Source organism: Tasmannia lanceolata, unplaced genomic scaffold (assembly GCF_043159265.1).
Source record: "Tasmannia lanceolata isolate RefF3 unplaced genomic scaffold, GAP_Taslan_0.1 ptg000020l, whole genome shotgun sequence".
In the NCBI taxonomy this organism is placed as follows: domain Eukaryota; kingdom Viridiplantae; phylum Streptophyta; class Magnoliopsida; order Canellales; family Winteraceae; genus Tasmannia; species Tasmannia lanceolata.
The window spans coordinates 16,490,629-16,562,374 of NW_027518697.1; the positions used below are offsets into that span (position 1 = coordinate 16,490,629).

At 39.5% G+C, this 71,746-nt stretch overlaps 3 protein-coding genes across 4 annotated transcripts in view; all 3 read right to left on the bottom strand.

The window, feature by feature from the left end:
• Window positions 1-4,938, bottom strand: part of LOC143854999 (Pseudouridine synthase family protein) — an 8,014-nt gene extending 3,076 nt beyond the window's left edge. The window contains exons 1-4 of one of the 2 annotated variants that reach the window (XM_077365156.1): window positions 4,453-4,935; window positions 3,317-3,460; window positions 2,101-2,361; window positions 1,202-1,404 (exon numbers count right to left, since the gene is read on the bottom strand). In XM_077365156.1, coding sequence (XP_077221271.1) covers window positions 1,202-1,404; window positions 2,101-2,361; window positions 3,317-3,460; window positions 4,453-4,809 — 965 coding nt within the window. In that variant the 5' untranslated portion in view covers window positions 4,810-4,935. Of the gene's footprint in view, window positions 1-1,201; window positions 1,405-2,100; window positions 2,362-3,316; window positions 3,461-4,452 lie in introns of both variants that reach the window. The other variant, XM_077365157.1, reaches the window with a different exon arrangement.
• A 12,312-nt stretch (window positions 4,939-17,250) lies between these two features.
• On the bottom strand, window positions 17,251-29,616 carry CPK29 (calcium-dependent protein kinase 29). The gene is made up of 8 exons (XM_077363887.1): window positions 28,772-29,616; window positions 20,379-20,522; window positions 20,094-20,246; window positions 19,423-19,538; window positions 19,182-19,349; window positions 18,617-18,744; window positions 18,158-18,257; window positions 17,251-17,548 (listed from the first exon to the last, which is right to left on the bottom strand). Exons 1-8 carry the CDS (start codon window positions 29,469-29,471, stop codon window positions 17,453-17,455), a joined length of 1,605 nt encoding a protein of 534 aa, XP_077220002.1. The 5' UTR covers window positions 29,472-29,616; the 3' UTR covers window positions 17,251-17,452.
• A 13,710-nt stretch (window positions 29,617-43,326) lies between these two features.
• LOC143854419 (NEP1-interacting protein 2-like) lies at window positions 43,327-46,242 on the bottom strand. Its single transcript, XM_077364393.1, has 5 exons — window positions 45,917-46,242; window positions 44,720-44,898; window positions 43,998-44,081; window positions 43,740-43,907; window positions 43,327-43,624 (listed from the first exon to the last, which is right to left on the bottom strand). The coding sequence occupies exons 1-5, from the start codon at window positions 46,068-46,070 to the stop codon at window positions 43,502-43,504; spliced, it is 708 nt and encodes a 235-aa protein (XP_077220508.1). The 5' UTR covers window positions 46,071-46,242; the 3' UTR covers window positions 43,327-43,501.
• Window positions 46,243-71,746: the final 25,504 nt, after the last annotated feature.

Consider the following 71,746-nt stretch of genomic DNA (forward strand, 5'->3'; position numbering starts at 1 on the left):
CAAATCATGTTAGAATAACATAGATATTGTAGGTGCATTCTGAAACTAAAGGGGACCTCAAACTTACTTTAGTATCTTATATGGTCCCCAGTTGAATACTTCCAACTTAAGTCTATTTCATACTTGCAAGGGAAACAAATTAAAGCTACTAAAATAATACACCTAGAAAATCTGAAATTTTGGGACTACTGAGATACCATGATGCAGTTATCTTTATATAAGGGATCATTAAAATCTAAACGAACACCAATGTTGACATGTTCAATCAACATGAAGTGATCAAGAATGTTGAATTTTAGCACTATATATTGATCTGTGCAAAACCCGGCCCCTCTTTCATTACATGTGATTAATTAACGATTTAACTATTTCCTAGCATTTAGCCATTACTTTCCAATTTTCCATTGGTGCAATGTGCTATTTGCTTGTAAAGCATTATCACAAATTGGTTTGTTAGCAGTAAATAGAGTTGGTTGGATATCACATTTTGCTTCATTAAATCACAACAAAGATTCAATCCTGCTGCTTCTAGAAAACAGTGAAAGATATCTAAGAAAAATTTTCGATAAAATATCGGCCCCTAAAGATGATACAAACCATTCTTACCCTCTACGGGAAACTGGGGAAATGCAAGTCCTGGCAGGGCATTCTATTCATCATTAGTAGGAACTAGTTAATACTAAAATCGATCAGCTTCATCTTCACAGTAGGACTTAGAAAGAAAGTAAAGTTTAAAAATAAGATTATTTGGAGTTATGCACAAAAATATGATTTGAGAAGGAATTTGGAGGCGGCATGTAACTTACCGAATCAAGTATTTGTAAGTTCTCATACAATTAGGGGCCGTTTGGATATGTGGATTTTAGAATCTTGGATTTCCTCAAAATCCTGGATGGGAGACGAGAGAAGGAGACCGTCCGTCGTTATCTGATTTCTCACCCTTCTTTCTGTTGAGCGGGAGAGTAGGAGATTGTCCTGTGTTTCCAGGTTTTCAGAAATCTCAGGATGGGGGAGAGATTTCTAAAACCTGGATTTCGTACTTAGAATCCAGCATTTTACACCGCCAAACTAAAACCTGAATTCTGAAATCCATGTATCCAAACAGCCCCTTACTTTTTGTAGATATGGAGAATAAGAGAAAGTATCATTGAATATATGTGACATGAATAGAGAGAACAATGCGTAAAGGACCACAAATCACCTACTAGCAGCATGACGGGCCCATCGACAATTACTTGCGCTGGAAACAGCAGCCATACGAATCCTATTGTTTGAGTCACGAGCTATTGGGACCTCAATACGCCCAGAACTTGGAGAAGGAATTCCCGAAGTAAGGCTAACATACACTCTACGGATTGTGTGTAGCTTGAATTGCTCAGATAAATGGGCATGAGAATGATCATCCTGCCAAATAGGATAAAGAAATATCTCTTAAGTCTAGCAGAACTTCCGAAACAATATTTATATCTGCCAGCCAAATAGGATAAAGAAATATCTCTTGAGTCTAGCAGAACTTCTGAAACAATATTTATATCTACCAAGGCTAAAAAATGTAACAATCTAAAGCAGTTCAAAAAACAGTACTCCCTCCAGGAATCACCAGAGAATAAACTCATGTGTTTTCTTATAGTCAAAGACTGCATTCGTGGGATACTATTTTAGGATGTAGCTGAATTTAAAAATTAAATCCATTGAAATTCCAGGAAATGTTAATGTTTTTAGAACTGATTGTCTTGAAAGCTAAACTCGTAGGCCCCATTTGTTTTAAGGTTATGGAACCGATTGTGAGTGCCAAACATATTATGGGACTCAACATTACATTTAAATTTGAGTTTAATAATCGGTCTAGCATTCACAATCGGTTGCCATAATATTAAACGAACAGGGCCTTAACTTATCAATTATATGTTGGAGATGAGCTGACTCCAAAATGGAAAATAATAACTTCCATTGAATATTAGAGAGTGAACAATTAGACACATAAGGTTCAGATACTTGACCAATCTTACTATTCAAAAATAAATGATCAATCTCTTTAATTGTACCAAATCTTTCACTAACTCGATCTGTCAAAACAATTCTTAAGAAAATAGAACTCGCCTTGGCAACGACCAATAGTCCACTTGTTCCTTTGTCCAACCTATGTACAATGCCAGGGCGTACAGAAGCACCACATACACTGGAACTTATTTCTTCATCCAGATTTTGATCACCAGAAAAGCTTTCAAACTCATCGCCGGAACCATCCTCTGTCTCAGAGAATATATCACTGTTTGGAAGCGCAACTGGTGAAAGTCTACAATGATGAAGAATGCCATTTACAAGCGTGCCATTAGCATTGCCAGGTGCCGGGTGAACAACCTAAAAAAGTCATCATAAATGAACTGATCAAGGGAAAAACTCACATTACGAGTTCCTGCAGAGCATAGAAAGTAACCCATGAAAAAATTCAAAAAAATTTCCAGTCGAGTGTTTACATTCATCCACACTAAACCTGAACTAACAAGCATTATTTTAGAAAGCTCCCATCTCGTATTACATAATATCAATCAAAGAGTGTTGCGGTTCTGAGTGGGGGCCTGCCTAGGTATTGGACTACGTGGGACCCAGCCTGGTATGGGACAGGTTTAAAGGGCCTAGCCTAACATGCTCAATCAGCTCGAGAGCCTTTGATGTACTGGTTAGGTAACTAACATTTGGTTTCAGAGCAACCACCACGTCTTGTGTTTGAGTCACGGATGTAGAGGTAGGACTACTTAGTAAAAAGCAAGAGTGAAAGCCATCACAGGGTGGGTCGCCGAGTACGGCAGATGCGAAAGAGTGGTGGAATGTTATAATCCTGAGTGAGGCTTGCTTAGGTGTTGAAATAGGTTGGACCCAACCTGGCAAGTTTAAAGGGCCTAGCCTAAGGCATTCCACAAGCTCTAGAGCTCTTGACGTATTGGTTAGGTACCTAACATTTGGTATCAGAGCAGCCACCACGTCCCCTGTTCAAGTCACTGAAGGGGTGACCCATGGACAGGACCACATGGAAAGGGCTACCTCGTAAAAAGCCAGAATGAAAGCCATCACAGAGTGGGCCCCCGAGGACGGCGGATGCGGAAGCATGGTGAAATGTTACAGTCTTGCGTGGGGCCTGCCTAGGTATTGGACTAGGTGGGACCCAGCCTGACATGAGACGGGTTTAAAGAGCCTAGCCTAAAGCTTTTGGCATATTAGTTAGGTACCCAGCAAAGAGATTGCCCATTAGAAGAAAATGATTCAAATCTAGAGCTTAAAAGCTACTATGTCAAGTTACACGAATCGAAGACCATACCATGTGTGCAGGTTTGTTTACAACAAGAACATGAGCATCTTCGTAAACTATATCCAATGGAATATTCTCTGGCTCAGCCCTTAATGGCTGCAACTCAGCAATCGTACAATTAACCTTGTCCCCTGCCTTGATAACATGTGAAACCTGCTCAGACATTAAAAAAAAATGGATAAATGGGTGCCAACATCAAAACAAGGGGAATTCAAATATCAAGTTTTCTAGTAGAAACACTTTGAAAATCTCTAAGCTCTGTTTGGTTGCACATAGGAGTATTGGTGGATTAGAACTAAAGTAGTCAAGAGGTGTAATAGCAGTGAAGTAGTCTCCTTGTAAAGTAGTGGTAAGTAGTATTTGATGGTCAACTAAAGTAGTTTTCTGGTGCAGAGTATCATTACAAACGCAAGGGAGAAGTAGGGGTGTCGTTACCAATATAAAAAGAGAAATAGAAGAGTGAGAGAAAGAGAGAAGAGTGCTAAATCCCAAGACTACTACTAGCAAAAAAAACTTATCTTTTCTTCGTTTGTAATTGGCTCCACAAAAGCTAGGATAGTTTAGGGGTTTTGCTTTGCATTTGGCTGCCACGCCAGCAAAATCTCTTGTTTGGTTGCCAATGTAGCATCGAAATCCCTAGAGATTGCTAGATAAGTTTCATAGGTAATTAGTGCATGTCTGGTGACGTGGCATCCATATCCCCTCCTTATACCTTCAGAGCCAAATTTCTCAAAAAAGTTAGAATTTGGCTTGGAGAATGATGCTTTCTCTCTCTCTCTCTCTCTCTTTCTCACTCTTCTCCCTCAAGTTTCATGAAGTATCATAGAATGATGCTTCACTTTCTATATTGGTAATGACGCCCCCCTCCCACTACTCTCCAAAGTTGGCAACCAAACACTACTTATCACTGTTCTACGAGGTAAATTCTAGGCAGACTAAAATCATGACACATGGGCAGACAAGGAAGAGACAAGGCAACTAGTCTCATAATAGTTTGAATCAAAACATGCAACCAAACACCACTACTACATGATATGATGCTCCAAAACCAACCAAAACACACAGTAAACCCTAGAAATTGTGCAACCAAACAGAAAATAATTAAAGAGAGGAGGAATTCACAGAAATGAAGAGGGAATTATTACCTTACTGATAGTCCTTCCATTGACGGAAACGAGACCGGAGCGAATGCTGGATTGAATTCTAGCTCTGCTGACACCATCAATGCGAGCAGAGATCCAAGAATCTAGTCTGGATTTCTCAGAGATGGGTTCTAGGGTTTCTTCGAATCGGAGGCCCGCGTGGTTTGTTCGGAGGGTTTTTTCGGGTTTAGGGTTTTGGTTGGGAAGAGATGATTTGAAGGGAGGAGTGGAAGAGGATAGAGTGGTGAGGACCCTGTAATTAGGGTTTTCTCGATGAAATACGTGGAAGTAACAAAAAGAGGGGGTGCGGAAGAGAAATTGTGCAGAGGGGGTTGAAAAGGTGGGAAGAGAGAAGAGCATCGTTTGCTCTCTCTATGAAAGAAGAAGAAGAGATACAGTGAGAATGGAGCAGACTCACCGGAATACGGTGAGAATGTGGATCCATACAATGATATTTTATGGGTAATGATAAATTCACACCCCCTGTAGGATAATTCGCACCCATTTTATAGTGTTGACTTAAATATTTTGCTCTGTTTGGATGCCGGGGTTTTTTTTTTTTTCCTGGGATTTATGTGGGTAAAGGTAGGAGACAAAAGAGGGGACAAGCATTAATTAGAGAAAGATATTATGATGAGTGTAGAGAGAGGGTAGAGAGAGAAAGAGAGAGCACCCTTTTCAAGATAAGATTTTGCTGATGTCAGCAAGAAAAAGCTGATGTGACCACTAAACCTTTACCCACATAAATCCTGAGAATAAAAAAAAACCCAGCAACCAAACAGAGTCCACAATTCACGTTACAAGGGGTGCGAATTCGTTATCTTTCTATTTTGGGAAAATATCAAAAAAATAAATGTCTCTTTTGAGTCTTTGACTGAAAAAATCAGAAAAGGGGCTGTTTTCTAAATTACTAAAGAAGGGAGGTGGGAGAAAACTTAGCCCATTTCCGGACGAGAATGCCCTTTATATCCTTTTTCAATGTATTGTTTTACCTTTTCATCTTTCATATTTTTACCTTATCTTCTCCAACTCCATTTTCACTGTAGCTTGCCTCCTCTTCTCCGTTTCCCACCGGCAACAACGGTAACGAGAACCACCACCCCTGGAGTGATCGAAGTTGAGGTTAGTCCCTTCTCATTTTATATTTTCTCTCATATATTCGTTTTTCCATATGGGTTTAGGGTTCTTTTTGAGACCCTCCATCTCCATCTTCACCTCATTCCTCTGGTTCTCAATGAACATATTTTTGTGTGCCGTTTTTTTTTTATTTCCTCTGGCTCGGAACCACTATTTCTGATTCGGAACCACCATTGAGCCTCTCGGAACCACTATTAACACCTTCTGAACAATAGATGTCTAATAGTGGTTCAGAAGGCCTAAATAGTGGTTCCATGGGTGTAATAGTGGTTGCAAGGGTGCAATAGATGTCTAATAGTGGTTCAGAAGGCCTAAATAGTGGTTCCATGGTGTAATAGTGGTTGCAAGGGTGTAATAGATGTTCAACAGTGGTTCCAAGGGTGTAAATAGTGACAGCCCGGACTCAGATCGTGGGAATCGCCGGAATACTTCGTATCAACAGATACTCGGTATATCAATATCGATTAGATTCGAGATCTGTTATTGAGAATGCTCATTCAATGAGCATTTTCAATATTATGCCTTGAAGAGGACTCGAACCTCCACGCTCTTAAGTACGAGATTTTGTGTCTTGCGTGTCTACCATTTCACCATCAAGGCATCTTGAAAGTGAATTGTATTCCATGAATATGATATCTATCTAGTGTGATATATGGAATATATGACAAAAGGTGGAGTGTTGGAGTATTTCTATGGATCAGTCATATAGGCCCGAGTTGGACATCAAATTGTTTCGATTTGAATTATTAGGAGGATACCTTATATATATATATATATAGATGTACAATCATTTCTCGATTCAATTGAGGCCCAAAGAAGTGAATATGGTACCCAAATAACGATAGATATGTAAAAAGCAGGTCCGATTATGCCTATTTCTAATCCTAAATGGAATGTAACGACGTAGGGATCCATATGTAAGCATAGTATCTATTTACATACGCTCGAATGACCCCTTCTCATAATGAGAATGTACATAACCCTATTCCGGTTTGGTCCGGTATGGAATGAACTTATAATCTGATGATCGAGTCGATTCCATGATTATAAGTTCATAACCCCAGCCCGTTCCCATTTTGGGCGGAACAAATCTACTCATTCTTTTATTCCAGTTAGTAAGAGGGATCTTGAACTAAGAAATAGACCCTAGAAGCTAAAAGAGGGTATCTTGAGCAATTGCAATAATTGGGTTCATTGATATTCCTGGTATAGTAGATGCTATCACACATACAATTATACTCAATTCGATGGAATTGTTTGATCTTAAAGGAGATCTTCTATAATTTCGCATGTGAGGGGTTATTTCTTGCTTTCGCCCAGTCATTAATAACTTGATTATTTTTCGATTATAGTAGATAGAAACAACGCTCGTAAGGAGTCCTATTGCAACCAAGAAATATAGGCCTGCCTGCCATCCACACCAGAGTAGATGGAGTTTTTTGAAAAAACCTGCTAGTGGAGGAAGACCTCCTAGGGATAAGAGACATAGGGCTGAAGAGAGAGCCAAAAAAGGATCTTTCGTGTATAATCCTGCATAATCTCGAATGTTATCAGTTCCGATACGTAGACCAAATAAGACAATGCGAGCAAAAGTTCCTAGATTCATAGAGATATAGAACAACATATAAGTTATCATGCTTGCATATCCATCATTTGAGTCTCCAACAATTATTCCAATAATTACATATCCGATTTGACCTATGGATGAATATGCAAGCATACGTTTCATGCTTGTTTGAGTAATAGCAATGAGATTCCCCAATATGGGATTCTTAACCTCTCAACAATGGTTCCAAGGGTCTAAGAGTTGGTTCCCAGTGTCTAACAGTGGTTCCTTTGGTATAATAGTAGTTCAAAGGACTTCAACCATGGTTCTTACATTGTAATTAGAGGTTCAAAACCTCTCAAGAGTGGTTTCCAGTGTCTAATAGTGGTCTAGAGGTCCTGAATAGTGGTTCCAAGTGTCTAATAGTTGTTAAGAGGGCCTCAATAGTGATTCTAAGGGTCCAATAGTGGTTCATAAGTTCTCAATAGTGGTTAAAACACTGTAATTATGTCTAACAGTGGTTCCTCGGGTATAGTAGTAGTTCAAAGGGCCTCAACAATGGTTTAAACATTGTAAATAGTGGTTGAGAGGGTGTAACAGTGATTCCAAGGGGGTAATAGTGGTTCAAAGGGCCTCAACAATGGTTCAAACATTGTAAATAGTGGTTGAGAGGGTTTAATGGTGGTTCCAAGGGATTAATTGTGGTTCAGAAGGTCTGTTAATGGTTTAGAGGGTCTCAATAGTGGTTCAAATATTGGATTGGATTCATTGCGTTGGATTCCAACTAAATAGGTCTAATTTGGATTCATTGGTTTGGATTCCATCTAAATAGGTTATAATTTGGATTGATTGGATTTGATTCCATGTAAATAGGTCTAATTTGTATTCGTCAGATTGGATTCCACCTAAATAGGTCTAATTTATTTTCATTTGATTGGATGCCATCTAAATATGTCTAATTTGGATTTATTGGGTTGGATTCCATCTAAATAGGTCTAATATGGATTCATTGCTTTGGATTCCATGTAAATAGGTTCTAATTTGGATTCATTGGATTGGATTCCATCTAAATAGGTGTAATTTAGTTTCATTGGGTTGGATCCTATCTAAATAGGTTCTAATTTGTTTTCACTGGATTAGATTCCATCTAAATAGGTGTAATTTAGTTTCAATGGGTTTGATTCCATCTAAATAGCCAGAAGAAGAGATAGTTGAAATTTAGTGTCTTTGTTACTTTCAAATTGAATTCATATTCTGATAATTTGATTTCACATCTTTTACATATATATTTTTTTTGTAGAGAAAGGCAGAAACTTATTAGTATGAACTGTGATCTTTCACCATCTAGTAATCATGGTGAGTAACTTGGACCCTAAAGCATTAGTTTTCGTTCATTTTAAGTCTTTGGTAAGTTTTTCTGTTTTTATGATAACTCCTTTTTATGTAGCGAAGTTATATTATGTAGCGATGTTGTCCTTCCAAGTTTCACAACTGCATCCAGTCCTTAAATCTTAAGAAGGCCCATGAGAAATGGATACAAAGAAGCCCATTTCGGCATTTGCTTAGCCTAGAAGGCGTCAAATTGCACGAGGCAATTTTGACCACTTTGGAACGTTCCTGGCAACGTAAAAGCAATTCATTCTTAATAGGTGGGAAGGTAGTTCCCTTTCAAGTGAGGGATGTAGCACTAATCATAGATTTATCCATGAGAGGCGAAATAATTGAAATAGATTGGGATTCCACGGATGCGGTGCAAGGTTCTCAGGTCCCTCTACAACCTTTGAGAAGATTCTGCACATAGTTCAAACCGAATACAATCTAGATGAGGAAGATTCTGTCCAGGCGACGGTGAAGTATGTCTTCCTGCTCCTCTTTAGCACTGTATTGTTTCCATAGCGTGATCAGAAGACCACTTCCTGCCTCTTCCCCTATATAGATTTGGAGATTGTCGGAAGTATTGCTTGGGCGTATCCCGTGTATGACTACATCGTAAAGTCATTGAAGTCATATTCTGATAACGGAGGAGGACATATGTTCGGATGCTCTATCATATTATAAGTAAATTTTATACATATTTAGTATTGTTCAAATACTTTATAAGTTATTCCTTCTTTAAATAACTATGTCTTGATTTCAGGTATGGTTATTTGAGCACATCACGAAGTTGGATTCTATGTTGTTGGAGCATGCGTTTGAGTTTTTCGTAACTCAAATCCAAAATTGTATTTTAAGTGGTGAGGAGGCTACAACCTAGTGGTCCAATAGAAGAGGACCTATTAGTTGGCGAAGAAGAAGATGGTGGAGATGTTAGGGTTTCAGAGGTTGCCACACCGATATCTGTGGTAATCACCTTTCAATTTCAGTGCACGTTCTTCAATTAATATTGTCTTTTATTAGTAACATAGATATAAAAATCCCATCGTGTTTGTTTGTGGCTTTTTAATGAAAAGGGTGTCAGAGAGGATCAACTGGACGATGTTTTGATTTCAGAGGGTCACACGATAGTATCAGTTCTTCTACTGGTACCTACTTACCATTTTGAGCTGATGTTCAATAGTCACCTGTCCATGATATTGACATTCTTGTTTTGCAGCAATGATTGTGGTTTATTTGTTTTAAAGGAAATGGAATATCTCTCGCGTGATGCTAAGATAGATTTCAACCAGGCAGATATCACGGCTATGAGAGGTAGATTACTCGGTGATTTCTTAGATGGAGTATATGGGAGAGTAAATACTAAGTAGAATGGATGGTCTGATTGTAAACGAAAGGAGAGTATATGGAGTAGTCAGTGTGGTGATGGTGTTAGTGGTGGTGATTTGAAGATGTATAAACAATGTAAATGAAAGACGATCTCTAAACTTAGTTAATGTAAATGTGTGGCACCTATTTGTGGCATATATTTCTCCCTTTCATCTTTGTCCATTTTATTCATGTGAAATTAAGTGGGATGCATCGATGTGAATTTTTTGTGTGTGGAAGAAGTCGACCTCTTTCCGTCTTATCTCATCAGGTTGTAATTGCATTGAACAGGTCGACCTTTTTCCGTCTTATCTCATCAGGTTCTAATTGCACTGAACATGTCGACCTTCAAGTCAACCTGTTTCCGTCTTATCTCATCAGGTTCTAATTGCACTGAACAAGTCGACCTTCAAGTTGACCTTTTTCCGTCTTATATCATCATGTTGTAAATTGCACTGAACAAGTCGACATCTTTCCGTCTGATCTCATCAGGCTCTAATTGCAATTATCCATCAACATTTAGGATAAAGGAAGCCCTTCACTCTACCATATTTACAAACCCTGCAAGGATATGAGTGAACCACTATTTTAACAATAAGAATCATTATTTAGTTACTCCGATCCATTATTTAGTCACATTGAACCTCTATTTCAACTCTATTAACCGCTATTTAGTTACTTAGAACCACTATTTAACAATCCCAAGCACTATTTTAACACTAAGAACCACTATTTTAACCCTAATTACCACTGTTTTAACACTAAGAACCACTATTTAGCACTCAAACCACTATTTAAACAATAAGAACCATTATTTAACACTCGAAACCACTGTTTTAACACTAAAGAACCCATATCTATCACTCCAAACCTCTATTTAAACACCAAGAACCGCTATTTAGCACTCAAAACCACTATTTTAATACTAAGAACCACTATTTAGTTAATTAGAACCACTATGTAGCACTCAAAACTACTATTTTAGCACTAAGAACCAATATTTAATTAATTAGAACCATTATTTAACACTCCCAACCACTGTTTTAACAATACAGAACCACTATTTAACATTAAGAACCACTATTTAACAGTCCAAACTACTGTTTTAACAGTAAAGAACCTCTATTTAGCAGTCCAAACCACTATTTATACACTAAGAACCACTACTTAGCACTCAAAAACACTAAGAGCCACTATTTATACACTAAGAACCACTACTTAGCACTCAAAAACAGTAAGAACCATTATTTAAACACTAAGAACCACTACTTAGCACTCAAAAACACTAAGACCCACTATTTAACACTCACAAGCATTGTTTTAACCCTAAAGAACCACTATTTAACACTCTCAAGCATTGTTTAAACCCTAAAGAACCACTATTTAACACTAAGAACCGCTATTTAGTTAATTAGAACCACTATTTAACACTCCCAACTACTGTTTTAACAATAAAAAACCACTATTTAACACAGAGAACCACTGTTTTACACTCCAAACCACTATTTGAACACTAAGAACCACTTTTTAGCATTCAAAACCACTATTTTAACACTAAGAACCACTATTTAACACTCCCAAGCACTCTTTTAACATTAGGAAACTACTATTTAGCACTCCGAACCACTATTTTAACAATAAGAACCATTATTTAGCACTACAAACATCTATTTTCAAAGAACAAAGTTAACAAGGAGAGAATACCCTAAATTTGATGCCAAATGGAACCAAAACCCTTTTCTACATGGAATAAAGCATGCAAATGAGAAGATGTTAAAGAAGGCAATAAGTACAAATGGGTTTGATGCCAAATGCAAGAAGACACTAAAATGGGTTTTTAATGGGACTTTGAGAAGAGCAATACAAGGTTTTTAAACTATGGCTCTGAGAAAAGATTGAAGAAGGTAGTACAAATGGATTTGATGCCAAATGAAAGAACACTAAAATAGGTTTTTCATGCCGCTGTGAGAAGAGGATACAAGGTTTTTGCTCTTGAGAAGAGGTTGAAGAAGGTAGAAAGTAAGCAATCATGACAACAAGGTAAAAATGTGACTTTTGGAAAACGTGCGTAAGGGATGATTGGATGGGGAATAGGGGTGGCAACGGGGCGGGTCGGGGCCGGATGTTGGGGTTCCCTTCCCCTTCCCCTCTGCGGGGAATTTTCCCCCTCCCCTTCCCCTTCCCCTCTGCGGGGATGGTGGGGGAATCCCCCTCCCCTCCCCGCGGGGAATATCTAATCCCCTTCCCCTTCCCCTTCCCCTCCCCGCATCCTTCGGGGACAAAATCCCCGCCCCGCCCCCTCTTTGGAACCCAACCAAACCAACAAACAGAGCTTTTTTCTTCTACGTCCATTATAGACAATATTGTGATGAATGCTATGATTCTATTCATGTGATCAACAAACAGATGGACAAAATCAGAAATGCATGGATGAGACAACAAACATAAATAACAACAGGACCTCATCTTTCAGCAATTTTCTGCATAAATTATGGAATGATAAATAGGAAATGAGCACCAGGATTACCTTCATTAACAGGCAGCCAATGTGCAAAAAGTAACTATTTCAGTAGTCACAATGAACTTTAAAAGTCCATAAGTGGGCGCTCACACACGCAAAATAATGTTAATTAGTTCATTCTGTATAGCATGTTAACCCCCAGATGAGCATGAGAAATGAGAATGGAGAAGAGAACAAAATCAACAAATGACTTATTTCTTTAACTGTAATTCAGTCTAGTGCTGACATGAAACAAATTTCTAGTAGCTAAATTTTTCTTGTTGAAAATTAAAACCTACAATCCAACCCTAAAATTCTGTTGGCACTACGATTTTTTGATAATTGCATACACTCAGCGTCTCAGGCTCTCAGCTTGTCTTTATTATTTCAACATCTGTGAAAAGGTTATTATAGTTCCCAAAATGCTCTCAGAAGCTAATTAAAAGGAAAAGACAAGCTAAGTTTATGTTTGGGGGAATCTTGTAGCCGATCCACACAGTTTCTAGTAGTTTTCCTTAAAAAAAACACTTAAAAATTTATAAAAAAATGGCATTGATTAGCGGGGCGGGGCGGGGTGGGGCGGGTCGGGGCGGGGACAACTCCATCCCCTTCCCCTCTCAAATCGGGGAATCCCCTCCCCAAACGGGGCGGGGCGGGGCGGATCCCCGCTTTTTCGGGTGAAATTGCCAGCCCTAATGGGGAAACTTCAAGAGGGAAGGGGCGGTATTCTCGTCCGGAATTGGGCTAAGTTTTCTCCATCCACCCCTATTTTGTAATTTAGAAAGCAGCCCCCCTTTTCTCACAATTTCTGGCAAAAAGTACATTTTCATGATAATTTTCCCTTCTATTTTATATGGTTAAGCCGGTACGGTCCAATATTTTTCAACAAGTACTATATCCAAACCGTTAATTTTGATGTGCCAAAGCGTAAATCGGTTGTGCAATAAAAAATATCATTTTTATATGATGGTCCTAGCCCTCCGATTTATAAAGGAACTTTCTATTATGGAACCCTCTGTAGATTGGAGGGTTGGGAACATCTCATGGTAATGATTTTTGCGGTGGGCCATAAAATGGAGGGCTTGAATTATCCTATGGGGTGGTCCTTACAGCGCTTTTTAAAAGAATACTGGACCATAGGGGCTTGCATCATATAAAAACTTGAATTTACCTTATTAATGTACACATGGCAATGTGCACAAATGTGTGAATCTATGGTGATTTTATATGGTGTGACCACACCATAGGATGATCCATACCATTTATTTGATGGGCCACAACATATAGCGGGGTTTAGTCGCACAGGATTTTAATGTGCGGACAATGATGTGTGGACTTCTCCATATTGTCCATGACTCTGGGTTGTGAACAAAAACTCATTTTCATAGGATGATCTTAAACCTTAGATCTATGGAGGTTTCCATAATATGCACTTTCTCAACAGATTGTAGGGCTAGGGTTATCGTATGAAATGTTTTTTTGGGCACACCTTATTTACATTCTGGCCCATCAAATGGACGGTTTGGATCTTCCTGGGATGAGTCTAGGACCTTTGATCAAGTATGATGAAAAAAGGCTCTCTAAGATGTCTTTAAGCCGTTGGTCTTTGGACACCTCAATCTTGCAAATGAGATATCTCCTAGGCATTGAACCTGGCCCCGCTGGGTCGCCTTGTGATGAAGCATCAGATCAACGGTTCTGATCGTACAAATGAGACATCAGTTAGGCATTGGACATGGGCCCACTAGGTGGCCTTGGGATGGCCCATGTCCGCTGGGTCCCACATGTACATGTATTGTAATAAGGACCTTTGATCTCGTGGACCATCATTCCTGGATGAAATGGTCTTGGTCCAATGCTGCATGGAGCCCTAATCGAATCTTTATAGATCAAGCGGCTAAGATCATCCTATCAAGGTGGGGCCAGAAGGCAATGGGCAAGATTTGTGTTTGACGGTCAGATCTCAGAACCGGACACATAGCACATGTGGGGCCAAGGATGATCGTTGGGAAAAATCCTAATACAAAACCGAGTAGTCGTGTGGTGTCCGCATATACAGTAAAAACATACAGTGGGCCCATATTGTTAGATGATTCAAATTGTTTATTTATTGGGCCCCAAGCCATGCGCCAAAATTCATCTCCATTGGATGATTCTAACCCTCTAATCCGTAGAGTTTTAAAATGGATGACAGTGCTAGAAACCTCTATAAATTGAAGGGTTATGATCAGCCTATGTAGATAATTTCAACTCACAACCTATTAAAGTCGGGGCCCAACTAATGAACAGTTTGGATTGACTAATAATGTGGGCCCATTGCATTTTTTTTTGGTGTACTCGCTTGTCTGTAAAAACTCATACAAAGCCTCATCCTTTTGATGCATAACAGTGGAACAAAGTCCTTCCAACTATTATTTTCGTAATCTTATTTATAGCATATTTTTTTTGCATCAAGTCTTGTCCTTTAGACTTGATTTTGTATCCTTACAAAAGTTTTTTTTTCAATTACTTATCTAACGAGCCCAAGATCACACGATCTTGTGATCTGACGAAGTTATAGACTGTTACATGCTCTTACAGAATTTCTATTTTAGGGTTATTTTAGTCATATTTCTAACTTTTATTTGTGTTGCTTTAGATAGATGATTATCAGATGTTACGATTGCATGACCAGTCTAGATCCGAAGCAAGGGATATCAAATGAACAGTTTGGATCAATCAAAGGTGGGACCCACTACTGCAATGAAGTGGAGTCGCCATCAGGGGCAATGGCACATGAAAGGGAAGGGGGGCAATTGCCCCCCCTTAATTTTTGGGAAAAAAAATATACCTTTATTTTTTAGAGGAATGCTAGCATCAAGCGGCTAATTGAATGTACTCTGGATCTGATTGGTTACAAAATTGCCAAGTTAGCATTTTCCTTGCAATAAAATCCGTCTCTTTAACTAGAGTTAAAGAAAAATCCCTAATTTGTTGCTTTCCCTCTTTTATCAATTATCTATATGCTATATTTTCGTTCCAATAAAAAATCCCTAATTAGACGGTTTTCCTTTTTAATAAGTTAGCTTTAACCCCGTTAAGACAATTTTTCAGTTGTAATGCAGTGAGAGATTGATTGGGATAAGCTTTAACTACATCTTCGCCTGTGAGAGAAGATTGGGATTATCTTTACGGGACCCACTAACATCCAAACTAACATATAGCTTCTAGCCCCTCACCATGTGTTGTATGGGATTGGATCCATTGATCTGACTGGCTAACGAGTATGGCCCATTCCCGTTGCACCCACATTGATTGTATGATCCTAGCCCCTAGATCCATTAATCGTCAATTATCTTTAATCCAAGAAAAGTTAAACCACTGAATTTTGGTAAGCCATGTCTTACGGATGAGATATCCTTTTGACATAGGACCAAGACATCTAAGAAAGTTCAAGGGAACGACACCATGGAAGTAGTTGAAATGAGTTTATTGTAGATGATTGCATAGGCTTAATTTTGCGTGTGGTCCCATGGATTCCCTTCCGGTACCCTCGACCACCCGTTGTGCAAAATTTATGGCATCACCCCTGGTCACCATACCCAGCATTTTGACCAATGGGGTGCAAGTAATGGTGACAAAGGGCCTATGAAAAGAAGGATTTGCTAGGGTCCATCGCTAAAGGCATTTCGCAGATGGGTTGTTGCATGTGAGCACAGCCACACAGGCTCACTTTTCAGCAGATTTTATCTTCATTCATGAGGTGGCTGCTCTAACATAAAACAGCCCATCCGCAAAATGCCTTCTGAGATGGACACACATCCAAGATTATCAACAATGATCCCATTTTAAGACTAAAGGGCCGTTTGGATACGAGGATTTTAGAATCTAGGATTGCCTCAAAATTGTAGATGGGAGACGAGAGAAGAGACCAACCGTCGTTTTATGATTTCTCGCCCTTCTTTACGACAACAAGAGAACAGGACATCGTCCCATGTTTCCAGGTTTTAGAAATCTCACGATGAGGGAGAGATTTCTAAAACCTGAATTTCTTACTTAAAATCCAAGAAACGCTGTCAGGGCAGCATACAACAGCTTGTGTTATTCTAAACATTAACTTAATGATCCCTTTGGATCTTGGGCAATGAAAATCAAAGAAAAACTTGAATTTAACGAGATGGGTTTGATGTACCTTTCACCATGACCGCCACTTTGAAGCTTGGAATCCAACGCGTTTTCGGTCTTTTCAATGAAGGCCTAAAAACGCCCTTTGTTCTTCTCTTACCTTGCACACCAATAGGTCTATGGGAAACCTCTCAAAAGTGAATTCTCTCTTTCAATGAGTTCTAGTATTGTGGTGTGTGGCAAGAGGGACCAAGGGTCTCTTATATAGGCAAAAGCACCCATAGAGCTTTCCTAAAGTGGCCAATTCGGTTGGCTTTTTCCCATGAATATAGAAATTGTATTTTGAGTTACTTTCCTTTCCAAACATTGCTAAATATCAAGGATTGCCAAAACATAAAGAAAGGTTGCTTAAATGCAAAGCCACAAACTAATTTTAGCAACTATAGAATGTTAGCAACCATGGAACGTTCCACAATTCGTTTCCTAAAGAAACTTCACATTTTTGGAAACCTACTATTTTATGGAAAACGTCCAACAGCTTGATCATGCAAACACTTATACACTATTTTCAAACTAAAACCTCGATTCTAAAATCCGCTTATTCAAACTTAGACTCGAACGAGAACCCAGCCAAGGTAAAATTGATGCTTGTGAATCAAAGGAGCTTTTTTTATTCACAATGCAGTGGAAAACATACTCGAACAAGAACTCAGCCAAAGTAAAACTGAGTCGGTGATTGACTCGGGGTGTTTTATTGGCACCAACAACTCAATACAAGAGAAGCTAATTCCTTTTCAGTTCAAGAGTTGCATAACAAATATCAATATATTCACAACGATAATGCAATTCCGTAGGGATAAGACTTACTCAATCAGCACTAACTCAGAATAAGAGAAGGTCAAACAACCCGAAAGCTTTCGCTTATTATCTACGCACACTTTGTAAATGGACGATATTTGTACATAATCACGCAATTAAAGCAATTCAATCGTTTTACCTTTTGTTTCACGGGGATCTTGAGTTCCTCTTGTCATCATGGCCACGAACTCATCATAATTAATCCTCCCATCCTACATAGAATCGGGATAAGCAAAGTTTAGACAACGGCACATCAAAGGAGCAAATTATTCTTTTTACCAACATATGCGGATCAAATCACGATCTTATATCCCTTTCTCGTTCAATCCATTTGCCCCTCATTCTTTGAGAATCAGAAAAATCCTTTTCGAGAGTGAATTTTTCATTTGGAATCTAGGTTCTTAGACGCAAATATCTCTGGTATTTTTTAAAATATGGTGATATTTTGCAATTTTTTGATGATACGACAAAATTCCAAGATTATGAAAAATCAATGAGATATCTTCATATTTTACTTTTTATCACGAAAATATCCCGATAAATTCCCATCATTATTTGTTGTCCTAATTTGTTCTTACATTTTGTATTTTTTATATATATTTTAAATATTTATTTTTCCATTTTTTTCGATTAAAACACAAAAATAACAAATTTTTTTAAAATATTCTGAGATACATCCTTTCGAGTAATTCTTAGACAAATATTTGTGACTATGGATAACAGAAAGGTGAACTAGAACAGTTAGCGGCATCCAACATGCTTGCTGTGAGATAAAAAAAGAGAGAACGAAAATGATAATCTTCAAGAAATGATAAACTCACATTATCCGTGTCAACATCATTGATGACTTCATTTATGGTGGCGTCGTCACCCATTCCGTATTCAGTCATAGCTTGTCTCAATTCATCCCTTGTGATAAACCTGGTTAAGAGCAACGAAATGAAATGCATAGACCAATTTCATTTCAGTTCATATTTAATCTATTAAGATTACAGAGTTACAAAGTTTTCAGTTCATATTTAATCTATTAAGATTACACACAGTTACAAAGTTTTCAGTTTATATTTAATCTATAAGATTACACACAGTTACAAAGTTAGGGTCCAAGAATAGTTCAGAAGGGCAAATGTTGGAAACTACGAGTAATACTGTAAGGTACCTAACAGTATGTACTGAAAGCTTTATAGGATTGTTTATCAATTAGCACTTTAACATGTTTTGGTTTATTCAACCCTTAATATAAATGTATAGCCTCTCGAGTTCAGGAACAAAATACTAACCCGCTGCCATCTTTATCAAAGAACTGAAACGCTTTGAACAAATTCTCTTCTTTCTCTAGTCTATGACGATGCATGGTTGCAGAGATGAATTCTATGTAATCAATACTGCCACTTTTGTCGACATCAGCCTGAAAAAATACGAAACTACACCTCACCAACCAAGGGAACTAAATAATCGCAATGATATATTTGTAGAAGAGATTTTACACGATGTGTTCGCGCGAAGTCCGGTATTTTTAAAATACTAACCCACTTCATAGGATGATCCACACTGTTCATTTGTCGGGCCATAATGTCGATAGGCTGTACCCCGTAAATTATCTCCATAGAATGATTGTAACCCTCCGATCTATAGAGGTTTCAATAACGTGCACTCCCTGTACAGATCGGAGTATAGGATCATCCTATGCAGATAATTTTCGGCGTAGCGCTCATATACGATGTGGCCCAACAAATGAAAGGTTTGGATCATGCTATGAAGTGGGCGCATGGTACTTTTTTTGAAAAATGCTGGACTTCACGCGCACACAACATATAAAATTCTCATATTTGTAGAATATCCTACCGCATCCATGAGCTGCTTGACTTCAGCTTCGGTAAGCTTTGATCCTAATCTAGACAACCCAGTCTTCAGCTCTTCATAGGTTATAGTACCACTCTTATCGGTGTCCATGTTGTTGAACATTTGTTTCAAGCCCTTGATTTCCTCCTCCGAAAGATTTTCTGCTATGACCTTCAGAAACCCAAAAGAGACTATAAGGAACTGAACAAGGTGACAAAGTTTTAAAACGTTTTGACGCACTGACCTTTAGAGCAAGTTTCTTTAACTTGTTCATTGCCCTGAATTGTCTCATCCTGATTAGAACCGCACTGTCGATTGGTTTATCAGATGCTATACCATCCTCTCTCATCCATAAATGCTCTGGTTCAAACATCAGAATAACAATCATATTGATGGTTCAATGAATCCTAAATCTTTTTACATAGCTAAAGAAGCTAAGTAGATAAGAAGATGCGGAGAGAACTAGCTAAAACTAGGAATGTGAAAAAGCACGGTTTTAAATTTGGCCGACACGCCGAAATTTCTGATGTCAGTCCGACCGACTCCGAAAGTACAAATTTCGGTGTTGGTCCAGATTTCGGCCAAATTTCCAAAATTTTGGCCAAAATATCGGAGTTTCGGCCGAAATATCTGCTAAATTCTAAATTTGATTTTAAAAAAAAATAAAAAAATCCATCCCTTTTCCGAAATTTCAGTAAAATTTTCTGAAAATTTCAAAATTTATTTATTTTTTACTTCATTCCGGCCAAAATTTCTGCCGGGTGTGGCCGAAACAGACATCTAAAACCTTGGAAAAAAGCACATGTGGATTTTGTTATGAGAAGTTAAAAGCATAAGAATGATGGTAACACTGCAACATAACTTTGGAGACTAAAAGAACTACACCCTTGACATTTAAAATATTGTTGAACTCACCAAGGACTTGGGCAGCAGTAATTCTTTTTTTAGGGTCCTGTGTTAACATCTTCTTGATGAGATCCTTCGCAGAATTGGATATAGAAGGCCATGGTGAACTTTTGAAGTCAATGGAACCTTCTAAGATAGCGTCAAAGATGCCTTTTTCTGTCTCTGAAGTTGAATAATTCATCCACACATAAGACCCGTTAATGGAAACGAACAAGTTCAAGTAGTGTTTTCTGTAATATTATGAATTTCTCAGAAATGATACAAACTGAAATGAAAAGAAATGATTTTCCGTACCCGCCCAGAATGGGGGAACACCGCTTAGGAGAATGTATAAGATGACTCCAGCACTCCAGACATCCATTTCCTTACCATAGTTTCGGCGCAGTACCTCTGGAGCGACATAGTAAGCACTGCCAACAATACTTTGGTACACTTTCCCTGGACAGTCAATTTGCATTTTCAGCAGATGAATACTGGGACACGAAAGTGTAGATTTAATACCAAATGCTATTTTTGTAGTCAATGTTTTATAACTACAAGAGACTAAAGGAGCAAGATGGATAATATGTGAAACTGGGAACAAAGCCAAAAAAACTAATCATTAATTTGAACTGAAGAGGCATATATTTTCAACTAAAAAATAAATAAATAAAGAGTAAAAATCCTTTTACAAACTTCTACCGCAAACACACACAATTATAAGATAGAAGCACAAAAGATCACAAGACCACATTGATGGATACCATGCCAAGTTTGCAAAGGAATAGCTAAAATTTGTATTACCAAACTATTCATGCATGAGATACCAATTTTGTATTAACTTTTTCTGTTTCTTGCTTAATCCTGCATACACTTTTCTCTGATGCAATGGCAACTCATTTCAATGTGCTTGGGTCTTTATTAAGATAATGGATTTGATGCTATCCAATTAGCAGTTCATTTTTTTTTGGGTAGGCAATTGGCAGTTCAATTTTTCACAGTAAGTACTGATAGTATCAAATTTAAGAACTATGTTTCACTAGTACTCAAGACCATTGCAAGGCATATTACAGTAAGCAATATATCTAAAATTGACTAAATCAAAGTTATCAAACTACAAGAATGACTCCACTAAATTTACATAGCATGTGGTGGACCTCCTATCACCTGGAGTAGTTGTCCAATTGGCATCGCTAAAACATGTCTTAATGCAAAAGAAGATAGTTAACATAAATAATAAATGTCTTCATAAATTTTGAAGTTCTCATGAGGAATTGATAAATTATTTGTTGATCATTCAAAAAAAAAAAGTTAACATAAATAACATATATATATTTTTGAAATGGAAATATATTGAAAGAATGGAACCGAGATGGTCCACAGAAATACAAAGAAAAGAAAAATTACATCAAGAAAAGACTTAAAATACATTTCACGGAGGGAGATGATCAAACCATTCCAAAGCCTCTTTATTGACACCCGATCTTGCAAGGGAATCAGCTTCACTATTGGCTAATCTTCTAACAAATTTAAACACTATGGATGAACTTGAAACAAGAGCAACGATTTCCTCAAAGAAGCTAAGAAATCGCCATGGTGGTGCAACCTTCCCAGATAGCCAACTGATTACGTTAGAAGAATCACCTTCCACAATCACCTTATCGAACATATCCCTACTCAGGCGTTTTATTCCTTGAAAAGTCGCTTTAACTTCCGCTTCAGATGAGTTGCTTCTACCAATTGGGCCAGCAAAGCCCAAGACACCACCCCTGCAGAATTCCTAGCAAGGACACCAATACCAGCCGGGCCCGGATTACCCAAACTAGACCCGTCAAAGTTTATTTTCAAATACCCTTCAGGAGGAGCCTCTCATCTAACTATCTTCTCTCTCCTCACCCCTTCCCAACACATAATTCTCCATCCTTCCCGCAGATAAAAAGTTGAAGCAAATTGAAACTGAAGAAGATTTTTTGCCCAAAAAATCACCAAAGCAATAATTTTCATAAATAACCAGTAAGATGACTTAACCACTCCATTGAAAACTCTCGAATTTCTTTCTTTCCAAATAACCCACCACAAAGCTATCAAACATAGCTTCCAAAGCAATTTCCCTTTCTTCTTCCAAGGCACAAAATCCCAACTCAATACAAGTTCTGGTATAGAGTTTGAGAAGATCCAACAGATACCAAACTTATCCAAAATGAGGCCCCAAATCTCCCTTGCAACCTTGCAATGAATAGACAGATGATCAATAGATTCACCATCTTCCATACAAAGCGAACAATAATCTACCAGCCACATTCCCCTTCTTCTAAGAAATTCAATGGTCTGAATCCTCCCACAGCAAACTGCCCAACCAAAAAAGGAAACTGATGGAGGCCCAAGAAATTTCCAAACGGCAGCTGCAAGAGGGGAGCCTGAAGCATGTACCAATCAAGAATAAAATGATTTCACAGAGAAGAAGCCGGATGGGTCCCAAATCCAAATTCTTTTATCCACCCCACTTCTTTTTATATAGCAATTCTCAATCAAAAGAAGTAACCAAGAAATGGAATTTAACTCCCTGTCAAAAAAATTCTTTCTGAAGCTAAGCTTCCAAACCACCTTGGAGTCCACCCTCTCAAAACAATCACACACCAACACATCTTTCTTCAAAGCCACCGAGAACAAATCAGGAAAAAGGGTCTTCAAGGGTTCATCAGAGCACCAAGCATCCACCCAAAATTTTATCCCCTTTGTAAACTTCAAACTGAATACCCTCCTCAAATCTTTGCTTGAACCTCAAAATGTTTCGCCAAACAGTCCCACCTTTCTTGCTATATGAATCATCCGAGCACCAATTCCCATTTAAAAAGCCATATTTGCTACCAATCACCTTTACCCACAAAGAAGATTGTTCCATACCAAAACGCCAAAGCCACTTTCCCAACAATGCACGATTGAACTCTCTCAACTTTCTTATCCCCAGACCACCATTCTTTATCGGAACACAAACGTTTTCTCACTTTACCAAGGGTATACCACCCTTACTATCGGCACCTCCCCAAAGAAATCTTCTTTGAATCTGTTCTATTCTCAACACTACACTAACCGGGCAATTGAACAAAGATAAATAATACATTGGTATATTAGCTAACACTGCCTTGACCAAGATGAGTCTCCCACCCTTAGAAACAAGATTTCTTTTCCAAGTTTCCAATCTTCTTTCTATCATTTCCACTATAGGAGTCCAGAGCTCTTTTCCAGGTTTTCCCACCCCCAATGGAAGCCCTAAATACAAGGAAGGCAGGGAGTCCAGCCTACACCCCATCACCTTAGCAAACTCATCAGCTTCTGAAGGGGGAAGATTAATAGCAAACAAGCTAGATTTCCTAAAATTTGATCTTTGACCAGTAACCAATTCATAGCATCTTAGAGTAGCCTTCAAGTTTAAAATCATATTCCTCTCAGGGGCACAGAAAAGAATGGTATCGTCAGCAAATTGTAGAAGAGAAACTTCCACTATCATATCCGATAACAAAACCCTCAAACAGACCCAAACAACAGTCTTTACTCATCAACCTACTAAGAGGAATAAATAACAAATATTCTTTAAAAAGGTTATGGTCAACCGCCAACCATAGATTAACAAGCCCATAGGGTAAACTTATGAGGCTTATTAATAAAGGGAAATGATATCAGCACACAACGTTTAGTTATGGGCGGGCTCTAGATTGTTTTTTTCTTTTTTTATTGGCTTGTAAGAGTTTTTTGGGAACCGGAATGACCTTTTTTTTTCTTTTTGTTGACATAGGGTGTCCCCACCCCAATAGGGAATGACCTTTTGACAGCTCTTTAAATACTAGAAGACAAGATAGGTGAGCGCATATATCAAAACATGGTTGTGTTGATACCAGTTCTCTTAATAAATTGGAAAAGTTACCATTTTTACAGCTAATTTTGTAACAAAAGGCTTTTGGTGAAGAACCATATTGGTTTCATGTATAGGTTAAGAATATATAAAGTTCATGGGGCATAAGAGCTCTTTTTATGGGCACATGGAGCCCCATAGAGTACAGTTTGCATTGCAATGGAATAATAAAGTCTCGTACTCGTCAAAATATCTTCCATAAAACTGAGCCTGAAACCACAAAGTGAAAATAAAATGTACGAGTCAAAATTTCATCATCCTTGTATGTGTCGATAGCATATGACTGAAAATTCTCTCATCATGAGAAAAAACTGCAAATATGATTCATGAGTAATAAAATCAACAATTTAGGGTTGTTCCATCCATAGTTTCAAAACTCCGCATCATTGTTGAATCTCCCGAGTCGACCCTTGGTGGAGATCTTCTTCGAGTCCGCATTTTGCCCCGCTTCAACTGAGTATCCGACCATGTCGTGCCAAGTTGACTAGGATTTGCTTTGGCTGCGTTTTGACCCGCATCCGCATTTTAAAACAGTGATTCCATTTTCTCACCATCCGTATATGTGTTGGTGGCATATAATTGAAAATTCTTGGCCACATGAGCGTAAAAGCCATGCACATCTTGTCAAAGCAGAAACTCCTCCCAAGCATCGAAGGTATGTTTCTAAGTACATGTAATTATTGTTTATATGGAAAACAACATGGGGTTACTTTCCTTAAAAATGCTACTAAGAAAGATAAACAAAAATTCTAGATTTTATCTATTCTGATGTTTGTGATATGGATGTGAAATCACTTGTTGGTGCTTCTTATTCTGTCACATATTATGAAATCCAAAAAACAAAACAATGCACAGAAGTAGAGATGTGGTTTTCTATGAAGACCACACCATTGAAGGATTCAAGAAAGATGAGAAACCGCAAGTTGATCGTGATGTGCCTGATCTTATTCCAGTTTCTCCTCCAGTGCTGCAAGTTGAAAATGAGGGAGAGAAGCAAGAAGACCAAGTTTAGGATATTACAGATGATACAATGATACATGATAACGTTGAGCAAGATGACCAGCCTCAAGAGCCTCAAGAACCAGGGAGAGAGAATCTCCAGGAAGATACCCTCCTGCGGAAAATGTAATGTTCATAGAAGAGGATGAACCTAAAAGTTTTCAAGAAGCCCAAGGTGACAAGCACAACTATGAGTGGAAGAAAGCTTTTTTTTTTTTGAATGGTAACGATAATATTATTGAAAAGAGGAGGATTAAGATGATCCAAGATGATCCCAGATAGTACATCAGAGAGGATACAATGGAGATAGAATAATCATAAGATTGAAAACACAACAAGAACTAGGGAGGAAGATAATCGAAAAACTCAATACTCTCCCTAGAGACACCATCTCTGGCCAATTTATCCGCCTCACATGATTAAACGAAATTGAAGCCATCCCAATTCTGTCTTAAATCTCATCAAACAGGGATGCGGAACGCCAAGGAACAATCCATCTTCATCCCTTAGTAGACTTCCCATGCCCGATGGACCCGGGTTCCCCAAACTAGAGCCGTCAAAATTCATTTTTCAAATTCCTTGTGTAGGCGGAGACCATCATTGAATTACTCTAGAATTATTACTAGAGCCTTTGCAAAACATATGAATTGGCAGAGTTGCCCAAGGATTTAAATTTCGACCGAAATCCAAAATCTCGGTCCAAAATTTCGGGTTTCGGGGGATATCGAAATCGGTAAAACCCGATATGGTAGTTTATTTTGGTCGAAATTTCATTTATCCCGAAATTTAAGGGATTTCACCCAAAAATCTCGATTTGTGATAATTATTTAATATTATCCTGAAATTTCGGCCGAAATTACCGAAATTGTCGAAATTTTGTAGTAGATAAAATAGCCGTTGTTTGATTTCGTTGGATTGTCTGAAATTTCGGCTGAAATTTTGGTTTCGGTGAGGACCGAAATGCATTCCGAATACTGAAATTTGAAACCTTGGAGTTGCCTAAGGGTAGGAAAGCACTAAAGAAAAAGTGGGCGTTCAAGTTGAAAACTAAAGCTGACAGGATCTGAGATACACGGCAAGGTTGGTGGTGAAAGATTTGGGGCAGAAAAGAGTATTGATTTTAATGAATCTTCTCTCGTGGTAAAAAAAGTCATCCATTGAGGTGATATTAGGTCTAACTGCAAGCCTAGACCTAGAAGTTGAGCAATTAGATGTCAAGACTACTTATCTTCATGATGATTTGAAGGAAGAAATTTATATGGAGCAACTAGAGGGATTTGAAGTTAAGCGTCAGAAACACATGAATTGCAAGTTAAAGAAGAGCATCTATGGGTTGAAACAGGCCGTGAGGAATACTCGTCCACAAGGATTTGAGGTTAGGCACTGTTTGGTTGCTTTCCCTTAATTTCTATATAATGTAGTTGCCGTAAGGCTATTCAGCAAGGAATAATCAAATTTAGTGCACTTGGCATATTGGAGGTCGAGTTTCCTCGAATTAACTCACTGGAGGCCTGAGTTACCTCGAATTAACTCATTCTATCCATTTTTTATATCATCTTCTTCCCTACTTTCTTTTATGATAGAACGGTGTTCTATCAAAGTTGGTATCAGAGCGGTTTACTCGTGGATGCCGTTAAAAGAACGAGATTAGTATCAAAGATTTGAAGGCGTATTCTATGGCTACAGGAAACAACAATGGTTTGTCCTTAGAAGAGTAAGCCTTGGAAGCGAAGTTGGCTGCGAAGTTCGATTCGAGATTCCAAGCTTTCGAAGAGAAAATAATAAAGATGTTTAGAGAATTTCTTTCTCAAAATCCCAGTCTTCCTCAGGTGATGGCACCAACACCTGGCATGAAGTTCGGAGAGCCTCTAAGTGAAGAGTTAAGGAAGAGCACTGTCGAGAAGGCTTACACAATAAAAGAGAAAAGACGAAATAGAAAGAAGAGAGAAAGAAATCAAATCGAAGAAAAAGCAAAAAAGCCACAAAAGAAAGGGGTTAATAATTATCAACGTTCTCGAGTCCAACAATGTCGACGCCGAAAAATTTGCCATGCCTCTCAACATTTCCAACGCCATAGGAAGGATCCTCACCTAAAACCCTCTGTAAATCAATGTAAAAAAATGCATCAAAGAAGCTTTGATGAACGACATCATGGGATCGATTTGCAATTGGAGTGGCCTCAACCCTTGATGATGGTGACTAATTACAAGACAAAGAAAAGGCAAGAAGGAGGGAGCAAGAAAAAAGAAAAGGAGAATAGAGAAGAAATTTGGAAAGTCTTGCACAAGGTCAATTTCCAGCCTTGGGGACAAGGTTGAGGAATAAGGGCAGGGGTATGTTAGAATCAATTTTCCTTTTTCCTATTCTACTAATTTAGATTGTTTTCTTTATTTAAGTTATTGCAATATTTAGGGTTTCCTTATTTTCCTTTTCATATTCTGTTGATTTATGTTTCCTTATTTTGCTTCCCTTAATTTCTATATAATGTAGATGCCGTAAGGCTATTCAGCAAGGAATAATCAAATTTAGTGCAATTTGCATATTGGAGGTCGAGTTTCCTCTAATTAACTCACTGGAGGCCTGAGTTTCCTCGAATTAACTCATTCCATCCATTTTTTCTATCATCTTCTTCCCTATTTTACTTTTATGATAGAACAGTGTTCTATCACCGTCAGGCAATAGCTCTCATACCATGATAAATTATAGAAATGTTACTAATCTTGATGCTATTACAAGAGAATCAATCATTGCTTATATATAGGGGTGTAAATGGATATTCGGAAATTCGATTACCGTCCACATCCGAATCCGTTTAAAGCGAATATTATCCGAATTTGTTTCAAGCGGATATTATCCGAATCCGTTTATGAGATATCCGGCTCTTAGCGGATGCGAATCTGGTAAATGGTATATCCGATCCGTTTAACATCCGAATCCGAGAAGTAAATCCTTTTTATTTATTATTAATAATATCATTAATATTTATTGTTAGTAATGACACACTATCTTTTGTTTCTATAAGAAAAGTGAATATTCTTTTTAGAAAAATAAAAATAAAAACAAAAATAGCCCAAACCCATTCCATCATATACAAAAAAAAAAAAAGGAAAAACCCAAAGACCACTACCAACACTATCATCCATCCCCATCCCCTCCCTCTCTCTCTCTCTCTGCCTTTGTTTTAAAAGGAAGAAGAGGATCTCATATATTTTAGGGTTTGAGAGTTAATTTTGTGAAGAGAATGTAGAGGTCTAGTTTTAGGGTTTGAAAAATTCATTCGAGTAAGTAGGAAAAAAAAGATAAAGTGCTGCAATAAAATGTTCGAATTTACCGAATAAACGGATACGGATAATATCCGAATTCGAACAATATCCGACGGATACGAATTCGGTACTAGATATTAAATATCCGTCGAATCCGAATTCGGATAGTGTATACTGTAATCGAATTCGGATATAGCCATATCCGCTCCGAATTCGATCCGTTTACACCCCTACTTATATAGAGCACTTAGATGATAAACATAGAGAGAGATAAGAATGGAATATTCTAATCTAACCTAATTACTAATTTAATCTTGCTGCCTAATCTAGCTAGGTCACCCCATTTAACCAATTTGCCTAATATACCACCAAGATGATCCAACGGCGAGATCTCATCAGATCTGTTCTACTCTTATCATAGTGATCGTCCATCGCATGAAATTAATACATTGGAAAACCAAATTAACTTATAATAGCAAACAATCAAGAAAAGTAGAACCACGAAGCAAATTATAGAAAACCCATCAAAATCTAACCTTCCTCAATGAAAACAGATAGCCCAAAATCCGTGGCCTTGAGCGGCGAATCCTCATCCTTACTCATCAACAAGAAATTCTCAGGCTTCAAATCCCTATGCATAACCCCCATAAAATGACAAACATGAACCACATTCACAATCTGCCTAAAGATCGTGGCCGCGGCCTTCTCTGAATAACTCCCCTTTGCAGTAATCCTATCGAAAAGCTCGCCGCCTGAGCAAAGTTCCATCACCAAATGCACATTTTTCCTATCCTCATAAGCCCCCTTAAATTCAACTATATTAGGCTGACCAGTCAAATGTTGCAAAATCATAATCTCCCTCTTTACATCCTCAATATCATTCTTATTGATAAGCTTCCTCTTTGATATCGATTTACACGCGTATTTTAGCCCTGTTGCCTTCTCAGTACAGAGATAGGTTATACCAAACTGCCCTCTTCCTAATTCTCTGTCTAGGTCATAAAATGAGGTTACATCAGATAAGGGTTTTTCTAGGATTGTTGTATACTGTGAGGAGGATGTGGGTTTTTGAGTTGGAGTTGGGAAAAAGACTGGTTTTTGTGTCGGTATTGAGTTCTGATGGGGTTTAGGGTTTTGGGGCTGTTGTTGTTGTTGAGGGTGGGTAGGAAGAGGTGGGGATTTTGATGAGGGAGAGTTGATTGGGATTTCATGTTTAGAACTAAAGCAATTTCCCATTTGGGAATTGGGTTTTGGTTCTCTCACACTATACTTAGATGGGTTTGATGGATTTTGTTCTCTCGTTCTCTTGTTCTCTTGTTCTCTCTCTAAATTTTCTTACTTATATTATCAGAGAGAGAGAGAGAGAGAGAGAGATGGGTTTGCTTGAAGAGCTTCCAAGAGGGTATAAAGGTTTAAAGAGAGAGATTCGAAGCGTGTCTTATTGGTTAGGTGGCGCACTTTGTGTAATACGTTTTGGTTAGATGAAATTACGCTTTTGGACAGTCATTTCCCGGCGAATTAACGCTGGAACAGAATTAAATGTAGGGGTAATATCGTCATTTGAAATGAAAGGGTATAGACAGTTTCTAAAGGAATGAGTTTTGTAGGCACTTGTTTGTCCGACATAGCGTCTGGTATCCGCGTTTGTCACGACACGCATACGTCATCTCGAACTAAATAATCGGGCCGGGCCAGGCCGGGCCGGATTGAACTGGAAAGACCTGACCGTACTGTTTTGGGTCCGAACATTTGGGATCAATTAGATGGTTAGGACTTTCTACTTACAAGTTTTTGATTAGATGGCAGACAGGGTCCCAATTGGAGGGCAGTGGATCTGCAGTGGGACCCACATGATGAATGGTCTAGATTGATGATTGAACTAACAACTTACATTAAATTGTCCAAAGTGAGTTTTTGCAGTAATTCACGCCCATCACATAATTTTGGAATGATCAAGACCGTTAATCTGGGCGTGGCTAGTTTGTAGATGTTGTAGATTGAATGGCAATGGCCCTTGAGTGGGCTTTGGTTTTCTAAAAAGATAAATGGGCTCGAGCTCAGGCACGCCTACTTACAAGGTGAATTTCAAGTCCAATTAGGGTTCTCTGGTTAGTTGCAGAAAAGCCAGCATGGATTAAGAATTTTGCTTGGCATTTAGGTGCCATGTCGGCAAAATTCTCAGTTTGGTTGCCAATATACCATAGAAATCCATGGAGGCTCCCAGTGATATCTCTTGGTTAATCATTGCATGTCTGCTGATGTGACACCCTTGTCCCCTCTCTATTATATTCAAGCCCAAAACCACAAAAAAAAGGTGGAATTTTGCTTGGATTTAGTGGGGACAATGCCTTCTATCTGTCAAAATATTGGTAATGACACCCCTACCGCTACTCTACAAGGTTGAACCAAACACTACCTACCACCATTCTCCAAGGTAAGTTACATGCAAATCCATTGCTTGTCTCCTCCCTGTTGACTGCTTATTCTGCTACTCTCCGAGTAGGCGTGCAACTCGGGTCGGGTTCAACCCGAAAATAAGTCGGTTCGGGTCAGGTTCGAGTTCGGGTTTGGGTTGAGTTTTTCCAACCCGGGTCAGGTTCGGGACGAGGGTTTGGGCAACCCGACATTTTTTATGCTTTTTTTTTTCTAAGCTTAAAAAATTCAGGTTTGGTCGGGTTGAACTATGGTCGGGTCGGGTGGGTTGAACCTCGTATGGTTGGAAATCAGGTCGGGTCGGGTTCGGGTTGGAAAAAAGGCTTCCTCGGACCCGACCCGAGTTGCACCCCTATCTCCGAGTCTATGCCGAGTGCAGCTAGGGGTGCAACTCAGGCGGGTCGGGTACGGGTTGAGGCCAACCACAACCCGACCCGAGCAACTATTTACTCAACCCGAACCCGAGTTCCAACCCGACGAGGTTCAACCCTACCCGACCCGAGTAGCCCTTTTTGCCAACCCGAACCCGAACCCGACTTGAACTCAACCCAGGTTGAGAAAACCCAACCCGAACTCGAACCCGACTTGAACTCAACCCAACCCGACCTGAGTTTTTCCCGGGTTGAACCTGCCAGGTTCGGGTTGAGCTCGCCCGAGTTACACCCCTAAGTGCAGCCTGGTGGTCCCTGGATGCCTTTTGGGGTTTATGGAAAGAAAGGAACCTGCAAAATTTTGCCAGGTTTTTACTTTCGAGAAAAAGACAGTAAATGCTGAAAATATTATCCCCCTCTCCCAACACGCATACATTCACTAAACAAATGATCCTGACCCTGTGATCATAAGGAAGCCCTTTCAAACACCGTTGATATTTGCAGTCCTTGATCGTGGGTATCATCTCATATCATCATAAAACTGATCTTTGCATACACAGAAAGGTTATGGCAACCATATCAATGGCTCCAAAACAACACACGTGCCGCATTTATGGAGTGGCCCGCAAGGAAGGAAAAGAATATCTTGCTGCAAGACCTCAGCTTTCCTACGATAGGCGCCAAAATTGCGTTATCAGACCATAAGCATGTGATTGAACAAATTATACAAGAGAAGAAATAGATGATAAATACCTCCGTCCATCGTAGTTGATCCTTAGCAAAGATGATTCAGGATCCTCGACGCTCTGCAAAATGAAAGAACAATGAAAGGTGGCCTTCTACTCTCTCCACTTCCTTATGTGTATTCTAATGGGAAGAAATACAACCTTATGTGTGAGAGCAGGGACCAATCCTGTATTTATAGTAACATAAAGGAAACCCTAGAGCCGACCCATTACGGACTCTTGTTCCTCAAATAAGGTCACAAACCTTATTAGGCTTACAACGGGCCCACACATTATTAACCCATTACCATACCCTTTCCAATGTGATGTCACGTGGCGAAGGTGCTCCCGGCTCCAACCTTATTGATCACTAACCGTATATGAGCCGATCTGGATTACTCTTTACCATAATCTAACATTCTCTACAATCCAAGTTTACAAAAACTAAAATATGTACTATGAAAGTCCATAAAAAATCTTACATCTATCTATCTGTAAATATAATATCCTCCTTTAAGACATGGGCCACCATTACTACAAGCATGGCAAAAACCCCTTTAAGTAATGGGACACAACTTAATACATATATCAGACAAGTGTGGACCCCGATCTGAGAGAGAGGCGGGGAACGGGCCCCACGCTAAGTCTCATTGGATCATCCACATGAATGGAGAGCTCTATCAAGGAACTCTCGAAAGAATGTGCCCCTCACAGCATGAGTGGCGATAAAAGGTGAAATACCTCTCGATTCGGGGACTACCCAGATTCGAGGCGTACCTTAAACAAAGAAGAGTCGACATCCAAGGAAGTGAGCCAAGGATCCCATACTATGCTCTGTTGCAACAGATAACCAGAGATTATAAAAGAAAGGTCCGTGCCTGGTTACGAATTCAGAAGGTCTAAGGAGCACCTCATCTGCCCAAGTGCAAACACCTGGTCTCTTATGTCATTTATTATTGATTTTGAAGAGATTTGGGCGAAAGTCATATGAAATGGGAACGAATATCTCCGAGAAGACGTCTACCTAATTATGCATGTCTCGGAGACGATTAATGAATACACTTAAAAAAGAAATAAAATAAGTGTCACCTAAAAGTAGCTAGGTTATGAATGTCATACCTAATTGGTGTCTAAGTTCTGATGGACATACACATGCAAGCTACAGCTAAAGGTATAGTATTAGTACATGAAAGTAAGAAAACACAGCAAAACATACAACATAAATCAATTCTAAACATAACTGGATAAAATGAATCCTAAAACTCTAATGCATTGACTCGGACCAAGATGGCCGTCCATCTCAGCTGCTCTACGTATCCCCGCCTCGGGAAGAATCGGAGTCAAAGTAGTTCGGTGCCCTATTCTAAACTAAAATGCCTAACCATCTAGAACCGATATCCTAGACTCGATCCACTAGACTCGACTGATTTTTAAAGCTTTTTGTACGATTACTTAAATTCAAGTGAATTGTAATTTTTAATACTCTCTATATGCCATAACTAATGCAAGTTGGTTAGCCTTAAGCTAATGCAGGTGGGCCTTATATCCTATCTGCAACTAGGCTGTGCATCCTAAAGAAAACCATGGGCTGACTATATGCTTCCTAGTTTAGCCATCGGTTCGACTAAATGTCTAACCGATCAACTCGAGGCCTCCTAACTCTAGGGACACTCACACGACAGGACACACCATATCAATACAAATCAAGACAGACTCCTAATTCTAAAACACCCTAAACAGCTAGGACATACTCCTAACTCTAGAAGAAGATCTTTTTGAAAAGGTTTTGAAGAATTTTTGTATTTTTGGAAAGTTTGAAATGTATATTTTTAAAGGTTTGGCTGGACCTGGGATGTGGATCCCAAGCTGCACTACGTACCTCGTGGAAAGGGATCAAGCCAACGTAGTTCGGATTTTGACGGAATTTTATTGGGACCTAACTGGGACCTAACTGGGACCCTACTCTACCTTGGGGCAAAATTTAGGGTCCTAGAGCATTCATTTGATGGGATTTTGCTCAAATATGGAGGGATTAGGATACGGTCAAAATGGGGTGTCTACAACAAGTAAGATAAGAAAAGATATTGTTATGTGAAGGATATACACATAACAAATAGTTGTTGTGACATGGTCATGGCTAATCAAGAAGGAGGGAGTTCCCCCAACTTGAACAGATCTGATGCATGAATGTAGCCTCTTGAGGAGGGGTATGTACAAGTTGGGTTGTTGAGACTTGAGACTAATCAGTGAAGAAACTTGACAGATTGGTATTTATGGGGAGATAGATTGAAGTCTGGCTTCTTGGGAAGGATCTAATGTAGAGATATCACTTTGAGAAAAACAAGTTTCTAAACATGTCAACCCATACTTGTGCAGACATCAAGAAGGAATTCACTGTGTGTTTTTTGAGTACTTTTGATTTTGTTAGATGTGAGGGCCACCCACTAGTTGAAGAAGGTTGAAAAGACACGTAGTGGGAAGACCAAATCTAACGATTAGGCGCGTTTTGGGAGGAAATTGTACAAGTAGACTCCCAAAGTTTGCAAACTAAAAAGGTTGGGATCATTTTAAAAAAATGATTCAATGCTTGAACAGGATTGCAGATTTTCAGTCCAGTTGGTCAGGGCATTTCCTAGATAAATGAGATAAAATAAGGTAGCATAGAGGGTTATTCTGGAAATATATGGCGTGAATACTTAAATGGGTGCCAAATGTTACCAAATTTGGATGTGGGGGACATTTTGAGAAAAAAATGGTTTAAATACTTGACTGTGTGACAACTCTATTTTTGTTTTCCTCAATCTTTTTTGTCTTTTGTTTTCTTGATTTTGTGGACTTGAATCTCTAAGTTTAGGTTCTTGGATTGCAGTATTAAACAGTATTGATGTAAGAGAAAAAGAAAAGAAAATTCTCATAATAAAAGTAATAACCAAAAATAAGGTCTCATGGGTATTTAGCTTTGCAGTTGACCGTTGCTTCCTTAATAGGGAAAACAGTGGACTCTATCTCTCAGAACAGTGGTGCCCTCAATGCCTCAAATTCACTCCAGGTTGATATCAGTCTACCAAAAGATCAAACAAACACTAGTTGAAGAGAATGATGAGTACTTTGAGATAGTGCTCGTTTGGGCTAATGGTTCTTGGGCATTTGTTAGGAGATGAGATAAGGAGGGAAATTATCAACTCTATTGTACGGTCAGCAGTGGTGACAAGTGTCACTCAAGTATAGGTTAGCATTAGCTGGTTTTCAGTTAGTTGTTGTAATTCTATTTTTGGTTGTTATGCATTTCTGTTGTAATCCGCTCTATTAAAAGGGCAAATGGAATGAGAATAAAGGAATAAATTACATTTACACCCCCTCTAGTTTCTGACGCATCCACTTCTACCCTTATAGTTTAAAACTTGACAACTACGACCCTGTAGTTTCAATTTGTATAAGGTAGGCCCCCTCAGTTGAGGGTTCGTCCACAGATTGAAGGGTTAGGATGATTCGATGGAGCTGATTTTTTTAGCACACCCTATCTATGTTAGGGCCCATCAAATGAACGCTTTAGATCATCCAAACAATGTGGGCCCACTGTGTTTTTGGTAGTGTTTGGATTCGGGTATGGGCCCACATTGTTTGGATGATCCAAAGCGTTCATTTGATGGGCCCTGACATAGATAGGGTGTGCCCAAAAAATCAGCTCCATCGGATCATCGTAACCCTTCAATCTATGGACGAACCGTCAACTGAGGGGGCCTACCTTATACAAATTGAACCTACAGGGGGTGTAGTTGTCAGGTTTTAAACTATAGGGGTACAAGTGGATGTGTCAGAAACCAGAAGGGGTGTAAATGTAATTTTCCCTATAAATTTTTCAGCAAACATTTGGGGATTTCTTCTCTTTCCAATTAAAAAGAGGTTTGGGGTTTAGAGTTCTTCCATCAAAAGAACTTAGGAATTCTAGAATTCCTATCATCATTCTCTTGAAAATAGGGGTGCAACTCGGGTGGGCTCAACCCGAACCCTTCAGGTTCAGCCCGAAAAAAAGTCAGGTTGGGTTGAGTTCAGGTTGGCTCCGGGTTCGGGTTGCATTTTTTCAACCCGGGTTGAGTTCGGGTCTAGTTCGGGTTGAGGGCTTGGGCAACCCGACCCGAGTGAAGCCCGGCATTTTTAATAAGTTTTATTTTTATTTTTTAAGTTTAAAACCTCGGGTTGGTCTGGTTGGGTCGGGTTGAACTCAGGTAGGGTCTGGTTCGGGTTGGCAAAAAGAGTTCCTCGGGTCGGGTTTGGTTGAACCTTGTCGGGTTGGAACTCGGGTCGGGTTCGGGTTGAGATTTGGTTGCTCGGGTTGGGTTCGGGTTGGCCTCAACCCGACCCGAGTTGCACCCCTACTTGAAAATGGTTAATGGTTCTTGGGCTACATGTAGTTTGATTTGCCTAGGTATATCGATTGCACGGTTCTTGTTCATCTACCAAAGAAAAGGAAAAATATTTTGTGGGCCTTGTTCTATCCGAATGAAAATGTCATATAGTTATTGATACTTATGCAAATGTAATAGCATGTGTCAAAAAAATCAAAGAATAATAGAGATAAAGGCAAGAAGAAACAAGGGACTGATTTGTGTGTTCAGTCCCAAATTTGGCCCAACTTCAAATTGAACCGATCTTTGTACCATATCTCATCTAATAGGGGGTGGTTAGGATCATTATTGTCACGTTTTGGCCTGTCAGAACTGAATTATGTAAACCGGAAAAAGAAAAAATAACTTTTTTTTGAATGGTAAAAAGAAAAATAATTAATCTCATGCACGTAATGATTTGGAGTTTACCCCCCGGCAGACATGATTCATATAACAATATGTGCTTTATGGCTTAATACTTGATGGGAGCTTAAATTCATTAGTCTTATGGGGATTTATATTTATAAGGTTTTATATAAGACAGGAGGGCTTTCGTAGCAACCCAAAATTTGCCATTATAGTATGGATAAGGTAATTAATCGCTAATGAGGAATTTACATTAATAAGATAATTAAGAGCTAATGAGGAATTTATATTTATGAGATATGTAATGATTAATGAAGAATTAACATTAAACACCAGTGATTGCTGTTGGAAGGAGGCTGGAGTTTGAACTTATGTCATGCAGATTGCAGTTGGAAGGGATTTGAGGTGGTATATAAAATTCATTGTGGCAAACCTTTTGTATTGTTGATCGAGATGTATGGTGAAAAGGGTTTTTTCTTTAGAGAAGCTCAGCGCTTAGGACTAGGTTCAATACCCAAAAGCTCCATTGAGCTGCCCCATACCTACGGGTATCAGTCCTTGGATGTAAGGAATGCAAGGAGATTTTTTCCTCGAAATGGTTGGGTAGACTCTAAAAGAAAGACAGGGTCGAGGGGGATGAGAAGCAAGAGGACCATTTCTGCCTCCCATCTGTCGCATTGGAAATGCCCAGGCTCTGGGTATAGGAATTTTGGGGGTCGGAGGTGGTGTAAGGAGGGAGCGCAAGGAAGGAACCCTCTAGGAGGTTTTGTAGATACAACCTATTCGATTAGTCCCTGCAGAGGCCCGTCGGAGATTAGAATACCAATCAAGCAGATCGAAGAGCGATCATTGGCCCTTATAAGATGCTTGGTATGAGCAATGATTAATAGTAAATGGAGTCTGGATGAGATTTTGGGCAAGAGCCAAAAGTCTCTAGAACATGCCCCAATTACCAAAATCTTTCTCAATTTGGCCATTATTAGTCCTTTTCAGTTTTGAATCGGAATCCCTACTTGAAAGGCTCCTTCACCAAGGATCAGAGGCCTATGGTGATTTCCTCTCTTCATTGAAACCTTATAATCCATCAATAACCTCTTCAATGAAAGCTAGATGGATCAGATTGTACGACATACCGCTCCATGCATGGATCTCATCAACAGTCGAGGCTTTGGGGAAGTACTTTGGGCAAGTAATTGAAGTTCAGCTGACCGGTAGCCACGATCATTGTATGAGTTATGCCTCGGCTAGGGTTTTATCCACTGAATGGAAATACCAAATTCCTTTTACTCGTCTCAAAATAGGTTCAAGTAGCTTCCTGATACACGTTGAGGAGGTAGAAGAAGGGACACTAACTAGTGAACTTCTATCCAACGAAGAAGGATTTCCTAATGCTTCCCAAGAGGCCGAAGACAAGAACAGTAACATGTCATAGCCAAAGAGAAAACCAATCAGCGTAGGCAAAGGAAAAACATTTCCAAGGAAAGGAACAAGGGAGAAAAAAGAGCTGTTGCCCAAACTTTTTGAATTTGAAGTAAGTGGGGGTCCCGGACTGTTTTCCAAGACTCAGGGCTGCGTTTGTTAAGTAAAAAAATGAAAAAATTAGGAAAATCTATGTGCAAGGATTCCTAGAGTACAATAATGGCCAGTATAGATGGCTCTCAACTGAAGGCGGCTAAACACTCTTCATTGAAAGGTAAAAATATCTTTACAAGGCTTTTGAAGGGCTCAAGAAAATCTAATGAGAGCCTCGATAAGTCAAGTGGTAAAGTTAATTGGGCCAAGAAGGGCATGCGTTATTTACGTGGAAAACGTGTCCCTTCGATATGGAACTTGAAGAGTTGCCGTAAAAGAGAAGGCTCCATCTCGAGAAGAGGCGATAAATCCAACATAAATAATCGTTACCACAAACTCCTGACACTTTAGGCCTCTAAAGGCGGTCTATCACTTTTTAAAAGGAAGCTTCAGGGTCATCTCAAAGCAGAGAAGAACAAGAAGAAAAAAGTACAGTCCTCTACTCAAGGTCTAATGGAAAACCCTAACTCTTCAAGGAAAAGGTGACGGGGAAGATAAGAAAGGGAAAATGAAGGTTGATTGGGTGGAGTCATTAGATGTAAACAAAAAACCACCGAAAGTCAAAGAGAAAAGGCCTTACGAAGGGCCTCCAACACCAGAAGAGCTACAACTTGAGATTCTAGAGAAGGATTGTAAATAGTTCAAGGCAGATGCTAGTAAAAATATAGAGGAATTCTTCAGCTTAACGGGAACGAGAGATGTCAAAAAATTCCTTGTTCCAAAATACAAATTTCCTTTCTTTCAAAAGGCCCTTGAAGAAGAAAGAGGGGAAAGGAGGTAAAGATGGGTGTTTGTGCAAAGAGAGAAAAAGAGGCTGGAGGTAGTTCTCTCGGAGGAACATGTGTCATGTCGGGTAGAGGACGATGCTAGTATAGGGGAGGAGGTGGACGATTTCTTGGCGATATGGAATATTTTAGAGTCAGGGACGGATGACCACTCACCAAAGGACAAAGGGAGGAAAAGGGAAAAGGCAAGAGTCAAGGGCAGAAAAAGGATGGGTCTTCGGACCCCAGTATCTGGAACTCCCCTTCCTCTCACTGTTGTAGATATCTTTTTGGGTTGGTCTTTTGGTGTCCTTTTTGCTTTTCTCTAGTTCTAATAGTCTTTAAGTGAAAATTTCTTGATGGATTTTGAAGGTGGTCTGGATCTTTTTGGAAGTAGAAGTCTCTGGTTAAAAGTTCTCTGTGGTGGAGGAGTATCTCTAGGCTAGAGTGAGAAGATATCTCTCTTCAAGGAATCTTTTAAGTATTAATGGAGTTGGAGATTTTATTAAAGGCAGGGTCCTGATAGTTCTTTCTTCAACAGTAGTGCTAAATGGAAGATAGTAAAGGAACGTCGGAGTGCGCTTGAGGAACCTTGTTCTTGGCCACTTGAGATGTATTTTCTTCTCTGTTCCAAGGAGCAAGATGTGTGTATGAAACAATGCAGCTGCTCGACTATTATCGAGTTTCTTATTAAATTGCCACTGCTGAAGAAAGCCCTATGGGTTAGTATGTTTAGTCTCATCTAATCAGAAGAAATTAATAGAGTTCGAGTTACAATGGGGCGAAGTGGATTGGTTGGGTCGGTTTTAGGAGCGAGAAGTATTCAAGATTCCTAGTGGAGATCGCAAAGGAGTTGAATGCTGGCTATGATGAAGGAATGTTCAGGATTTTGGATAGATAGCATCTTTTGACCTTGCTAAGTTTCTCTTTTCCAGACACTGGAGATTGTCCTGATGCTTTCATGCTTGTAATCATGGGGGACTCCTGGTCCTTTTCTCATGTACTATAAATATGATTTATAAATATTAATGTCATCTTTCGAAGAAAAAAAAAACATTTACAAGATATTTAATAGCTACTAAGAAATTTAAGGTTTTTAATAGCTACACTCGACTCAACTAAGCCTTTGTCCCAAACTAGTTGGGGTCGTCTAATGAATCCTTTAGAAAATTTTCATGAAGAAGGTGAAAGAATCTACCCGGCTCAAATTGACTACGTCTAATCCTGACACTAGTTGGGTTCGTCTACATGGATCATTTTCTTCCATTCTCTCCTATCCAAGGTCATGTTCAAAAGTTTTTAATAGCTATGTTGAAATTTAAATTTATAAAGTTCTAAACAACGTGGGGAAGGGGACATGGAAACCCAAGTTTTCTTATTATATATGTTATACATTGACTAGTGCACAAATTAGTGATATGGAAAACAGAGTAAAAGAAAATATTGTTAAATGTGTTTGATTCGGAGTACAGGAAAATAAGGCAAGAAAGTACAGGCAGAGCAAAAGTTAGTAGAAAATGGAAGAGTAAAATATCCAAATGATGAAGAAAAATCTCCCAATTGAATAAAAGGATCGGCTGCAGAAGTCAAAGGGGCAAAGCAAATGTGGCAAGGGCAAAAGTGTTGAAATGCTTGGAGCTATAAATTCCTTGAATCTGGGTCCAGTGATGCACTAACCCCAAAAACAAAGAACAAAGTAATGGTGATTTTTCCTGTTTCTTGGATTGCCAATGGAAATTTATAAATTCTAACATACAAAGAGAGAAAAGGCTCCTGTGTTAAAACACCTTGTTTTTATCCCTGTTAATCCAAGACCATGCAGATACAATAGTTCTCATGACCTAGAGCTACTAGAATATTAAGATCTGCATCCTTCATTGATGTAATATTGGGAGTTTACCCTTTGACTGCATCCTTGTGATTCTAGCCTCAAGATTGAATCAAAACAAAAGCTTGAAATGAACTCAAAAAAATTTGTTCATGGTTTCACAGGATTTTGAAGAAGTTCGTATGAGAACCAAAATGCAAGTCTACAGTCTCAATTCTCATTGGGTCTCTTTTAAAATAGTTCGCATATGTTGAACAGATTTGGTCAGCTAAGATAAGCTGTCTTTTTTATAAAAAAAAAATAGCTAAGGTAAAGCTGTCTTGGATTCCCCTTGGAAGAAAATTTGACAAAACAATGCCAAAATGCATGACTGATGAAATTTCAAACATAGGAATCTACATGGATAGTCAAGTCAATGTCAACTCCAATCCCTTCTAGGACCTGGTCAGATTGTGCACAACCATCCCTTACGTAAGACATTTATGTTAGAATGAAATTCTAAGATAATAAATTGAAAGATGTTAATCACAGATAATCCTATGAACTGGTCAAATTGTTCTCCTATGACTGCATCCTTGTGATTCCACACTCAAGGATTGAATTAAAAAACAAGATGGAAATGAACTCAAAATTCTTTTATGGTTTCGCAGAATTTCTGATAAATTTATTATCTTATTATGAGAACTCAAATACAAGTCTTATAATCCCACTGAGTCTCTTTAATGATATTTCACATCCAGTTAAGCTGTCTTTGATAATTTGATTCCATTTGAGTCTTTTTGACAAAACAAGAAACAAATGAATGACTGATGAATTTTAAGACCTATAGATTAAGAGCTACCCATCAACTCTTGGATTTTATCTGTTATTTTTTATTTTTTGAGAGGTAGATTTTATTTATGTTAGTTGAATCACAGTATGATATCAGAGCGTCAATCATAGATTTGTCCAACATCATTTGGTAACAGAGCCAAGATGGATCCTACAAAGTTTTCTGGTCTTGAATTGAGTGGAGTCGAGTGAGAACAAGAATATGAAGAGATTCAAGGAGATGTTGCGATAGGAAGCACAAAGACAACCAAAGAATGAAAAAGATGAGAGAGCAATTCACACAGTTCTCGCACCGCCACATGCTCCATAGTCACAACAAATTATATCACTTGATTGTGTGCTATGCATAGAAGATGAAGAGGAATCCTATGAGAATGAAATCAACGAATAATTCTGAGAGGTATGCCAATCTTTTCTAACACCACAAACTGATCCAGAAGAAGATTCATTCAATACTACAAATCTTCAATCACAACAAATGATATCACTTGATTGTGTTCTATGAGAAGATGAAGAGGAATCCTATGAGAATGAAATTAATGAATAATCCTTAGAGGTTTGCCAATCTTTTCTAACACAACAAACTGATCCAGAAGAAGATTCATTCAATACCACAATCAGTAGAATTAGTGATGAGAAAATTGTACCGAAGAAAACCCCATTAAAAAATGTGAATGAAAATTGGCGTACGTTCAATCGATGATGGAGTGATTTGATCTACAGATATATAGCTTATTGACGAAAGAGATGGTTGATCAATTGGAGGAGAAAAGTATTGAAGTTTCGTTCGTCATCCTTTCCATTTTAGAGGAGTTTATTTGTATCTTTTATGACGATATACTAGGGTTACCATCAGAGCATTATCGCTCCAAGTATCTTGTTTGGAAATGCAAAGAAGCCCTTACGATTATATATCGTTGCATCAAAATTTCCGTTGAGAAGAAATATCTTTGGACGAAGACGACTTGAACTCGAAGGTGAATTCGTTTCAAGATATGGTGACTAATGTAGTACAACTTCGTAGACAGATTTGATTGCACGAAGATTAATTGCGGCCCAGATTTTTGCATAGGTTTTTACCAAGAATAGTAGCCAAAGCATGAGACAACGAGGTTAATTGTTGTGATTTTCATCCTTTTGGTTTGTCACATATTGAAAGGTTATTTTTTGTGATTTTTCGTAGAAATTTATCTTTTATTTCATTCCAAATTTGAGGCATATTATTGATGATTGTAATGAAGAGGTACCCATCGACTTGGATTTTAGTTTTTACAAGTTGCATCATAATTTGGTATCAAAGAGTCAATCGTAGATTTTTTTTACATCAATAACCCATCTTCTAGTAAAAGGAAGTTAGCTATAAAGTTATAAAATAAAATTTAACCAAGTTCCACAAACTCTCCATGAAAAGTGTATGACTTCCAACTTAACCCTCTCCAAAATAATTCGACCCAGTCCATAAATTTTGAGTTTCCATGATTAAGAGGAGTAGTTTTTTTTTTTTATAATAACGAGTAGTTTTGGACATTTAATAATGAAGCTACTTATATATTATCGTAAAATTTTCATTTGTTCCATGAGTAAGTTCTGGATAATTTGTCTTCCCATTTCTCTGATCATGAAGCCGATGAAAGAATTGAGAGTGTTACAAGAAGAAAATAAAGGATCCCAAATCTCCATACATATTTCCCTACTTTGGAATATGATGATCGTTTACTAAAGCTGAATAGTTGGATTGCAAAATTTTTCGGCGAATATGCTGGTGTGAATAAAAAAACGATTATCCTATATACACATGAACCAGTTACAGAGAAGGTGGAAAAAGTGAAAAATCAATTTCAATGAATCAAAGAACGATTATCTGATATACACATGAACCAGTTACAGAGAAGGTGAAAAAGGTGAAAAATCAATATCAATGAATAAATAAGAATCTACAGCCTCAAGAATAGCATATACATGTCAAAATCTCATGATTTACATTCGGAGAACTACAAATCCTGCCTACATAGTGGGCAGGAACCATGCCTAATAAGCCAGTTATCGATGCAAGGTAGATGAAACATGTGCTGACAATGAGGCAAGTTACGCACAGTCTCCCCAAGTTGGAAGTCCTGAAAAGAACACAATAACAGAATGTTAAGAGAAACCCACATGTTTCAACTTATCCTCATTTTACTAAACCTTTTTTACTTTCAAGGATAAGCAAAGATGGTTAACAACACTGACCTGTAGGCATACTGAACAACATATTTTCTCCCCAGATGCATCCACATTGTTTTTTGTTGTAATCTTGATCTTTGGGAGCTTCTCAATTGAATCCTCTGCCAGTCCTTTGGTGCCACCACTTCCAAAAATGTCAAGAACCTCCTCAAAGTTTATTTCCATGGAACTAATCTGCTCAACAAAATCCAAAGTTTCTCACATCACAATGGCCGATTACATGGAGTTTTAACAATCAAAATATACCTCGATAAGTAGCAATACCTGATGATGTACTGAATTAAATATTACTGGACCGACCTGGTCACGGACTAGCCTCCCATTCAAAAGACTTGTAAGGATGTCAATCTGTAAGAATCAAATAACAATATATGAATACCCATTAAGAAATATACAAGAAATGTGAAACTCCAGATCTAGCTTCCAGATCAAATTCAAGAATCTAATTTCAAATTTGTTGGGGGTTCCATACAAAAGCAAGATCTCACATCGAAAACAATGAAAGGATGTGGTGTGCTTAGAAGGGATTGGACACCCATCCTTGCAATAGCAATCTGCAATTTCAATGACAAAGCAAAACGAAAGAACCAAACACAAGCAAACACACAAAGACACAAAGATTTACATGGTTCGGCAAAGCCTACATCCCCGGCAGAGACAATGAGAAAATCCACTATAAGAACAAGAGATTACAAGAGAAGATCGGTATCTCTCACCAAACCCACAATAAACCCTAGCACACCCTTTTTCCCCTTTGTTTTTTTGAGCTCTCAACCCTCTTCAAAGACAAGAATACAAAAATAAGCCCTAAAACCCCTTTATATAGAGCAGGCCAAAACTTACTCTTACCGGGCTGAACTCACTTAAAACGGGCTGTGCCGTCTTCCACAATACATAATCGATACGCAAGAGTGGGAAAAAATTGATACTGGATAGAAGGATAAATGATATGGAAAAAAGACTAAACAAGAGAGATATTAAGTTACCATGTATAGGAAACTCCAAATTCCGGATTCATCAGAATTCCAGATAAGAAGAGATGATTCAAGGACCTCAATTGAAAAGACAGCTCCAGAAATGGCTCCAATTCCAGCCCCCCGAAAGAAACCGCTCTCGGTCGCTTGGCCTATAAAAGCCCCTGTCATCGCTCCTAAGATGGAACCCACTGAAATCACATAAAAATAAGACCTTTTCATAAATAACAATGAAGAAACCTTATTATAACTATCAAATATATATTAAAATTCTTGAAAATACAATGAAAAAGAGGAAGACCCAGCTGGGTTCTTCAAGAACAGAGATCAGCTTCTGGAGAGAAAATGGCATAACCAGCCATGGACATACAAATCACACATTATTAAAGAAAAAAAAAAGGAGAAAACCATATAGGAAATCACCAATATAGATTGAAATTCTAAAAAATACAATGAAAAAGAGAAAGACCCAGCTGGGTTTTACAAGAGCAGACATCAGGTTCTAGGAAAAAAATGGCATAACCAACCATAGACATGCAAATCACACATTATTAAAGAAAAGACAAACATATATATGAAATCAGCTAGCAAAGTACTGAATCAGTACAATCCCTATTAAAATACCTATGTACCTTTAAGACCCCTAAAAAGGGAAAGAACAGTACCATCTTAAATAACAATGAAGAAACCTTATTATTACTATCAACTATAGATAAAAAAATTTAAAAATGCAATGAAAAAGAGAAAGACCCAGCTAGGTATTACATGAACAGATATCAGTTTCTATAAAAAAAAAATGGCATAACCAACCATAGACATACAAATAAAACATTATTAAAAAAGAAAAGAAGAAACCCATACCAGAAATCATCAAAGTACAACCCCCATTAAAATACCTATGTAGCTTTAAGACCCAATAAAAAAGAAAACTAACATCTTTCTCTATTTAATTCCCATAAAAAATGGCATAACCAACCATAGACATACAAATAAAACATTATTAAAAAAGAAAAGGAGAAACCCATACAAGAAACCAGCAAAGTAAAATCCCCATCAAAATACCTATGTAGCTTTTTAAGACCCAATAAAAAAAACTACCATCTTTCTCTTTTTAATTCCCTGTTTCCTTCTCCAATAAAAACTAGCTTTCAACAATAGATAAGCCCAAAAAAAAAAAAAACAACAGGGAAGCAAAGAAAGGGGACTAACCAATTGCAAAGAAGAGGAGGAGTATTGTAGAGAAAATCTTGCCAAGTATTGAAGAAACAAAAGAGCCTCCACCATTTGTAGCTCTTTCAACCCAAATACGAGGAGGAGGATTAAGAGGAAGAGATGAGAAAGAACAAATCCTCTCTATAGACATTTTTTTTGGCTGTATGAAAAAATGGTTGTGTTAGGAGGGCTGAAATATAGGGAAGAGAGAGAGGAATTTGTGGGAAGCTTTAAATGCGTTTTTGTGGGTATGATTTTGGCCTTCCTAACTTTCTTTATCTCTCTTACAGTTTATAATTTGTTTGTTTTGTGAATAACAGAGAGAATGTGACTTTTTCTCAATTGGGTCCTCTCCAACCTTACACAGAAAACGAAGGTTCTCTACCCATTCGTGAAAGGGAGTAAAAAAACACTTGGAAAAAGAAGCTTCTCTTTGCAATCACGCGTTTAACACTTTCATGGCAAGACGTTTTAGTTTGAAATTTCTTTGGAATTCCACAAACGTCCAACAAGTTGAAAGAGACCCACCTTTGAATTTTAATCAAATGTATGGATTCCAGGAATTTGCTGGAAAAGTTTGAATATTCTACTTTTGTACCCAAGAATAGAAAAAAAAATAGATAAGTTGAACCAGCCCTCTTCAATGTTTATTTAGAGGGACCTTCAATTTATGATGCTATCCCTCTCAAGTAACTATAATCATACTATTTTCCAATAAATTGGGAAAAGAAAGAGTATTCATAAGAATACAATTACCATCAGAATTTTTTTTTCTTGCAACCCAAACTGGGCTGGGAAATGATATTTCCACTTTTCCAACAACTCGCAGGTCCAGCCGGCCCGCCAGTAACTTAAGGGTCTGGATCATCCAAAGGAAATGATTTTTGGGGCACAACCTATTTACGTTATGGCCCATCACATGTACGGTTTGGATCATACTATTATAGTGGGGAATTTAAAAAAAAGAAAAAAAAGAAAAAGCAGGTGACCCGTGGGGTCTGGTTTCACCAAATTGTGACCCGTGAATACGTTATGCCCCAAAAATAGGTTGACCCCCACCTGTTTGCCAGGCCTATATATACCCTCTTTTGTCTCGGGGAGTCAATGGACCGAGACAGTCGGATGGACCATCCAAATCACAACTTAAATGGATAGGGATACATTTCGGGATCCAAAATTATTACAGATAGAGTCAAGTCCGTGAGACAGTCCTAAACTGATTTTATTATACTATTTTATTGAAAGAGGAAATGCCCTCTAATTTTTTGTCTATAACTTCAAGTATTATTTTAGGTGTATTTTAGTAAAAATAAGGACGTGTTCGGCAACTATTTTAACGATGGCTTTTAGCATTTTCTTTCAAAGGTTTAGAAAATGAAAAATGCACAAGATCCAAAAAATCCTGTCCGGCATCTCTTGCCTACCAAGCCCGTTTCCAATTTTCTTGACCTTGCCCCCATAAAAAGATGGGATTCTGGAGAGCGACTTGGAGTCACTTCCGCCGATTCTCGATAATCCGTTGCCGCCTGATTATTTGGGTTAGAATGAGAAGCTTTGCCGAACACGCCCTAAGCCATATGCTTTTTTTTTGGACTTGATTCCTATTGTTAGTATTTTTTTTCATTCCGTCATTTAGTCTCGAGCCACCCCCTCCTCTTCCTTCTCTAACCATTGACCCTAAGTCCTTGGCCCACTGTTTGCTGCCGCAACAGCTCACTCTCGTAGCTACTGCTCATGTTTGCAGTGACCCTCTTTTGAGAATTTTAACTGTGTAAAATGTAAGAGGGACCTTCTAGGTGGATCCGAATCCGATCGGATGAGAAATATCCGATGAGAAATTTGAATGGATTATGACTAAGACATAGGTGGATCCAATCCGAATTGGATCCATTGACAGTTTGACACCCCTACTTTGTTTAGTGTCAAACTGTCAATGGAATTCTGTTGGGATAGTAAATCACGTCATTCGAAGGTATCCTCGGAAGCCACGTGAAAATGAATATGAGCACCACAAATATGATAAACGATGTTGTAAGAGATGTCACAAAGGCACTGAAATCCATTCCTTAATTCTCTCTTTCTCACACAATCTCTGTGTCTTATATTTCTTCTCCTTCTTGTCCAAAGGACTGCTCTAAATCATGAAAACTAGCCGTTAGATGTATAACTGTTAGAATGAAAGGGAAGAAATAACCGTTTAAAAATTGAATTTAATGGAGACATGAGAAGAGAATGCCGGCAAAATTAGTGCTAGTAAAAATGGGTATGATTTTGGCCTTCCTAACTTTCTTTATCTCTCTTACTGTCTATAATTTGTTTGTTTTGTGAATGACAGAGAGAAAGTGGCTTTTTCTCAATTGGGTCCTCTCCACCGTTCGTGAAAGGGAGTAAAAAAAACTTGGAAAAAGAAGCTTCTCTTTGCAATCACGCGTTTAACACTTTCATGGCAAGACGTTTTAGTTTGAAATTTCTTTGGAATTCCACAAACGTCCAACAAGTTGAACGAGACCCACCTTTGAATTTTAATCAAATGTTTGGATTCCAGGAATTTGCTGGAAAAGTTTGAATATTCTACTTTTGTACCCAAGAATAGAAAAAAAATAGATAAGTTGAACCAGCCCTCTTCAATGTTTATTTATAGGGACCTTCAATTTATGATGCTATCCCTCTCAAGTAACTATAATCATACTATTTCCCTATAAATTGGGAAAAGAAAGAGTATTCATAAGAATAAAATTACCATCAGAATTTTTTTTTTCTTGCAACCCAAACTGGGCTGGGAAATGATATTTCACTTTTCCCACCCGCGGGTCCAGCAGGCCCGCCAGTAACTTAAGGGTCCGGATCATCCTATGAAAATGATTTTTGGGGCACAACCTATTTACGTTATGGCTCATCACATGTACGGTTTGGATCATACTATTATTATAGTGGGGAATAAAAAGAAAAAAGAAAAGCGGATGACCCGCGGGTCCACCCGGCCTGTACGGGTGGGGTCCGGATTCACCAAATTGTGACCCGTAAAATTTCGGATCATTTATGACCCGGCCCACCTATTTGTCAGGCCTATATATATACCCTCTCTTGTCTCGGAGAGCCACCCAGACAGTCGGATGGACCATCCAAATCAGAACTAAAATGGATAGGAACACATTTCGGGATCCAAAATTATTACAGATAGGGTCCAGTTACATTTTAAAATTGGTTGAAAAAGTAAAATCAGCTGCATTTGATCTGGATCCAATCAAGAGCCTTCTGTGGCTCTTTATGCAAGGGCTCCCTTTTATCTATCATTGCTCTTTATTGAAAGAGGAAATGCCCTCTAATTTTTTTTTATAACTTCAAGTATTATTTTAGGTGTATTTTAGTAAAAATAAGGACGTGTTCGGCAACTATTTTAACGATGGCTTTTAGCATTTTCTTCTAAAGGTTTAGAAAATGAAAAATGCACAGGATCCAAAAAATCATTTTCGGCATCTCTTGCCCACTAAGCCCGTTTCCAATTTTCTTGACCTCGCCCCCATAAAAAGATGGAATTCTGGAGAGCGACTTGGAGTCACTTCCGCCGATTCTAAACAATCCATTGCCGCCCGATTATTTGGGTTAGAATGAGAAGCTTTGCCGAACATGCCCGAAGCCATATGCTTTTTTTGGACTTGATTCCTATTGTTAGTATTTTTTTCATTCCGTCATCTCAGTCTTGAGCCACCCCCTCCTCTTCCTTCTCTAACAATTGACCCTAAGTCCTTGGCCCACTGTTTGCTGCCGCAACAGCTCACCCTCGTAGCTACTGCTCATGCTTGCATGGACCCTCTTTTGAGAATTTTAACTGTGTAAAATGTAAGAGGGACCTTCTAGGTGGATCCGAATCTGATCCGACCGATGAGAAATTTGAATGGATTATGACTAAGACATAGGTGGATCCAATCCGAATTGGATTCATTGACACCCCTACTTTGTTAAACAAAAGGAGGTGAAAAATGCGGTCATTTCTACGAATAGAAAAACCAAAAAAGGGTGGAAATATCATTTCCCATAATCCAAACGCCCTCGAATATGAATTTTTGTTGCATGCTTGAGTGGTGTATCGTGCTTGCTACTTAGGCCCATGTTTATGCGTATGGGTCCCCTTGGACAGATTGAATTGTGGGCCCATTGTAGATAAGTTGCAGCCCAAAAGCCCATTTATCGTATGTTTAGAACGAAGGGAGAAAAGTCCATTCATTAAATGGTTAGAATCATCTAATCGGTTTGAGATCTAGTCAATGATCATCTAGTCAGAGAAGGACAATTAGAATTAGAGTTTCGATGGATCTACTTCGGATCGAATCCACCTATGTCTTGGTCGCAATTCGTTCGGATCCTTTATGGGTTGAATCTCTGTGTTTGGTTGCACAAAAGTCGGATGACTTGGGTTTTTTTGGTAGGTAAGATGGAGTTTGACAAAACTCCTACTGGCTTATTAAATAACGAAAGAGATGTTACATTCATTGGACCAAGACACCATCCCTAACTCCGGGTGTCATGTCTTGGATATTTTGCTTCGCATTTGGGTGTTATGTATGTCAACAAAACCCCTTGTTTGGTTGCCAAGATAGCATTGAAATCTGTCAAGACTACCAGGGATGTCTCGTGCTTAATCATTGCATGCGTGCTTATGTGTCACCTATGTCTCCTCCCAAAGAAATTCAAGCTAAAAACCACAAAAAAAGGTGGATTTTTGCTTGGATTTCTTGGAAATCCTTGCAAGCCCTTCTGTGAATGGTTAGGGAACTCTACCAGAGAGGCTTTTGATAGTAGAGAATCATGAGCATGTTTGTTTTGGTTTTCGTTAATTCTGAGTCCAATAATCAGTTTTGGACTCAAAATCGATTGTTAAAATACAAAATAAACAGAGCCGAGGCAGAATGCTAAAATCAATTATTGGGTCTCATGTGGGGGCACTTATATTCAACTAAGACCGTTAATTTGGTAGAATATCCCGACGTGAGCACATCGAAGGGACATTCCATGCCTTCGATAAGGAATTAATAGATGGTAGAGAAAAGCAAGGAATGTGGGATGATGTTTGGCGAAATTATGGATTGGGGCACTGTGGACCCCGATCCGAGGACGGCGAGGGAACGGGTCCCTACATCCTCTGGATCTCCACATCGAAAGGAGAGCTCTACCGAGGAACTCTCGAAACGGATGCCACCCTCACAGCATAGCATGAGTGACGATATAAAAATGAAAGAGATACATCCTGATCCGGAGCCAGGGCTCGAAACCAAGATATATCTGAAAATAACTCAGAGTCGCCATCCATGGACACGCCATGGAACCAAAACAAATGCTCTGTTTGCAATGGATAACCAGAGATACAAAAGGTCCGTGCCTGATGACGAATGGAGAAGGTCCGAAGAGCGCCTCCAATTCGCCCGAGTGCGAACACTTGGTCTCTTATGTCATTTTTCATTAACTTCGAAGAAGTTTGGGTAAAAATCATGTGAAATGGGAACAAATATCCCCGAGTGAACGTCTACTTAATCATGCATGACTCGGGGATGAAATAATAAACACACATAAAGTAAGATAAAAGATGTGTCGCCTAATCACAACTAGGTTATGAGTGACATACCTAACTGGTGTCTAAGTTCTGGTGGGCAAGCACATGCATGCTACAGCTAAAGGTATAGGATCTGTGCATGAAAGTAAGAAAACATAGCGAAACACACAACATAACAAAACAACAAATCCTAAGACTCTAAACGATTTAGCCCGAGTCCTCGGATGGTCTGATATTCATCCAAAGAAGCCTACGTATCCCCGCCTCCACGAGAATCAAGGCAACGTAGTTCTTCGCGTCTATTCTAAGCTAGGATGCCTAAGACACCTAGACATCTATCTTAGACTCGATCTAAAAGACCGGACTAATTATTAAAGCTTCTTGAACGATTATTTAAATTCCACTGAATTGTAGATTTTAGGACACCCTATATGCCCTAACTAAATGCAGGTTAGCCCTAAGCTAATGCAGGTGGTTCCTACAACCTATGTGTAACTAGGCTGTGCTTCCTAAGGAAAACAAAGGGTAGACTAACGCATCTTAGACCTAGTCATCAGTCGGCGATGTAAATCGCCAACTGACCGGACGGAGGCGCTCCTAGCTAGGACAAACTCCTAACTCTAACACAAACGCACAACAAGCACACAACAAAAGACAAACTCCTAACTCTAAAACTCTCTATCAAGGACAAACTCCTAACTCTAGAGGAAGATCTTGTTGAAAACAAAGTTTTGAAGAAAAAGGGTTAAAGTATTTATTTACAAAGTTTGGCTGGACTTGGGATAAGAATCCCAAGCTGCACTACGTACCTCGTGGAAGAGGATCAAGCCAACGTAGTTCGAAACGAACTCTCAAACTACGCTTCTAAAAGAAACACTTTAGATTTTTTTTTAAGGTTTTCAAATGTTTTTTTGAAGTGCTTTTATATTTTTGACGATTAAAAAGCGTTGACACCCTTTCAGCTAAAGGGGATCCGATAGAAGAGCCTCTTTACCCACCATATCGCGGTAGAGTAATTTAGAGGGAAACGGGATCCCTAAAGCCTAGGGGAAAGAAATCAAAACAGGGGGGACTAAAATCCCAAAGAAAAGAACAATCTCAAAGAGACGAAAACAAAACTAACGAGCCCTAATCAATCTCCAAAGGAGACGATATCTAACCCGCGAGGAAAAACCCTAAACAAACGATAGATGAAAAGCTTCCTAAACAAAAAGGGACTGACAAAAACTCTATAAGAAAATATATTAAACGATCAGTCACTTAGGAAGGGTCCTAACTGGCTAAACACTCTAAGAGGAGAGAATCCCTTAACCTGCGAAAACTCTAAGGCAGGAAGGGAAGAGGCTGGCTCAAGAAACATTCCATCGTCGCCGGAGCCCGACAAAATGCTCTCAAAATCGAGAGAATCCCAAAACTCAAAAAGGATCCCAAGGAACGCGCAGGAAATGATCTCGCAAGTGACGAAGCTCCTAAACCGTAAAAGAAGTAATGACCTTGAAAAAGGGGAAACCTCTAAGCCCTGCAGAAAATGATGAAATAAGAAAATGGACACGAAGGGCAAAGGGGTGGCTCAAGAAACATTCCGTCATAGCCAGAACCCCAAGAGAAAAATTCTCAAAATTGATGAAAAATATAGGAACCCTGAGATCTTAAGAAAAAATCTTAAAAATGAGAGAAGCCTCGAAAGGGAAGGAAAGAGAAAGCTAAAGGAGGGCTCCAAGTAACCTCATCATAGCCCGCTCCATCTTCTAGGATAACAAAACCAGTTATGCCGGAGACATCATCTACTTAACACATGCCATTTTCAAATCAAAATATAGAAACCAAGGGTTAACTCAACCAAAGAAAGGTTCAGGAAATATATGAAAATGTCAAACTCCAGGAATCTACAAATGCTCCAGAAATATGTGAAAAATAAATCTATCCAGTAATACCCACAATCATAGGGTAAAGAAACAAAAATCAAGTGATACACACAAACAAACCCTCGACATGGGGTCTCCTGTGAAATCAGATAGTGCTCATACCCATGACATGGAGTAGAGTAATAACATGATTTCCTACATCAGTTAAGCATACATCCCTCCACCATCCGTTCATCACAGAAAAATAAGATTGCCATCTTGCATTCAAGAATCAAATTAACATCCAAAGCCAGAAGCAATGCCACAACAGTAGAAAACAAAATGAGCAAATATGAATCAATGTATTATAATTTCAAAGAATAAAACTTCAGAACCACAAAACAATTCAGCTGAACCCTCGACATGGGTCTCCTGCGAAATCAGATGATACTCATACCCATGACATGGGTATGAGTAATAACCTGATTTCCTACATCAATTAAGCCCACATCCCTCCACCATCCATCCATAAAAAAAAAATCAGATTATCACTTCATATTCAAGAGCCAAATTAGCACCAACTCATGAACTAATGCAACTATATCAAAGAGACAGGAAAACAACCACATATATATCCTAAAGATGCGGAGGAATGTTAGGAATGTTACCTGAATCCTTAGGAGGGAAGAACAATTTTGAGAATATCACTATGACGGATCTGCTGCAGTGACCGGAGAAGGTCGAATGGAGCTCGAATATGATGGTTCAGTGGTGGTACAAGTCTCTCAAACCCCCATTTTTTTTCTTCTTCTAACCTCTACAAAATTCCCAAGTTGTGGGCTCCTCTGTAATCCCTTCTTTCTTTTTTTTAAGACTCTCTCTGTGCTTCTTGCTCTCCTCTACAAGCCCTTGCCAAGAATAAGAAAGAAAGCCCTTTCTTCTTCTTTCACTCTTCTAAAACCCTAGCAGCTACCTCTTGCAAACCCTCCTCAAAATCTTAGAAATGAGAGAGAGAGAGAGAGAGAGAGAGAGAGAGAGAGAGACGGTGGAGATGGGGTCGAAGATACCAGAAGGATGAATGGTCTAATGGGATAGAGGTGGTGGGTTTGGAAATGGTGAAAATGAAATGGGTTGGATTGAGCGCAGAAACAGGGGATAGGTTGTGGTGGCTGAAAATGGAGGAGAAACCAAGTGGGTTAGATGAAATTAGAAAGGGGTTTAGTGGTACGGGCAGAGGTGGTGGCTGAGGGTTAAATGGAGGTGGTAGTGTAGATGTAGGTGGAAGAAGAAAAAGAGAAAGGAGAGGGAGGTGGTGGTCGGAGGTGGTTAAATTTTTTTTTTTCTCACCGGATCTCGGCAAAATCCACCGGGAAAAAATGGAGGTCGGGGCAGAGATGAAAATGGGTTTCGGAGGGTTTGGGTCGGATTTTGGAGGTGGGTTTGAGAGGGTGGTGGTGGTTTGAGAGGCTTTGGTGGGAGATGGAGCCGATGGGGGTGACTCAGGCGAAGATCGGTTGGAGGAGGTGGGTTGCAGAGGGTGGTGGCTAGTGGTGGAGATGGTTGAGGGAAAGAAGATGGGGTTTGCGTGGCTCGGGTGATGGTGGATGCGGTAATGGTGGTGGGGAGACGATGGGCCGGAGATGCGGGTTTCAAGGGTTTGAAAAGGGTTTGGGTCGGGTTTAATGGTGGCGGCCAGAGATGATGGTCGTGAGGGGAGGTAGGAGGTGGGTTGCAGAGAAATGGAAAATGGGTATGGAGGTAGTGCTAGGGTCGGTCGAGGATTTGGGGAAGAAGAAGAAGAAGAAGAGTTGGGGATTTGGAATGGAGAGATGGCTGGATTCGGGTGGGGTTTGAATGGTGGAAGATGGTGGTGCTCGGTCGGATTTGCAGAGGATGGGTTTGGATTAGGGGTTTGCAGAGGGGGAGGAGGATGGTGAGAGTGGTGGTGGGTGTGAGGATGATGAGGCAGGAGATGGTGGTGGCTGGTGGCACGGCCGGAGTCGGCGGCTCCTTTTTTTTTTTCCTTCCCTCTCTACCTCCCTTTGAGAAAATGGAAATGGTGGCTTTATACTTAGGTTTTTTTTTTCTAAGTTGATCTTAGCCCTCCATCTCTCTCTGCTTTTCTTGCTGATGAAGAAAAACCTCCTCCAAAAACCTAACCATAGTTGCCTTTTAATGGGAAATGATAAATTGACACCCCCTTTAATTTCCTATAGACAGCCCTCCTCAAGTGTATTTATAATTACTCTTTTAATCTCAGAGGGGGGTGCCTGGGTAGAACAAACCTCTAAGAAAAATGATATACTTGACCCCATTTATTCCTTGGACAACCTTCTCTAATGTATCCTATCTCTTCTTTAATTCACTTACAGGGCACTCCCTCTTGGATGACTTAACCCCCTATCTGAATTTGCCCCGCGACACTATCGAGGCTTGCTCGCTGGGCAAATTAGCTCGGATTTCAACGAAATTTTACAGGGACCTCGGTGGGACCCTGAGCTAGCCTAGGGTGTAATTTGGGGTCCATACACACTGATTTGAAAAAGTTATGCACAAAACAAGGAGGTGCAGGGCACGGTCAAAATGGGGTGTCTACAGACACCTTTTAAAACAAGAACAAAAAACAGGCTAATCTTTAAAATCGGGTGGGAAAAAGACCCTGATACCCTTCTGACATCGACAGAGTCCTCCTTTTTCATTACTCCCTATTAAATTTTCGCACTTCACGCGACTTCTTTTGGTTCGTTTGAATGTGTATTTGAACCGATAGAACCATGGGTTCATTTCTATCTTGGCAATCGGAAATAACGTAGAGACAGATGGATGCTTGACACGTTTTAGAAAACTTTTTGTAATGCTGACGTTATTGAATACTTTTTGGAACGCTGCCGTTATCTTTTCTCACTTCTCTTAGTAACGTTATTGAATACGTCTCTTTTGGTCCTCATTATTTACGCTGTTGGCGTACTCATTATTTCTGCCAGCGTACCAACTTTTGGGCGTACCCATTATTTCTACCGGCGTACCCATTTTTGGCTTATAATCTTTTCCCTTCTCTTTTGTTCCTCATTATTTACGCCGGCGTACCCACTTTTGGCTTAGATTCTTTTCCCTTCTCTTTTGGTCCTCATTATGTACGCCGGTGTACCCACTTTTGGCTTAGAATCTTTTCCCTTCTCTTTTGGTCCTCATTATTTATGCCGCCGGCGTACCCACTTTTGGCTTATAATCTTTTCTCTTCTCTTTTGGTCCTCATTATTTACGGTGTACCCACCTTTGGCTTAGAATCTTTTCCCTTCTCTTTTGGTCCTCATTATTTCTGCCGCCGGTGTACCCACTTTTGGCTTAGAATCTTTTCCCTTCTCCTTTGGTCATCATTTACGCTGCCGGCGTACCCACTTTTGACGTAGAATCTTTTCCCTTCTCTTTTGGTCCTCATTATTTACGCCGCCGGCGTACCCATTATTTCCGTCAGCGTACCCACTTTTGGCTTAAAATCTTTGCCTTTCTCTTTTGGTCCTCATTATTTACGCCGCCGGTGTACCCAAAAGTGGGTACGCCGACATACCCACTTTTGGCTTAGAATCCTTTCCCTTCTCTTTTGGTCCTCATTATTTACGCCGGCATACCCATTATTTCCGCCGGCGCACCCCTTAATATTCCGGCGGCGTACTCTAGAGTCTGTCGGCGTTCTCAGCCAAAAGAGACGTGAGAAATAATAAAATATCCAATAACGTCGCCGTTCTAAACTAAAAGAGACGTACTCAATAACGTTACCGTTATAAGCCAAAAGGGAAGTGAGGACCAAAAGAGAAGTGAAAAGTTTCAAAGCCAAAAGAGACGTATTCAATAACATTATCGTTCTAAGCCAAAAGAGAAGTGAGAAAAGATAATGATTGACTTTAGGTTGTCGGCATTCCAAAAAGTTTTCCAACACGTGTCAAGCATCCATCCCTCTCTTGTTATTTCCGACGGCCAAGATAGAAAAGAACCCAAGGTTTTGTCGGTTCAAATACACATTCAGACGAGCCACAGGAAGCCTCGTGTAACACACCAATTTAATGGGCAGTAATAAAAAAGGAAGCTGAATGACATTTCTGTTGATGTCAGAAGGGTATTAAGGTCTTTTTCCCACGAGATTTTAAAGATTAGCCCTTTTTTGTTCTTGTTTTAAAAGGTGCCAACAATCTGTAATTTCGCCAAACATCAGCCCCATTGCGTACTTTTCTCTAGACGGTATTAAAAGACGTGACAACAATAGGACACAAGTGGGTCCTAGAAAGTGTCTCTTATCAGGGTCAATGTATCTACTTCGGGGTCAAACCCACCATGTCTTAGGGTGTGTTTGGCGCACCGTTTGAAATAGCGTTGAAAACGCCGTTTTGCAAAACGGTGTTTTCATGTTTGGTTGGCCAGATCAAAACGGCATATTAAACGGCAAACGGAGGTATTGTGTGTTTGGTTGCAAATGCCCCAAAACAGAGTTTTAGTGGTAAAATGACCAAAAAAGGGCATTGTTTGGTTGGCCTCAATATAACTCAACTGCTCTCTCATTAGGCCCAATATTAAAAGGTCATTAGGATCTCATTCAAACACTACAAAAATTAAACATCATTGCCAAAAAAAAAAGGCTATACCTTTGGGGTTCTTCTCATTCTTCTTCTTAACGGCTGGATTTGCCGGATTTGACTGACGAGTGGAGGTGCTGAGGCAGTGAGGCGTGAGAGGGTTTGCAACTTTGCAAAGTAGATGAAGAAAGTAAGAAACTAGGGTTTCTTTTAATTCTTTTGTCTTTAAAAAATCAAATTAAGTGATCATATAATGATATCAGTAGCCCCTTGTTTTGAATTAAATATTAACAATTTAACAAATTTGTGTCCTCAAGAATGATATTAGCACCCCCACTTTTTTGGTATTTGACGTAACGCATAAAATCGCAAGCATATACGTAAAAATGGGTTTTTGTGAGGGCAAACACGTAAAAACCCACAGCTCAAAAACTCCGTTCAAAACGGCATTTTGCAAACGGACCTCCCCCCCTCCGTTTGCAAAACGCCGTTTTGAGGGTTCAAAACGGTGTTTCAAACGGTGGCTGCACACCCAACACTCCCAAACGGCCATTTGGCCCCAAAACGGTGTTTCAAACGCCAAACAGTGTTTTAAACGGTACGCCAAACACGCACTTAGTCAGGAACCATTCAAATTCCTTTATGGGTCTGATATTTCCATGTCTCTATCACGATCCATTTCAAATTGGACAATCTATCATAGGTGCTACCTCTATTCCCAATTTCAAATCGGACCTCTCTAGATTTTTAAAATATTGGGTTATCTCCATTCCCGATTTTATATTTCATGAGTTGAATTTCATCTGTTTATATTTGCATGTATTTTTTTTAAAAAGTGTAGTGGGCCCACACAATTGGATCATCCATGGTTTCCTCCCGAAAGCAAAATTAAAGATTCCATATCAGATAAGTGGATGGATGTGAATGGGCTTATAAGGACTTGGGCACCCTCCCCTTTAGGGGTGAGTTATACTCGGGTCCCATAAGTGGTATCAGAGCTAGGGTGTGGTAACCCAAGTGTGGCCTCGAGGAAGGTGAAAATTCCTCGGGAAGACCTCGGTCACCCTGGTATACTCTCGAGGATCTAGAAAATCCCTCGGGAAGATCTCATAGTTCCCACATTGCCTCCGCATGGAGGGGCGAGATTGTCCACATTGCTTCCGCATGGAGGGGGAGATTGTTGGGGTTCCACACAAAAGCAAACAAATTTATGCTTGTCAAACATGTTTGGCAACAATAAAAAATCCGCCGGGCAATCCGATAGATTAGTTTATCTAGTGGTGGGAGAGAGGTAAGGAGGGAGAGAACTGTTAGGACATGAGTGAGGGGAGGATGAGAAGTGGCTGAAAAATAGGAGAGTTTTTCTTTTCCCGCTCTTTTTACCCTTTTCTCTTCACCAGGCAAACTTATTTTAATTCTTGATTTTATTTTTTATGCTGATTCTAATTCTAAAGAATCAGAATCATATTTGGCAAGTGACATAAAAAAAATAATTATTCTAACAAAATAAACAGTGGCCTAATAAACTACCCAATAGCCAAGAAGTAAAAGCCACCAGCCATTCAACAGTTCTTCCTAACCCTTCTGCCACTAGTTAGGTAGTGGTGTGTTGAGAAAAATCCGTCAGGCAATCCGATCCAATCGTGCACAAATTAAAAGTAAAATAAACAAACAAGCCACAAGATGAACACCGATATTTTACGTGGTTCGGCCAAGCCTACTCCACAGGCGAGAAACACGATCTTCCACTATGAGAAAAACAATATACAAGGATTACAATGGATTAATCGCAAACCCACAAACCCTCAACCCTTTCCTTGCTTCTCAAACCCAAGACCGTACACAAGAGATAACGCGAGAGATAAACCCGAAAAAGAACCCAAGAGAAAACCCCGAGATGAAAAACATATTCTCCCTCTCTCTCTCTCTCTCTCTCTCTCTCTCTCTCTCTCTCTCTCTCCTTTGGCAGCCGACACACCAAAGACGTCTTGCTTCGCCGCAACCCAAGAGAACAACACTTCTCTTTTTATAGTTTAGTTCTCCCGAAAAGCTAAAAATAGAAATCTTTATTTTTGCATTTGCCTTCCCACCCAAGCAACCACCGTGGTGGGAAATAAGGCAACTTTCCCAACAATCTCCACCTTGGCTTATTTCCCAGCCACCTTAAGATTTTCTGTTGATGTCGCCACCGGTCCGCTATCGCAACAAACCACCATTGGCCTTCCGAAGTACCAGCTACACACCTTCGAATCACCTTAGTTCTGACTCCTCCCGATTCGATCAACACGACCAATGCACATGTGTAGCTGTCAACCCGTTGACTCACCTAGTCAACCTTGGAGAGGGATCTCGATCCATCCTCCTCAATGCAGGTACCGTCATCCTCTCACGCTTGCCATCATTTCCTTTTAACAGCTTAGCCAAACCCTGTTGAATAGGATGTCCTTCACCCTCATCTGCCATAAGGTGAAACTTTCATTTCCATCAAATTTGTCTATGTTGAACTGAGTAGAACTCGATTTTACCGCCATCTCATATTACTTCGCACTTCTCGGTGTAGCGCTCCACCTCGAACAAGAATCTTCTTTGACAATCCTTCCACTCCCAAAAATTGCTCTAACTGCGATCCAACCACAACACCCACGATCACTCCACTCGGCCTCGACGATCGCTCCACCTGAGCTTTGATACCACTTGTTGAGAAAAATCCGCTGGGCAATCTGATCCGATCGTGCACAAATTAAATGGAAATGTAAAATAAACAAACAAGCCACAAGATGAACACTGATATTTTATGTGGTTCGGCCAAGCCTACTCCACGGGCGAGAAACACGATCTTCCAATATGAGAAAACAAATATACAAGGATTACAAATGGATTAATCGCAAGCCCACAAGCCCGCAACCCTTTCCTTGCTTCTCAAACCCAAGACCGTATACAAGAGATGACGCGAGAGAAAAACTCGAACAAGAACCCAAGAGAAAACCCCGAGATGAAAAACCTCTTCTCCCTTTCTCTCTCTTTTTCTTCTCTCTCCTTTGGCACCTGACACACCAAAGATGTCTTGCTTCGCCGCAACCCAAGAGAACAACACTTCTCTTTTTATAGTTTAATTTTCCCCAAAAGCTAAAAATAGAAATCTTTATTTTTTGCCTATGCCTTTCCACCCAAGCAACCACCGTGGGTGGGAAATAAGGCAACTTTCCCAACATGATGGTTACAAAAGGGCAATTCAAGATAACATGCTTGACTTCTACTACACATGTAGATATCCTCGATGAAACTTATTAAAATAACTAATTCTCATACGAGAAAATCATGTCTAAAGAGTGCCATTTCGGTTCCAAACAGTGAGCTCAAAATAGGAAGGATGCATTAATACTAAGGCACAAAGGATCGTGTGGTTTCAAACAATTTAGCAAGCACAAGTCCAAAGTAGAGGGTGAGGTGTTGTAGTAAAGTCTTGTAGGTAACCAAAGGGGAAAGGATCAATAACATGTGTCATTCTTTAAGAGGTTTGATCCCATTTGTTAGCACAAGGTTACATGGAATTAAAGAATGGCAACATATAAAACCAACATTGACAAGTGTTTACTCCAAGTTTCCAACAAGTTGAAGTGACCCGCCTTTGAATTATCCCATAATCAAAACAACCTTAAATATTATTATTATTACTATTATTATTATTATTACTAGAGGAAAGTGTTCCTACGCTATAGCTTAGATAAGCTTATCTAAGTTATAGCTCAAAAACACATGTGGTCCCACATTTTTTGGGGATCCAAAGCATTCATTTGGAAGGCCCTTCCACGGATAGGGTGTGTACCAAAAATCAGCCCTATAGGATCATCCTAACCCAATCAAAGATGAAGTGAAAAATGGACAGACACTGTGTGGCTATGTTTCTGCCTATTATTAATATTATTATTATCATTATTTTTGTAAAATTTGTACTATCATTAGTTGTCATTCCTTTTTCCCACAGAAAATCTTTGGTGGATATTTTTTTCATAGAAAATAAAATTTGCAGCAATTTGTAAACTATTTCTTCATTGAAAACTTTTCCAAAATCCTTTTTTTTCCAGTTTTAAAGGAAAATTGAAAACCTGGTAGACCTTATACGTTTCTCAATGGAATATTATTTTCCATCAAAATTTTTACACCTCATGCATTATATGCATAGCATGGATGTGGCCACCATTAATTTACACCTCATGTTTTAATGGAATGGGGCCCACCATTTCACACCTCATGTTTTGGGAGGGTGGGCCCCTATGTCCACCCACACACATGCATTAGGGTGGTACCCACAATTTTTACACCTCATGTTATGATTGGAGTGGGTTCCACCATCAACTTGTGCATTAGGGTGGGGCCCACCATTTTATACTAATAAGAAGAAAAAGAAAGAAAGAAATGTATTTAGAACAAGCGTCTGATGGTCCAACACAGATGTAGTTGGATACACGGCAAAAGCACTTCCCAAATCAAAAGCTAATAAGGCCATACACTGCAATGCCCAAAAACATATTGAAATTGATTTTTTCACTTGTTTTCAATCTTTTCATCACCTAGAATGACGTTGAATGGTGGACCTAGTTCTTCCCACAGAAGAAAATAGAAAAGAAAGAAATGTACTTAGAACTAACATCTTATGGTCCAACGCAGTTGTAGTTGGATGGACGTAAACACAAGGTAGGCAGGCCTTTAAAATCCGCTACTTTACACTGGAATGAGCTATTTTTAAGTTTATGAGAATCCCACATTGGAAAGCTAAGGTTTTTCTTAGGTTTTAAGGAAAACCTTTTATCTCTTTTCTCTGTCTTGCAAACTCTACTAAGTGGGTCTCCTGATGGCTCAATGCAAAGCAATGATTTATCTCTTGAATTTAGAAAGGGTGGATTTTCCTCTCCCAAAGGCTGAACAAAACCATGTGCAATCTCCAAGTTTGAGTAGTTCTCATAGTTGATGGTCCATTCTCCTTGGGTGCATAAGTGGACCCAATCCACTTGGATTGGGATTGGCATGGCTAGACAATCCCTAGTTCGTTTGGACTAACTTAAGTGGTACACTTGCCTTTTAACCAAAGGTAGGTTCTCACTCTTTTGTCGTGTTTGGATTGCCAGAATCAGTAATCAAAATCGACATCCTATTCCAATTCTCATTCTTCTATTCTCCCATAAATGGAATAAAAAATTTAATTAAAAAAATTTCATTCCAGTCGTGGGGTGGGAAACAGACAGATGCCGGAATCAAAATAAGATGCCAATTCCAATGCCTGATTCCAATCCATATGTGGCTTTTTGTGTGGCTATATTTTATTCTAACCTATTGAGTAACTATTTAATTTAGAATCAAATAAGCCATAAAATATCCTATTAGATTTGTTACTCCAATTAAACAATTAAGCCCAAAAATTAAAAAAAGAGAATAGTAATCACACCTAAAAATACAAGTGGAAGGTAGATAATTGAAAAGGAAGCGGAAAAAAGAATTAGTCAAAAAATATGTGGGACTAAGGATTTGATATTAAAATAATTTTTAGAATTTGTACAATTAATGTTTTTCTTGAAATTTGTCCAAACTAAGTTAATTTTTCAAATGAAGAGAAAATTGTCCTTTCAAAAAGAACTGTTTGTCTGCATCCGATGTAAAATTAGGAGAAGATTTCACTAATTCTTGGATAATTTACATTAAGCACAAGGAGTGTTTTTATAGAACACTCAAATGATAAACATAGCAAGAGGATAAGATAATTATGAAAATACATTATCCTAATCTAATTCACTTGCCTAAAAATATAGCCTAATCAAATCAAATCTTCTAATGTCAGAATATTTGATCTTGATTTGATTTCATTCTCTAATATCCGATGACATAGAAATTGTTGGACCAAGGGTAGACTCTTGTAAATTTTTCTTCCTCACTGAACTAGAATTTACTTGGCCTTTATGAAAAGAAAGGAATAACCTAATATTTGGAGATAAAGAAAGGTGAGTTGAGATGATTATAAATGAAATCAAAGTAGATTTGGTCGCTTGGCGTAGAATTGAAAAAGTATAATCTTGCTACCTAATGAGCGAGATCTTAAGAAACTGAAAGGTGATCATATTCTAAAAGAGAGTGACAGCAAAAGTAATCTCCTAAGTAGAAGCCCACTTTCCCAATTGTATAAAATTTATCTTCGACGGGAATGCCAAAGATAACCCAGGAGTCTTGCGGGGATCCGAGGAGTCTTTCGAGATGAAAATGGAAACACTATTGTATCCTTTTGTGGACCAGATAGAATTTAATTATGGTTCAAATGAGATGGAGAATAAGCCCTAATATGGGGTCCTAGATGGTTAGTAAATCATAGATTGGGACCCTTAATCATCCAGGGTGACTCGTATGAATAAAATTGTTACCTTCAAAAGAAAATTTATTAATAAGGATAAAAGATATAAGAGGACATAAAACCTTGCCACACACACAAAGAAACAACATTAATTATTACAAGTAAATGGGATACACAGTTGATCGCATCTAGCAACTCCTCTGGAGTCCTTTGGTTGCGACACCAACATAAATTATTGTGTCGCAAACATGATTTGCTATTTTGCAAGACAACCAGATTACCTTCACTGCATATGTGAGTGATAACAAATTCCAAAACAGATAATATATCCATTATTTCTTTTAAGGGAAAAATACATTTACACCCCCTCTAGTTTCTGACACATACACTTCTAACCCTGACTTTCAAAACGTGACAACTACATCCCCTGAGATTGTATTTTGTTATAAGTACACCCCCACCGTGAACTGTCCATTAGTTTAACCCGACCGAATGGCCCAAACTAACCTGGGTTAAGATTTTGAGGACAGAAATACCCTCACTGGTTTTAAGACATTTACAGCGGGATTAGGGTTATGCCCTTTCCTTCATCACCCATTTCCTTCATCACGGCCGCCGTCGCAATCTCCGGCACAACCCATTTACGTTGTGGCATGGCTGAACAAATGGACGGTTTGGATCATCCTATGGAATGGGCCTACCATACTTTTTGAGAAACCCTGAAAGCAAAAGGTCATGAACCTTAAAAACAACCAGGAAATAAGAAACAGGGATAAAGGCAAATGAATGAGTCTTTTTATATACCTGAAATAAGATATGTGATAGTGTGAAGGAATCAAAATGGGTTTCGAAGTTGGGTGTCTGCAAAGGTGAGTTCTAGCGGCTATCGATCTCGATGGGTGAATTGGGCTCCGAGAGATGTATTTCAAAGAGGGATGGGATATTGAACCTGCGTTTGAATGGGTTTGGCTGAATCTGGGCATGAATAGAATTGGAAATTAGATGGGTTTGGTATTGAATCTGGGTTGGAATGGGTATAGAAATGAGATGGATATGGTATTGAATCTGAATTTGAATGGGTTTGGCACTGAATCTGGGCATGAATAGATTTGGAAATGAGATGGGTTTGGTATTGAATCTGGGTTGGAATGGGTATTGAAATGAGATGGATATGATATTGAATCTGGATTTGAATGGTTTTGAAGATGAGTGAAGTGGGCTTGGAGCTGGTTCAAAGTGGATTTTGGGCCTGCACATTTGGAGCATATTTTTAGGTATCCAGGTTGAAGATGAGACGCGTTTCATGGTTTTGAGATAGGGGTTTTGAACAATTCGTTGAAGTGTTTTGGTAATTCAAGTTACGTTGGATTTAGATCCAAGTTACTATTTTGTTTCTTCTTATTCTTTTATTACTTTTATTAAAGTATTTTGATTTTAGTTCACATATTAAGGCTCAACAGATCCAAGATTCAATACCCACCATATCCATCTCATTTTCAGTTGGGGAAGACGAGGGCATTTTAGTCATTTTCGCCGTGACGGAGTACCGTTTACTCCGTCACGTTAAAAAAACCCATTGTAACTTCAGGAGTGTACTTGTCACGTTTTGAAATGCAAGGTTAGAAGTGTATGTGTCAGAAACTACAGGGGGTGTAAGTGTAATTTTCCCTTCTTTTAATATATAATGAATGTGCCATGGGAATCTGTTAATGCCTTTAATGATATTTACAAGGACCAAGCTATCAGATTCTATCCATATTCTTTTAATACCAAGAGTCACACGGTAGTAGAGTCCATCTCTCATAGATCTTGCTTCAGCCATCATATTAGTATTCTTACCGTAAAAATGAGAAAAAGAAAATCTTACCTTGCTCTTATTATCTCTGGTGACGACACCTCCTCAGCATTACCAGGGTTTCCTCTTGCCTCACCATCAACATTTAGCTTCAAGATGTCACCAATATGTCTTATCCAATAAACTAAAGAGGATTTTCCTTGACGGGATCCTTTACTTTGATCCCATCATTTCCTCGATGGCGAGTCAACCAGAGCCAAAAGGATGTATCAGACTCCGATACATGGCACGATAACAATCGATGGTGCCTTTAGCCATACTATTCATTAAGGTGATCCATCATTTCTGTTGAGAAAATCCGCCGGCCAAATCCGATCCGATCGTGCACAAATTAAACGAAAAGTAAAATAAACACAAGCAAGCCACAGGATGAACACCAAGATTTTACGTGGTTTGGCCAAGCCTACTCCACGAGCAAGAAACATGATCTTCCACTATGAGAAAATAAAATACAAGGATTACAATGGATTAATCACAAACCCACAAACCCGATACCCTTTTCTTGCTTCTCAAACCAAGACCGTACAAGAGAACACCGAGGAGAGAACCAAAGAGAAAACCCAAAGGGATCACCCAAGAGAAACAACCACCCTCTCTCTCTCTCTCTCTCTCTTGCCGTTTCCACACTCTCACACAAGAGAGAAACAGCCTTCTATACTTAGGTTTATCAAAACCTAAATAGAAAGGTTTCTATTTTTTTTCTTCCCCACGGTTCCTTGGGAAACAAGGCAACTTTCCAACAATCTCCACCTTGGCTTATTTCCCAGCCTCCTGAAGTTTTCTGTTGATGTCACCACAGGTCTGCTATCACCGCAAACTTCCATTGGCCTTCTGAAGTACTAGCTACACACCCTTGAATCACCTTAGTTTTGACTCCTCCCGATTCCATCAACACGGCCAATGCAAATGTGTAGCTGCCAACCCATTGACTCACCTAGTCAACCTTGGAGAGGGATCTCGATCTATCCTCTCCAACGCAGGTACTGCCATCGTCTGCAACCTGGAAACATGTCTCTGCACCAACTACGAAAGAGACCCTACGTGTGTGCACACAATTACCCTGTTTCCAACTAGCCATCGAGATCTTCGGAACACTAGTCACCGTGTCCCCGACCAGTCGATATAATCCTCCGCACTTCTCTCCTTTTATCAGAACTATACAGCCACGTGTGATTTTCATGGCTCCACCTGCAACTGAAAACCTACAACCCTTGGAGTCCAACCGGCCAAGTGATACTAGATTCTTCCGTATCTTTGGGACATACGCCACACCACCCAAAGTACGAACCACTCCATCAAACATTTTGATTTTCACCGTTCCAACTCCCGTGACGTCACAAGTTGACCCGTCACCCAAGGACACTACACCCGTCCTTGTCTCTTGGAACGTATCAAAATATTCCCTCCTGGAGCATACATGAACAAAGCACCTTGAATATAAAATCCACTTATCATCAGGAGAAGTGTGATTACCTGTGGAGACTATGAGAATGTCTCTAAACTCTTCTCTCTGTTCATCCGTTATCGCCACCACGGTATTCATAGCACCATTGTCCGCCTGGTCAGCTCGCTTCAGACAATCCCGCTTAATGTGGCCATATTCTTTGCAACGGTAACATTGCACACCCTTTCCGTCGACCTTGGATCTTGACCTGCCTTTTCCTGATCCCCTGTCAGACGACCTTCCTCTTCGATTCCTAACATGAACAACCAACCCATGCTCTTGACTTCCACCAAGAACATGTTTCATTCGCATCTCATTCGATAAGAGCAACGCCGTGACTTTCTCTAACTTTATTGTATCCTTACCATACAATAAAGTTGTCACCAGGTTGTCATATGAATCAGGAAGAGAAGTAAGAAGCAAAAGGGCCTTATCTTCTTCCTTCAACTTTTTGTCAACCTTGTGGAGCTGATCCACAAGCCCATTGAACACCGTAATGTGTTCCAGAAGATCCCCGCCTTCCTGCATCTCTAGCCCATACAATTGCCGCTTCAGATACAACTGTTGGCCAAGCTTTTTGACATGTAAAGCTTTTCCAACTTCTCCCATAATTTAGGTGCATCTTCTTCTTCCATAGCGTTAAACATAACACTATCTGCCAGACATAGTCGAATCGTGCTGACCGTCTTCGACTCAATGTCTTCCCACTCGGCACCCGTCATCTTCTCCGCCTTCCCTTCCTTTCCCTTTAACGCCTTAGCCAAGCCCTGTTGAACTATGATATCTTTCACCCTCATCTGCAATAGAGTAAAACTCTTTTTTTGTTAAATCTGTCGATGTTGAACTGAGTAGAACTTGATTTTATCGCCATCTCAGATTACTCCACACTTCACGGTGTAGCGCTCCACCTGGAACGAGAATCTTTCTTGGATAATCTTTCTACTCCAAAAAATTGTTCTAACCGCAATCTAACCACAACACCCATGATCACTCCGCCCGACCTCTACGATCGCTCCACCTGAGCTCTGATACCAATTTTTGAGAAAATCAGCCAGGCAAATCCGATCCGGTCATCCACAAATTAAATGGAAAGTAAAATAAACACAAGCAAGCCACAAGATGAACACCAAGATTTTACGTGGTTTGGCCAAGCCTACTCTATGGGCAAGAAACACGATCTTCCACTATGAGAAAACAAAATACAAGGATTACAATGGATTAATTAGAAACCCAGAAACCCGAAACCCTTTCCTTGCTTCTCAAACCAAGACTGTACAAGAGAACACCGAGAAGAGAACCCAAGAGAAAACCCAAAGAGATCACCCAAGAGAAAACCCCAAAGAAAACCCTCTCTCTCTCTCTCTCTCTCTCTCTCTCTCTCTCTCTCTCTCTCTCTCTCTCTCTCTCACACACACACACACACACACAAGAGAGAAACAGCCTTCTATACTTAGGTTTATCAAAACTTAAATAGAAAGGTTTCTTTTTTTTTTCTTTCCCACGGTTCCTTGGGAAACAAGGCAGCTTTCCAACAATTTCCTCCTTGCACCATGGGACACTTATTAGCAGTCTAAACTTCTAAACTTTCAAGGCATCACGACTATTCAACTTACCGACAATCATCCTTCAACAAAGCACCTCCATTGGGAGGAGCCACACCACACCCTGCACGGACGAGCCAGGCAGGGTGTGGTGTGGCTCCATTAGTAATAGGTAACGTGATCCATTATTTCTTTAACATGATTAAATGATTATAATAGGTAACATATCAGGAATTATTTTCAACGAATGCATATGATGTTTTATTTTTGTATAAAAAACTTTAGATAAAACTCAAATCATGTGATAATTGTAAATTTGCTATAGTAATATTTAGAAAAATTACATAAAATAGATCTAAAAACAGTGTAATGAATCATAAAGTATTGAAATCTGACACTTGTCCCACACGGTATGTCGCCATTCGGAAGAATCCGTATAACATAGCATGTCATCCAAGTGGAATACTCAATGGACCAAAGCAGTAGGGGGTATTATATTATATGATTGTAGACACCCCATTTTGACAAGGCCCTAAACCCGCATATTCGAATAAAATCCCGAGGTCAGACGGAAAATGAATGAAATTAATCCGAGCAAAAGAGAATGTGGGGCCCGCTTGTGTGGGACCCGTTTGTGTGGGACCCGCCTGTGTGGGACCCGCTTTTGTGGGGCCCGCTTTTGTGGGGCCCGTTTGTGTGGGACCTGCTGATGTGGGGCCCGCTGATGTGGGACCCGCTTGCGTGGGGCCCGCTTGTGTGGGGCCCGCTATTGTGGGACCCGCTTATGTATTCAAAGAGAGAATAAGGACAGTCATCATTTCCTTTGTTTTTAAAATGGCCGGTAATGAGTATGTTTTTTTTTTATTATTTTTTTTTTATGGCATCCGATGCCATTTGTGATGATTGTTTTTATTTTTTTTTACGAAAAAATGAGAAAATGGGGAGGAAATGGGGGGACATGAGGGGGACAAAAAAACCCTCATTTTTCTCCCCTCATGAAGACTCATGATGAGTCTCGGACTCATGATGAGTCTCCCCCTGGTCTCTCGCATGAGGGGGAAAACCAGAGAGAAAGAAAAGAAAGGAAATCGACAGTGGAGAAAAAGGGAGCAGAGGAGAAAAACCAGGGGGAAAAAAGAAAAAAAAAGAAGAAGAAAATCGGCAGAGAGAGAGATCCGGCCAGTCATCTTCTCCGGCGAATTCCTTGCCGGAATCCGATCGCACATCTCTCATTACCAGTCACCTTCTTCATCTCCATCTACGCCACAAGCGTCTCAGATCCGGTGGTTTTATATTGATCCGGCGGATCTCCGGCAAATTTCTCCCTTCTTCGGTCAGTATCATCGGATTCCGTCGATTTTTACTACCTCCTGCAATGATTCCATCTCCGGCCAAGATCCGAGGTCTGCAAATCTGAAAGGAGAGAGGATCAAGCTGCTGATTTCAAATCTTTCCGAGCTTTGATCATTTTTTTTAAAACTCGATTAGCAGTCCATGTAAGTAGTTTCTCTTGAATGTTTGTTTTTGTTCTTGAGTTTTATTTGGAGGCTTGAGTTGCTTGTGATTGTAGACACCCCGCTGGTGTGTGGGGCCCGCTGATGTGTGGGGCCCGCTGATGTGTGGGGCCTGCTGATGTGTGGGGCCCGCTGTGTGTGGGGCCCGCTGTGTGTGGGGCCCGCTGTGTGTGGGGCCCGCTGGTGTGGGGCCCGCTGACGTGGGGCCCGCTGATGTGTGGGGCCCGCTGACGTGTGGGGCCCGCTGCTGTGTGGGGCCCGCTGATGTGTGGGGCCCGCCGCTGATGTGGGGCCCGCTGCTGTGTGGGCCCCGCTGCGTGTGGGGCCCGCTGTGTGTGGGACCCGCTGTGTGTGGGGCCCGCTGGTGTGGGACCCGCTGATGTGGGACCCGCTGTGTGTGGGACCCGCATGACGTGTGGGGCCCGCTGTGTGTGGGACCCGTTTATGTGGGGCCCGCTGATGTGGGGCCCGTTTGTGTGGTTTTCTTCTTTTTTTTTATATAGTCTGTCATGGAGAGTTTAGGATTCCGTCCTTCCATCTTTCAGAGTCAGTCTTCAGCATAGGAGTCAGTCCTTCAGTCTTTCAGGGGTCTGTCCTATCATCATAGGGGTTAGGATTCTGTCCATCCCCTCATCCAATCACGTGATTTTATTCACTCCTGCAAGGTATAAGATGCTGTCCAACCCTTGCAGAGTTGTTATTCTGTTCATCCCCCCGCAAAGCATAGGATGCTGTCCAACCTTTGCGGGATATCAGGAGTCTGTCCTCCCCTTGTGATGATAGGATTTTGTCCTCTTGTGTCGAAAAATTCAAAAACATCTGAAAAATCAAAAATCTCAAAAATCTCGAGTCAGTAGAGTGTAGTTAGGAAAATCTGTTCCGAACTACGGATGGCTTGATCCCTAGCTGAGGGGTACGTAGTGCAGCTTGGGGTCCACATCCCAGGTCCTGCCAAACCTTTGAAAATAAACATTTCAAATATTCCCAAAATACAAAAAACTTCAAAACCTCCAAAAAAATACAAAAAACTTCAAAACCTTTTCAAAAAGATCTTCCCCTAGAGTTAGGAGTCTGTCCTAGATATTTAGGGTGTTTTAGAGTTAGGAGTCGGTCTTGATTTGTATTGATGTGGTGTGTCCTGTCGTGTGAGTGTCCCTAGAGTTAGGAGGCCTCAAG

Coding starts and splice junctions, on each gene's coding strand:
- CPK29 (XM_077363887.1), bottom strand. CDS start 29,471: ATGGGAAATTGCTTTAGTTCTAAACATGAAATCCCAATCAACTCTCCC. Junction 19,539..20,093: donor TACTGCTGCCCAAGTCCTTG/GTGAGTTCAACA, acceptor TGTTTGAACCAG/AGCATTTATGGATGAGAGAG. Junction 18,258..18,616: donor TTTGATAAAGATGGCAGCGG/GTTAGTATTTTG, acceptor GCTCTTAACCAG/GTTTATCACAAGGGATGAAT.
- LOC143854419 (XM_077364393.1), bottom strand. CDS start 46,070: ATGTCTATAGAGAGGATTTGTTCTTTCTCATCTCTTCCTCTTAATCCT. Junction 44,899..45,916: donor CCTCCTCTTCTTTGCAATTG/GTTAGTCCCCTT, acceptor ATGTGATTTCAG/TGGGTTCCATCTTAGGAGCG. Junction 44,082..44,719: donor TTTGGAGTTTCCTATACATG/GTAACTTAATAT, acceptor TGATTCTTACAG/ATTGACATCCTTACAAGTCT.